This window comes from Phocoena phocoena, chromosome 15, assembly GCF_963924675.1.
Source record: "Phocoena phocoena chromosome 15, mPhoPho1.1, whole genome shotgun sequence".
Lineage (NCBI taxonomy): Eukaryota > Metazoa > Chordata > Mammalia > Artiodactyla > Phocoenidae > Phocoena > Phocoena phocoena.
This window is the reverse complement of record NC_089233.1, coordinates 36,029,050-36,098,109: the sequence shown is the minus strand read 5'-3', so window position 1 is coordinate 36,098,109 and position 69,060 is coordinate 36,029,050. Positions and strand designations below refer to the sequence as shown.

At 51.8% G+C, this 69,060-nt stretch overlaps 4 protein-coding genes across 4 annotated transcripts; 3 read left to right on the top strand and 1 right to left on the bottom strand.

Moving 5' to 3' along the window:
- The first annotated feature begins 11,332 nt into the window (after positions 1–11,332).
- PRSS41 (serine protease 41) lies at positions 11,333–22,912 on the top strand. Its single transcript, XM_065893225.1, has 8 exons — positions 11,333–11,410; positions 11,554–11,689; positions 11,906–11,932; positions 12,187–12,316; positions 12,525–12,532; positions 13,072–13,347; positions 22,157–22,311; positions 22,694–22,912. Exons 1-8 carry the CDS (start codon positions 11,333–11,335, stop codon positions 22,910–22,912), a joined length of 1,029 nt encoding a protein of 342 aa, XP_065749297.1.
- Positions 22,913–24,209: 1,297 nt separating this feature from the next.
- PRSS33 (serine protease 33) lies at positions 24,210–29,740 on the top strand. The gene is given in 8 exon segments (XM_065893224.1): positions 24,210–24,260; positions 24,845–25,070; positions 28,372–28,465; positions 28,467–28,532; positions 28,753–28,923; positions 28,925–29,019; positions 29,212–29,381; positions 29,582–29,740. Coding segments are annotated over 8 exon segments (1,032 nt in total).
- A 6,063-nt stretch (positions 29,741–35,803) lies between these two features.
- On the top strand, positions 35,804–40,138 carry ELOB (elongin B). The gene is made up of 3 exons (XM_065892948.1): positions 35,804–35,932; positions 37,270–37,375; positions 39,979–40,138. Exons 1-3 carry the CDS (start codon positions 35,810–35,812, stop codon positions 40,089–40,091), a joined length of 342 nt encoding a protein of 113 aa, XP_065749020.1. The 5' UTR covers positions 35,804–35,809; the 3' UTR covers positions 40,092–40,138.
- A 996-nt stretch (positions 40,139–41,134) lies between these two features.
- SRRM2 (serine/arginine repetitive matrix 2) lies at positions 41,135–58,995 on the bottom strand. Its single transcript, XM_065893223.1, has 15 exons — positions 58,777–58,995; positions 55,295–55,568; positions 54,299–54,406; positions 53,959–54,123; positions 53,698–53,775; positions 53,192–53,254; positions 53,076–53,108; positions 52,806–52,856; positions 52,550–52,642; positions 51,690–51,888; positions 43,700–50,379; positions 42,675–42,959; positions 41,489–41,602; positions 41,239–41,349; positions 41,135–41,144 (listed from the first exon to the last, which is right to left on the bottom strand). Exons 2-15 carry the CDS (start codon positions 55,534–55,536, stop codon positions 41,135–41,137), a joined length of 8,232 nt encoding a protein of 2,743 aa, XP_065749295.1. The 5' UTR covers positions 55,537–55,568; positions 58,777–58,995.
- Positions 58,996–69,060: the final 10,065 nt, after the last annotated feature.

The following is a 69,060-nucleotide window of genomic DNA, read 5'->3' as shown; positions in this document are numbered from 1 at the left end:
CCGGGCCTGACTGTCTTTGCCCGTCTTCCTGGTGTCAGGTCAGGTGCTCCTGGGCCCGACCCCTGCTGGCCCTACAGGGTCCTGGCCAGGCCGGGGCTAGGTCCCAGTACTGGTCCCCAGAAAGGGATCAGTGGGGGGCTCTCGTCCTCTCCTGAACACACAGGGTCCTGAGGGCCAGGCCTGGGCAAACAGGGCTGGCTACATGACTGGGCCCTATTGTCCGCTTCCCAGGACCTTCCTCCTCCGTCCTGTTCCCACAACCCCCCCAGGGGGAGCTGATTCTGGCCCCAAGGGGAGCTCCCCAGTCTTGTTTCCCAGCACAACGCTGAATGTCTCTAACATGAGCCTCTTCAGCCAACTGGGGCTGAGATGCAGTCACCTGGGACACCTGCCCTAGGCAGGTTCCTATTCTGACATCCCAGGGAGCTGTGCATTTGTGGGAAGGTGCCACTAGGGGGCGCCCTCTCTCCACCCTTCTCCTGCTCTCAGGTGGCCTCTGAACCCCAAACCTCCCCCAACTTCCACCTCATGCTGGATCTGATGCCTGGTGGATCTGGGTCTTACCATTTGTGGGCTAGAATTGTGACGAGTCTGTTGCTGAACTAAAATCAAGGTGTTGGCAGGGTGTGTCCCTTTCTGCAGGCTCTGAGGGAATCACTTTCCTTGCCTTTTCCAGTTTCTAGAGGCCACCCACAGCCATTCCTTGGCTTGTGGCCCTGCCTCCATCTGCAAAGTAGCAATGGTGGGTCCTGCCTTACCACTTCACACCCCATCCCTCTGTCTGACTCCCTCTTCTGACTCCTTCTGGTATAAAGACCTTGGGATTACACTGGCTCACCCAGATAATCCACGATAATCTCCCCATGCCCTGTCCTGAACTTAATCACGTGTGCAGAACCCCTTTGCCAAGTGAAGTACATATTCACAGTTTCCAGAGATTAGGACATAGACATCCATGGTTATGGTCCTTGGATAGGGCAGGTGGGAGATAAACCTTCTAAACTTTCCTGTCTGAGAGTGACATAATTTTGCCTTCCCCTCTTTAATTGATGGTTTGCTGGGTTTAGAATTCTAAAACTAAGCTAATTTCCTCTCAGACCTTGGAAGGCCTTGCTGCATCATATTCTAGCTTCCCAGTCTAGATTCTTATTAGCATTCTGTGGCTACTAATAGCGGTGGTCCTGAAATTTTTACTTACAAGTGGCGTAGGAACAACAGTTTGGTTGGAGGCTGGTGGCTTGAATCTGCATCTGTACAGAATCCCTTCTGTTTTTTGTTTTTTTGTTTTTTGTTTGTTTGTTTGTTTTGCAGTACACGGGCCTCTCACTGTTGTGGCCTCTCTCGTCGCGGAGCACAGGCTCAGGACGCGCAGGCTCAGCGGCCATGGCTCACAGGCCCAGCCGCTCCGCGACATGTGGGATCTTCCCGGACCAGGGCACAACGCTGTGTCCCCTGCATCGGCAGCTGTGTCCCCAGCACTCAGGGCTAACAAGTGTTGATATTTTGGTGTCTTTGTATACATACCCAACTCTCCATATGCAAAAATATATACAAAGCTCTGAATTGTGTTTACATTTAGAACCTGTCAGAAATACTTCAATTTTCTCTATATTCTACTAAACCTTTGCAAAAGGCAAAAGGGAAATAATAACCTTAGTGGCTGTCTAGAAAGTCGGTTCTGGCTTTATACAACTTTTTGGAGAATAAGAAAAGGAAGGGAAAAAATGTATGAGCGGTGCCATCCACAATATGTGGTGAAAAATAATAAGCATGAGCTCAATAAACTAACAATTACCCTAGAAAAACTAGGCTTAGAAAAGCATCTTATGACTGTAAACTAAGGATGAAAGTTGCAGGTTTAACTGTCTTAGCAAATGTGAGAACAAGAGGAAGCTCCTCTCTGTTAACACTGGTTGGTGGGAAAACACACCATAGGACATTGGTCACTGATGATCTAGCAGACAGGGACCCCCATGTCCCCACCATGTGGGTTACCCCAGTGATCAGAGGGACTTCAACTGTCCACAGGGTCATGGCACTCCCAGCCTCAGTGGTGGTGGGATAGGCAATGCCACTTGCAAAGCAGGTCAGCACCTACTGGTCAGTGATGGGTCCCGGCTGGGGATGGTGCAGGACCGTTGTGTCCAGGAGTGCCCAAGGCCACTCTCTGGGGCCAGGGTCATGTCTTTCGTGGAAAGCAGCTGGGAATACAAAGGCTGAAGGTTATGGGGCCCAGACGGTGGGGGGTGACAAGCCCTGAGTTTCTCTAGGAAAGGCCCTGCCCCATCACCCCTGCCTGAAGCTCTCCAATTCCCTTCCTAGGTCTCTTCAGCCTGTCCCAGGATAAGTGCTGAGAGCAAGGGCAGTGGACACAGCAGGGGGTGAACTAGGGACCCTGGGCTCCCCTCCCTGTGCTTACCCAGCGCCCAGGGCTCTGTATGGTCCAGCTGGGCCCTTGGCTGCATGGGTCTGCGCCCACAATGACAGTAATGAATGACCCCGGGGGCACAGGGTTGAGGGTCCCCGGCCGTTCACTTTCTGCCCAGCCTTGGGCCCCAATTCCTGGTGGGGCTGTCGGGCGGCTCCACCACAGGGGTGTGCCATAGGTGACCTACAGGACAGCATGTGGCTACTCAGTCCTGCTGTGGCCTTGTGCACCAAGCATAGACCAGGGAAGCACCTCACCCTGCCCAGCTCTGGGAAACAAATGGCTTCTGCAGGCTGAGGGCCACCCATTTGGGAAAGTACCACAAAGCCCACATTCATGACAAACAGTGGTAGTTGGCATGAGGGACTGAATGGGAAGGGTGTGGTGAGCAGGCATGATGGGCCCGATAAAGAGACAAAGTCTCAGCCGAGGCCTGGAGGAAGGCAGGAGGCAACCAAGAAAGAGAGGAACATTCTAGACCAAGGGAGCAGCATCTGCAAGGGCAGAGGTGGGCAAGAGCTGGGCACCTAGGCACTATCGGCCAGAGTGGGGGGGGTGATAAAAGGGGGGCCCTGCAGGAGACCCTAGGAAGCTGCAGGGGTGTTACAGGGGTGTTACGTGTTAGCCTGACTTGTTGGGTGTAGATTTGAATCCTTGTGGCTGCAGAGGGTATGAGAGCTGGCAGGGGTTGGGAGCAGGGGTGGACAGGGCGTCGCGGGACACAACCGCGGGGAGGCACTTCCGTCTGGTTTGGGGCTGCCCACCAGCGTTTGCCCACCCTCCCTGTTTGGGAAACCCCCAGGGCTCACACATGAGCAGGGAGGATGGGGGTCTGCGGGTGGGGAGGGAGGGCAGGATGTGGACCCACCAGAGCTTCTCATACCTTCTGCTCTCACAGCACCTCTGGATCTCATGAAAACGCAGATCTGGCCGAGCAGTTCCGAGCGTCCCGAGTTGGCCCTGCTGGCCTGGTCCCTTGGCCATGCTGAGGCTGGGTTCTGGGACCCCAGTGTGGGGGGCGGCGACACGCTTGCTGCTGCCCTTCCACCCAGGCCACCTGTGGAGCTTGAAGCCCCCACACCTCCAGGACAAGCCTCAACCACGGGGAATCAGGAGAGAAGGGGCCATGCCAGGTCCTTGTCCCCCATGGGTGATGCTGAGGTGTGTCCCCGTGATTTCTCAGGGGATCCTGGCCAGACAGCGCCTCAGCTGCCACAAGGGTAACCTCCTCATCTGGGCAAACGTCACTAGCTCTCGCCCCTCCTGCCTCATTTCACCACTCTTCACTGGGGCTTCTTTGTGTCGCCTCCTCAATAAACTACCCGCACCCTTGTCCTGGTCCCGGGTCAGCCTTTGGGGGACCGTGGTGAGCCCAGGAGCATCCGGTGTCTGTGTGGTGAGAAACACGGCATGAGCGCTGGGGGTGTTTGGGGGCGTTTCCTCCACTGCACCCCACTCCAGCCTTTAGCCCCCAGTGACCTTGGTGCTACTAATGTCCTCCCATAAATTATCTTTCTGATTGAACTAACCTGAGAGGGTTTTGTTGTTTGCAACCAAAACCAGTATAGCACAGATGGATGACAATGATTTAGGACTTAAGGAGTGGTCTTGGCGTGGATGGGACACGGGTGACCGTGAGGGTGTCCAGGAAGCCACCCGGGGCCACAGAACATGGTGCAAGGCTTCAACTTGAACATGCACAGGTTTATTAGCAAAGGGGACTGGGCCTGACTCAGCAGATGGCCCTGACTCTCGGGGGCCATCTGCTGGGCTCAGGCCAACTGTAGGAATGGGGGAGCCCAGAGCAGAGGGAAGAACAACAGCGATGGGCAAGGGGCCGGCCTGCAAATGGTGTTTTTGGCCAAAACCATTCGGATCCACTTGTAGTGAGCACTTATATTGGTGTAGACACCGGGCCAGTTGGGCCTACCACAGCCCACTCCCCAGCTCACGATTCCAACCTGATACCACAGCCCTTTCTTTTTGCAGGTCAAGGGTCCGCCTGAGTCACCCTGGGGAGCAGCATGGGTGAGCCCAGCCTGGGGTAGGACAGGAGGGGTGAGCAGAGAGGCCGGGAGAGAAGGAGGGGCTGTGGAGCTGGGCAGACTGGATGCAAATCCCACTCCTTCCCCTGGAAGTAACCAAGCCTCAGTTTCTGCATCTGCAAAGTGGGGCAATAGTTTCTACCCCCACCCCCAGGGTGGAGGTGAGGACCAAATGAAGTGCAGGGATACAGGTTGCTCTCAGGCCTGGGAGCTGGGGTGATGTGATACTAAGGCCCAGAAGCCCTGGTTGGGGACGGGAGGGACACTCACAAAGCAAGAATCCTTGCCACCTTGAGGGTCGCCAGCACAAACCATGTCTCCCCAGATGTCACGGTGGAAATCAGGCAGTGAGAACAGGTGGTTACACATGGTGGTGTTTATGATGCCGACCTGCACTTCGTGGAGGGTGTAAGGAGATGGCAGTGCTGCTGAAGAACTGAGGGGACAGAGAAAGATGGCGTCCTGAGCCTCTCCTCTACCATCAGGTTGGGAGGAATGGCATAGGCTATGAAGGCGGTGGGTGGGGGGAGGCGGTCCTTGGGGCACCCACGATGCCTGGGACATTGCCCTTGATTCCCTTGCTGTAGCCCAGCACCCAGCACCTGATGGGTGATGAACAGCATCACATAAAGAACCAATGGATGGACAAGCTGTTACAGGTTTCCCTCTCTGTAGCCTGCAGATAACAGGCCCTGGCTGAGGCTCCGGGGAGAGACCGTAGCACGCCTGAGGGCAGGGCTAGTGCAGCTGAGATGGTTTAGGATTAACACAGTCCAGCGCCCAGGTGCCTGAGGAGGTGGGGCAGCCCTGGTGCACTCTCTCCCCGTGCATTTGCGCATGCCCGGCCTCCCAGGATGCAGTTCGATCAAGCTCCACTCTCAGGTAAGGAAAGATTCAGGAGCAAGATTGCCCTCCCCCACCCCCAGCAAAGTATCAGGGAACTGCCAGAGCCTGATATGAACCCAGGTCTGTCCAATTCCTAAGTCTGGGTCCGAATCACCTCCTTATCCTGCAGAGGATGGTGACCACAGAAACACTGAAAGCTGGTCTGTAAATAGAGCTTCCTGGCTGCCGGCTGCTCTGCTAAGCCCTCATGTATGAACGCTTTTAAGCCTCAGAACTACCCTCTCAGGTGCAAGCTATTATTATGCCATTTTACAAATGAGGAAGCTGAGGCACAGTGAGATGAAGTGTCTTGCCCAAGGTTTCCCAGCTAGTACAGAGTATATCAGGTCTGGGGGGTGGGGGACAAGAAGTCACCTTCTACCTGTGAGACTGAGGGTTCAGCCTGGGGCTGGGTGTTACCACCTGTCAGCCGGGGGGAGGGAGCAGAGTCTGCCTGGCTAGGCTCCTTGGCTCACACACATTCAGCCCTTTGGGCCCAGGCAGTCTGCACACGGGCACTTTCTCCAGCCCCTTCAGGTGAAGGGAAAGGACGGGGCAGGTCTCCTGTGACTCCTCTATCTGCCCCCAGCCAATTCCAGGTGTGCTACCCTCTCCGGGCCAGTGAGCCCTGGCTTCTCTCTCCATTGAGCCCTGGGGCCTTGGGCAATTTCCATACCTCTCCAAGCTTGCTCATCTGTAAAGTAGGTATAAAATTGTTCCCAGCCTCATTGGCAGGTAGGCTCCAGAAGGAAGAGAGTCCCTGGAACCCAGAACAGTGCCACGGACACAGAGCGCATGAGAGGAGCTTTATCTATATAGTTACTGTGGTTAAGGGTGAGGCAGGGCCACGCTGGACCAGGGAGCAGTGTGAGGCGCCGTCCAGTCCATCAGGCTAGAGCCCCCGAAGCCCCTCTGGGGGGCCTGTGTCCAGCGGTTTCAGAGGATTCATGGTGAGAGCGAAACAGGTGGCAGCTCATGACAGTGCAAGCAGCCCCACAGAGATTCAGTGGGGAGCCAAGGCTGGAGCACGGCTTGACATTTCAAGGAGAGAAAAGGAGCTGGCACTCCAGGACAGGAGGCCACTCCGGCAGGTGCAGAAGGGATGGAGAAGCCAGAGTGGGAGGCTGGCTGGCGGTGGGGGAGGTGGTGAGCACCCTGCTGGGGTGGAAAGGAGGCCTTCCTGAAACAGCCCTTCCCAGCCCCACCCCTGCAGGCTAGGGCTTCGGGCCTGGGCCAGCGAGCCACCCTCTCTGGCTTCTGGCTCACAGTCTCCGGAAGGGAGGGGGAACTGAGTGTGTGTACAGAAAGCACTGCTCTTTAAGGGGGAGCAAGAGCGGAGAGTCACAGACTTCCCTGATGGTCCAGTTGTTAAGACTTCGCCTTCCAGTGCAGGGGGTGTGGGTTCCATCCCTGGCCGGGGAGCTAAGATCCCACATGCCTCGTGGCCAAAAAAAACAAAACATAAAAAACGGAAGCAATATTGTAACCAAATTCAATAAAGACTTTTGAAAAAAGTGGTCCACATCAAAAAAACTCTAAAATTAAAAAAAAAAGAGGACTTCCCTGGTGGCACAGTGGTTAAGAATCCACCTTCCAATGCAGAGGACACGGGTTCGAGCCCTAGTCCGGGAAGATCCCACATGCCACGGAGCAACTAAGCCCGTGCGCCACAACTACTGAGCCTGCACTGTGGAGACCGTGAGCCGCAACTACTGAGCCCGCGTGCTGCAACTACTGAAGCCCGTGTGCCTAGAGCTCCGCAACAGGAGAAGCCACCACAATGAGAAGTCCGCGCACTGCAACAAAGAGTAGCCCCCGCTGGACACAACCAAAGAAAACCCGTGCAAGACCCAACGCAGCCAAAAATAAATAAATTTATATTAAAAAAAGAGTGGAGAGCCAGTGTGGAGAGGATGCGGAGCAGGCCAAAGAGGGGATGCTGCCAAGGTGGGGGCCACTGAGGCTGGTGCAGCTAGAATGAGTGGACATGACATTGCCACCCTCCCCCGCCCCAGACCCATCTGTCCCCAGCCTCACCCTGATCTTCTTCAGTGTCTCCCCAGCCGGTCACCCAGCAGTCAGTCCAGTTCTCAAACTCCTGGACCAGGGCTCAAACCCGTGTCCCCTGAATTGGCAGGCAGATTCTTAACCACTGCGCCACCAGGGAAGTCCTATTTATTTATTTTTTATTGAAGTATAGTTGATTTACAATATTGTAATATTGTTGATTTATAATATTGTATAAATTGTATATATTGTATAATATTGTTGATTTACAATATTGTAAATATTTACAATATTTACAATATTGTGTTAGTTTCCGGTGTACAGGAAAGTGATTTGGTTATACATATATATTTTTTCAATTCTTTTCCATTATAGTTTATTACAAGATATTGAATATAGGTCCCTGTGCTATACAGTAAGTCCTTGTTGTTTAGATTAGTACCCTTATAAAAGAGTACCCAGAGAGCTCCCTCACCCCTTCTGCCATGTGAGGACACAGAGAGAAGGCAAAAGCTATGAACCAGGAAGCAGGCCCTCAGACACGGAATTGGCCAGCACTTGGATCTCAGACTTCCAGCCCAGGAACTGAGAAATAAAGGTCTGTTGTTTATAAGCTGCCCACTTTATGGTATTTTTTCATAGCAGCCCAGTGGACTAGGACACCTAGCAAAGCATTTGGCTTAGCAATGGACTAGCTTTCATAATCCTCTTTTTCCAAGTGTGTTCATTACATTCCGTGTTTCTACTCACATTACGTTAAGAATATACAAAGTGGAGGAGACACTTCTTCCTCTTCAGACTTAAATAATCTACGAGAATTCAGAGTGCTGTAGACAGATAACCTGGCCGATATGGAACCAATATCATGTACGGACCTGCCTTTCTAATGGTCTGCTAATAGGGATTCTAGAGCCTGGCCTGGTCTCCTTTTCTCAACCCCTTACTTTATTTCACTTAAAACATTTTTTTATGGAAAATGTATAAACAAGAACTGATCTTGAATATCCTTCCACATCTCTACATTTTTCTCTCATGTAATCTGCCCCTTTTAAACGTTTGCTCTAAGTTCTGACCATGTTTCACTACTTTATCTTCAGGTTTGCCGATTCATTGTTTAGTTACGTCCATTTTATTATGCAGCCTTTTGGCTAAAATGTTTTACTTCAGCAATATTTTATTTTTATTCATTTTTTAAAAAGATTTATTTATTATTTATTTATTTTTGGCCACATGGGTTCTTAGTTGCAGCACTCGAGATCTTTGTTCAGGCATGTGGCCTCCTTGTTGCAGTGCACAGGCTACTCTCTAGTTGTGGTGTGCGGTTTTTCTCTTCTGTAGTTGTGGGGCGCAGGCTCCAGGGCGCGTGGGCTCTGCAGTTTGCGGTACGCAGGTTCTCCAGTTGAGGCGCGTGAGCTCAGTAGTTGTGGCATGCAGGCTTAGTTGCCCCGTGGCATGTGGGATCTTAGTTCCCCGAGAAGGAATCAAACCGGCATCCCCTGCATTGCAAGGCGGATTCTTTACCACTGGACCACCAGGGAAGTCCCAACTTCAGCAATATTTTTTTAAAGTAATTTTTATTTATTTTATTTTTGGCTGCGTTGGGTCTTCGTTGCTGTGCGTGGGCTTTCTCTAGTTGCGGCGAGTGGGGGTACTCTTCATTGCAGTGCGTGGGCTTCTCATTGCGGTGGCTTCTCTTGTTGCAGAGCACAGGCTCTAGATGCGTGGGCTTCAGTAGTTGTGGCACGCAAGCTCTAGAGCGCAGGCTCAGTAGCTGTGGCGCAAGGGCTTAGTTGCTCCGTGGCATGTGGGATCTTCCTGGACCAGGGCTCGAACCCATGTCCCCAGGCAGATTCTTAACCACTGGGCCACCAGGGAAGTCCAATTCAGCAATATTTTAAATTTCCAAACACTCTTTCTTGTTCTCTGATTGGTCTTCTATAGTATAATTCTTACTTAATGCTGATAACCCCCTCTTCAAGCTTTCTGAGGACACCAGTTAGAATTTTCCAAGTTGTCTGCTGTTCTATGTACAGTAAGTCCCCTACATATGAAACTGAACGTTGTGAACTTTCAAAGATTTGAATGTGCATTTGAATGTCCAATCACGTAAGTTAGTTCACGTGTCTGGTGTACTTTGTCACATGCATGCATCCTATACAAGTGGTTGTGCTTTTGTGTACTTTAGTGTACAGTACTGTATACAGTACAGTAGTACAGTATCTTTATTTCAAGCCCAGGATGTCTGGAAGTAAGCATAAAAGCAGCAATGATGTAGCTAGTACTACTGTAATTTTCAAGGTACTGTACTGTAAGATTAAAAGTGTTTTCTTGGGCTTCCCTGGTGGCGCAGTGGTTGAGAGTCCGCCTGCCGATGCAGGTTCGTGCCCTGGTCTGGGAAGATCCCATATGCCGCGGAGTGGCTAGGCCCGTGAGCCATGGCCGCTGAGCCTGTGTGTCCGGAACCTGTGCTCTGCAACGGGAGAGGCCACAACAGTGAGAGGGCCGTGTACTGCAAAAAAAAAAAAAAATGTTCTCTTTATGGACTTCCCTGATGGTCCAATGGCTAAGACTCCATGTTCCCAGTGCAGGGGGCCTAGGTTCGATCCCTGGTCAGGGAAGTAGATCCCACACGCCGCAACTAAGAGTTTGCATGCCACAACTAAAAGATTCCCGAGTGCCACAACTAAAGACCCCGCATGCCACAACGAAGATCTTGTGTGCTGCAACTAAGACTCAGCGCAGCCAAATAAATAAATATTTTTTTTAAGTTTTCTTTATTTTTTGTGTTTGTTTTTTATGTATTATTTGTGTGAAAGTATTATAAAGCTATTACAGTACAGTACTATATAGCCGATTGTGTTAGGTGGGTACCTTGGCTAACTTTGTTGGACTTATGAACAGAACTCGTTCGTATGTAGGGGACTTACTGTATTATCCCAGGTTTCCTTGGAGTCAGTTCATTTTATTGAAATAGATCCTTCTGGTGCATGCGCAAATTTCCTGCAAATATTTCTTCATCCTTGGTTGCTGTGCAGTAAAAGGTTAACTGAACAGGCCTAGGATGTTCAAACCCTGCACAATCCAAAGAAAGGACTGGCCCTTGCCCACCTCCTAGGAAATAACCTCTGAGCCCTTGGAATGTCCTGCCTGAAAAGACTGTCTTTGTAGACCTGGAGCCTCAGGCCACTCCGGATAGTTGATGATAACGATGTGATTTATGGCGGGGCTTTGTGTCACACTGGATCAGCTGGACCCCTGGAGGGGCTGCAATCTGAGAAATAATGTTGGCCACATGGGCCCTCCATGCCTATGTGATGAAACTCCAGTAAAAACTCTAGACACCAAACTTTCAGTGAGCTTCCCTGGTTGGCAAAACTTCACGAGTGTTGTCACACGTCATTGCTGGGAAAATTAAGCACTGCCCACCTGACTCCCCTGGAAGAGGACAATTGGAAGCCTGCACCTGGTCTCTTCCAGACTTTCTGCACCTTTGACTTTTGTTGATGTTATCTGTATCCATTAACTGTAAGGAACCATAACCAGGAGTACAACAGCTTTTCTGAGTTCTGTGAATCCTAAAAAATCATTGACTCAGAGGGTGGTCCTATGGACCACAACTCAGTGGTCTGCTCACATCTATGAGAGAGTCAGTTTGGTGACTTTGGTGCCCTGCAATATTGTCTGCAAGGAAGGGAAGCTACCTGTAGACTCCATAGAGTTAGGTGAGGCTTGTTGCTGGGCAGCAGGCAGACATGGAGGCTAAGAGCCCTCTAGGTGGTCAAATCAGGCCAACATTTATTCTGTGGGTCCTGTAATGGATCATCACATTTAACAGTAGATGACACAGTGCGAGACTCCCAATGGGGGTCTCAGTGAAGACTTGTTAATGTGTTTTCACGGGAGTCCTGGCTATGGGGCAGGTCCTTGGTCCTTCCTAGCGGAAGGAATGGGTAGAAAAGAGGGCAGCATGGGGGGCAGCGAGGTCCCCAGGGTCGCAGACAAGAAAGGGATCGTCTGGGTACACTGGCTCCTGGGCCATAACAAGGTACTTAGTTGGGGGACCGAGCCCCAGTAGAAGCTCAAAGCCGGCGCACTGTGACGTCCCAGGTTCCCAAATATCCCTTGGACCAGAGAGGTCAAGCTGAGGGAAGGGGGCGGCCAGGGTTCCCGTGGCTCTCTCTCCCCGAGGGGACGCCCCAGCCGGGCCTTGGAGCTGGCGGAAGCAGAGGGGGCGCCAGGCGGCGGGAAGAAGAGGCCGTGGGCGCGCAGGTCGGGACGCTGCTGCTCGCGCGACTGTTGGTGCGGGTCGAAATCGCGAGGCACGGTGAGCTGAGGCGGGGGCTGCCGGCGCAGCTAGGGGTGATGGGGGAAGGGTGGGGCGCGTGGAGACCAAAGGGAGCTCGCTTTCTCTACTACCCGCAGCGTAGCGGGATAGGGACCTGTTGCTTCCAGGTAAGGCGTCCAGGGGGCGCGCTTCCCTGCGCAGGGCACCTGAGCCGGAGCGCGAATGGCGACTCATCTTTTCCTCTTCCCGCCCCAGGTTTCGAGAACTCTTCTATGCTCGCATGTAACTGATGGGGCCCCCCCCCCCTGGGTGTGGGGGAGGGGCGTGCGCCTGTGGACCACGTGGGGCAGGTCCCCAGCGTCCCCTTCTTCCTGGGCGGCAAGACCCCTGGACGCGCTGTTCCCCGGGGCACCCCTTTCCTTCTCCCACCCGGTGGGTAAGAGTGGACGGAGTGGGCCTGCCTCCCGCAGCTCGGCCTGGTGTCCATCTGTCCATCCCATGGCCATGTGGCCAACGGACTGTCCCGACACTCATAGTGGATGGAAAGGATGCAGAGCTTGGGCGCTGGCCGTTGCAGGGCAGCCTGCGCCTATGGGGCTCCCACTGCTGCGGAGCAAGCCTGCTCAACCGCCGCTGGGTGCTCTCGGCCGCGCACTGCTTCCAAAAATGAGTCTGGGGGCGGGCGGCCCGCTGACCCCGGGCCCTGGGTCTGCACCAGGACCTGTTCGCATGCCCCACGTAGACACGGCCCTCGTGTGCTCCTGAGGCGCAGTCCCGGCTGCAGCCCGCTACGCACCCACGCGAGTCCCCCAGGGCGCTCCGGGAGGAAACCCTGTGCGGTTTCTACCAGAACGTTCTCCCAGAACTTTCCCACGCACATTTGTTTGTCTTGTTCTTTTCTTTCTCGCGTCACTTGTCCCCATATGGCACCACCAACCTCCACCTTCCTCACCCCACCTCCCAGCAGAGGTGACACCCCCCCCCACCCCCCACCCCCGCCGAGGGGAGGAATGAGCTGAAGGTAGTGCTGGACACATAGCCTGGCCTGTGGTGACAGTGGCCCCGGTAGCTGTTTTGAGCCCAGCCTGCAGTGGAGCCCATGCACCTGCTCGTTGCGTTTTGAGAAGGGTTCTTGGAGGTGACAGGTGGTTGAGTAACTGGCCAGATGAGCTGGCAGGGGAGGCACCCTCCTGCCAACACCCCCAAGTCCCCAGGTGTGGGACTTTGTTTGGGGCTGTCTGGGCTCTCCCCGTTTCTACCCTGGCCTCTTTGGTTGAAGGAAGACCTGCTAATGGTGCCTGGGGTGAGCCCCGCAGCAGCCTGGGGGTCTCAGCTCAGGGAGCAGCTCCAGGTGTGCTCAGGTGGCCCACCCTCCCTCTGAGGACCCCTGACGGCTCTCTCCTCCCCTGCCAGCAACAGAGATACCTATGAATGGTCGGTCCAGTTTGGCGAGCTGTCTGTCACACCACCCATTTGGAGCCTGAGGGCCTACCTCCATCGTTACAGGGTGAAGAGTATTATTATATACCCCAAATCCAGGAATTATTTGCAGGACGACAGCTCCCTGCTGAAGTTGTCCTCCTCCGTCACCTTCAATAAGTACATCCACCCCGTCTGTGTCCTGTCCTCCTCCTCTGAGTTCAAGAACCGTGATGACTGCTGGGTGAATGGCTGGGGGGACATCCATGAGACAAAGAGTGAGGTTGGGGACAGACGGGTTGGGAAGGGGAGTGTTATTCACCACGTCCTGTGCCAGCCACACCAGCTGCAGCGGCCCCCACCTTGGTCTGTGTGCCACTGTGCTTTGGCTTTGGCCCGCTGAGCAATCCCTCCTCACCTCCTTTCCACACCCCGCCCCCCTGTAGAGCAGGGCTTTCTGTACCCACACTCAGCTCCCCCTCCCTTCCAAGTCTGTGAGCCAGAAACCAGAGAGGGAGGCCCCGCCGCACCGGCCCAGGCCACACCCCCAGCCTGCGGGGGTGTGCGAGGTTTTGGGGTGGACTTGTCAGAAAGGCATCAGGCATTGTTTGTTTTGGGGGGTTTTTTGAAGTATACTTCAAAAACCATAAAATTCATCCTTTTAAAGTATACAATTCAGGGACTTCCCTGGTAGTCCTGTGGTTAAGACTCTGGGCTTCCACTGCAGGGGGTGTGGGTTCGATCTCTGGTTTGGGAACTAAGATCCCACACCCCGTGCGGTGCAGCCAAAAAAAAAAAGGCATACAATTCAGACGGTTTTTTTTTTTTTAGTATATTCACAGAGTGGTTCCATCACCACTATCTAATTACAGAACATTTTCATCATCTCAAAATGAAATCCCATGCTTATTAGCCATTACTCCTAATTCCCCGTTGTTCTAGGGCCATAGCCCCTGGCAGCCACTAATCTGCTTTCTGTCTCTAATGGATTTACCTACTCTGGACGCTTCATATGAATACAGTTATACACTACGTGCTAGCTTCTTTCACTAAGCATAATATTTTCAATGTTCATTCATGTTTTAGTGTGTGTCAGTACTTCACTCCTTCTTTCTTGTTAAGGTTTAACTCATATAACATTAACCATTTTAAAGTATATAATTCAATGGCATTTAGAACATTGACAGTGCATAACCATCAACTCTATCAAGATCCAAAACATTTTCATCACTCCCAGAGGAAATGCCATAACCATTAAACAGTCACTCCCCATTACCCCCTCCCTCCAGCCCTTAGCAACCACTAACCAACTTTTTGTCTCTATGGATTTATCTATTCTGGACATTTCATGTAAATGGAATCATACACTGTGTCACCTTTCATGTTTGGCTTCTTTCACTTAGCATAATGTTCTCAAGATTCATCCATATTATAGTATATATCAAAACTTCATTCTCTTTTATGGCTGAATAATATTCCATTGTATGGATGCACAATTTGTTTATCCATTCTTCCATTGATGACATTTGTGTTGTTTCTATCTTTTGGGTATTGTATTAGTATACAAATTTGTGCTTGAATACCTCTTTTCAATTATTTTGTGAATGTATTTAGGAGTGCAATCCTGGATCACATGGTCATTCTATGTTTAACTTCTTGAGGAGCTGACAAACAGTGTTCCATAGCAGCTGCTCCATTCTACATTCCTATCAACAATGAGGGTTATAATTTCTCTCCATTCTCCTCAATAAAAAACTTGTTATTTTCCAGGTTTTTGTTTGTTTGTTTTGTTTTGTTTTGGCCATCCTAGTGGGTGTGAAGTGGTATTTCACTGTGGTTTTGATTTGCATTTCTCTAATGACTAGTGATGTTGAGCAACTTTTCATGTGCTGGTTGGCCATTTGTATATCTTCCTTGGAGTAATGGCTATTTAAGTCCCTTACCCGTTTTTTTTTTTGGTCACACCACGTGGCTTGTGGAATCATAGTTCCCCAGCCTGGGATTGAAACTGGGCCCTCAGCAGTGAGAGCAGAGAGTCCTAACCACTGGACCTCCAGGGAATTCCCAACCCAATTTTTAAAATTTATTTATTTATTATTTTCTTTTTTTTTTTGCGGTGCGCGGGTCTCTCACTGTTGTGGCCTCTCCCATTGCAGAGCACAGGCTCCGGACGCACAGGCTCAGCAGCCATGGCTCAAGGGCCCAGCCGCTTCGCGGCATGTGGGATCTTCCTGGACCAGGGCACGAACCTGTGTCCCCTGCATCGGCAGGCGGACTCCCAACCACTGCGCCACCAGGGAAGCCCTGTTTGTTTGTTTTTAAATAAATTTATTTATTTTATTTTTGGCTGCGTTGGGTCTTCATTGCTGCACGCGAGCTTTTCTCTGGTTGCGGCGAGCTGGGGCTACTCTTCGTGTGCGCAGGCTTCTCACTGTGGTGGCTTCTCTTGTTGGGAGCACAGGCTCTAGGTGCACGGGCTTCAGTAGTTGTGGCACACGGGCTCAGTAGTTGTGGCTCGCAGACTCTGGAGTGCAGGCTCAGTAGTTGTGGCACATGGGCTTAGTTGCTCTGCGGCATGTGGGATCTTCCTGGATCAGGGCTCAAACCCATGTCTCCTGCACTGGCAGGCAGATTCTTAACCACTGCGCTACCAGGGAAGACCAACCCCCGCCAACCCTTTTTTTTTTTTCGGTACACGGGCCTCTCACTGTTGTGGCCCCTCCCATTGCGGAGCACAGGCTCCGGACGCGCAGGCTCAGCGGCCATGGCTCACGGGCCTAGCCACTCCGCAGCATGTGGGATCTTCCCGGACCGGGGCACGAACCCGTGTCCCCTGCATCGGCAGGCAGACTCTCAACCACTGTGCCACCAGGGAAGCCCTCCAACCCATTTTTTTTTTTTTTTTTTTTTTGCGGTATGCGGGCCTCTCACTGCTGCGGCCTTTCCTGTTGCGGAGCACAGGCTCCGGACGCGCAGGCTCAGCGGCCATGGCTCATGGGCCTAGCCGCTCCGCGGCATGTGGGATCTTCCCAGACTGGGGCAGGAACCCGCGTCCCCTGCATCGGCAGGCGGACTTTCAACCACTGCGCTACCAGGGAAGCCCCTGCAACACATTTTTAAACTGAGTTGTCTTTGTTGTGATGTTGTAATCGTTTTTATATATTCTGGATACTAGACCCTTTTTAGATACATGATTTGCAAATATCTTTTCCTATTCTGTGGCGGTTTTTTTTCCTTTTTTCTTTTTTTTTTTTTTAAACTGGTTCCTGGGTCTCACTCCATGGATTTAATTGGTCTGGGATGTGGCAGAGACATTGGGATATTTTTAAGCGTCCCAGGTGATTCTAATATGTAGCTAAGGGTAAGACCAGCTGGCCTAATGGGGTTCATGATGCTTAGAGAGCCAAGTGATGCCAGGAAAGAGGCAATAATCTCCAGGAAAAGGACGAAGAGCTAAAGGTTTGAAAGTTGAAATGAAGACCTAGCTGAAGTTCTGCAGAACAGGTAGGCTTTGGTGTCAGAAAGTTGTGTTTTGAATCCTCTTACTTAACTCTTCAGTTTCTTCGAAAGAGTCATCATAGCTCCTTCCTTCCAGGTTGTTCCATGTTGTCAGTCCCTGGTGTTGATGGGGAAAGAGCACTTCAGATGCAGGACTGAGCCAAGACTCGTGGACCACATCTCTTTTCACTTTCATGATAGTATCTATTGATGCACAGAATATTTTAATTTTGATGAAGTTCAGATTATTTTTTCTCAGGCGCTTTTGCTTTTGGTGTCATGTCTAAGAAATAATTGCCAAATTCGAGGTCATGAAGATTTACCCTCATGTTTTCTTGAAGAGTTTTATAGTTTTAGCTGTTATATGTATATCTTTGATTCTTTTTTTTTTGCGGTACGTGGGCCTCTCACTGTTGGGGCCTCTCCCGTTGCGGAGCACAGGCTCCGGACGCGCAGGCTCAGCGGCCATGGCTCACGGGCCCAGCCGCTCCGCGGCATGTGGGATCTTCCCGGACCGGGGCACGAACCTGTGTCCCCCGCATCAGCAGGCAGACTCTCTACCACTGCGCCACCAGGGAAGTCCTCTTTGATTCATTTTGAGTTGATCTTTGTTTATGGTGCGAAGTAGTGGGTCCAACTTCATTTTTTGCATTTGGATATCTAGTTGTCCCAGCACCATTTGTTAAAGAGACTGTTCTCTACTCCACTGAATTATCTTGGCACCTTGTCAAAAATTAGTTGACCAAAGAAGAATGGGTTTATTTTCTAGACTCACAATTCTGTTCCGTTTGTCTGTATGTTTATCCATTTGCCAGGACCCCATTGTTTGATTCCTATAGCTTCCAAGTATGTTTTGAAATTGGGAAGTGTGTATTCTCCAACTTTGTTTACTTTTTCAAATATTGGTTTTGTTATTTGGGGTCTCTTGATAGTCCCTCTAAATGTTAGGATGAGCTTGTCAATTTCCACTAAAAAGGCCATTGGAATTTGGATAGGGATTGCATTGAATCTGTGGATTGCTTTGGGGGAGTATTATCATCTAAATAATATTAAGTCTCCAGTCCATAAACAGAAGATATGTTTCCATTTATTTATGTCTTCTTTAATTTCTTTCAGCAATGTTTTGTAGTTTTTTGTGTACAGGTCCTCAATTAAATTTAACTATTTTATTCTTTTTGATGCTATTGTAAAATGATATTTCTTTTCTAATAGCCTTTTGAAATTGTTCATTGGTAGTGTATAGAAATATAATTGACTTTTGTGTCTTGATTTTAGATCCTGCAAATTTGCTGAATTCATTTATTAATTCTAGTCCTTCTTTGTGTACTCTTCATTATTTTCTATATATAAGATCATGTCACCTGTGAATAGACATAGTTTTACTTCTTCCTTTCCAACTTGGATGTGTTTTATTTCCTTTTCTTGCCTAATTGCTCTGACTAGAACTTCCAGTAAAATGTTAGATAGAAGTGGCAAAAACTGGCATCATTATCTTTTTCCTGTTCTTAGGGGGAAAGCTTTCAGTCTTTCACAATTCTGTAGCTGTGGGTTTTTCACATATGATCTCTATCATGTTAAGGAAGTTCTCTCTATCCTTAGTTTATTGAGTGTTTTTATAATGGAAGTGTTGGATTTTCCTGCATCAATTAGGATAACCATGTGGGTTTTTTTTTTTTCCTTCATTCTATTACTATAGTCTGTAGTATGTTACATTGATTGATTTTCGTATGTTGAACCCACCTTGCACTCTGGATAAATCTCACTAGGTCGTGGTGTAGAATTCATTTAATATGCTGCTGGATTCAGTTTGCTGGTATTTTGTTGAGCATTTTTGCATATATGTTGGTCTGTAGTTTCTTTTTTTTTTTTTTGCGGTACGCGGGCCTCTCACTGTTGTGGCCTCTCCCACTGCGGAGCACAGGCTCCGGACGCACAGGCCCAGCGGCCATGGCTCACGGGCCCAGCTGCTCCACGGCATGTGGGATCTTCCCAGACCAGGGCACGAACCCGTATCCCCTGCATCAGCAGGCGGACTCTCAACCACTGTGCCACCAGGGAAGCCCTGTAATTTCTTTTTGTGTGTGATAACTTGCTTGGGCTTTGGTGTTACAGTAATGCCAGTCTCATGGAATGAGTTAGGAAGTGTTCCTTCCTCTTCTGTTTTTTGGAAGAACGATTGATGTTAATTTCTTCCTATGTTTGATAGAAGTCACCATTTAAGCCATCTGGCCCAAGGCTTTTCTTCATTGGGAGGTTTTTGACTAGTGACTAAATCTTTTTACTTGTTATGTGTCTGTTCAGATTTTCTATTTCTTCTTGAGTCTGTTTTAGTATTTTGTGTGTTCCTAGGAATTTGTCCATTTCCTCTAGGTTATCTAATTTGTCGGAATACAATTGTTCATAATATTCACTTATAGTCCTTAATTTTTCTTTAAGGTCAGTAATAATATCCCCACTTTCATTGTCAATTTTGTTGATCTTTCAAAGAACCAACTTTTGGTTTTGTGGATTTTCGCTATTGTTTTTCTGTTCCCTAGTTTGATTTTTTTCCATTCCTCTCTTTATTATTTCCTTCCTTCTTCTACCTTTGGGTTTAATTTGCTCTTTTTTTTTCTAGTTCCTTAAGTTAGATTGTTGATTTGAGATTTTTCTCCTTTATTAACATAGGCATTTCCAGCTATAAATTTCCTTGTGAGAATTGCTTTTGCTGCATCCAATAAGTTTTGGTATGTTGTGTTTTTATTTCCATTCATCTCAAAATACTTTCTAATTTTCCTTGTGATTTCTTCTTTGACCCATTGGTTAGAAGTATGTTGTTTAATTTCCACATATTTGTGAATTTTTCAGTTTTCCTTCTGTTATTGATTTCTAGCCTCAATCCACTGTTTTCTATGATGTCAATCTTTTCTAATTTATTGCAATTTATTTTGTGGCCTGACATGTCATCTATCTTGGAGAATGTTTTGCATCCACTTGAAAGGAATGTGTATTCTGCTCTTGTTTGGGTGGATTGTTCTGTATATGTCTTTTAGGTGTAGCTGCTTTATAATGCTATTCAAGTCCTCTGTTATCTTACTGATCTTCTCTCTGGTTGTTCTATCCATTAATAAAAGTGAGGCGTTGAAGTCTCCAACTGTTCTCATAGAACTGTCTATTTCTCCTACCAGTTACATCAATTTTGCTTCATGTATTTTGGAACTCAGTTGTTAGATGTGTAGATATTTATAATTATTATATCTTGAGGACTTGCCACTTTTGTCAACATATAATGTCCTTCTTTGACTCTTTTTAAAAATATTTATTTATTATTTATTTTGGCTGCGCTGGGTCTTAGTTGCAGCATGCAGGATCTTCATTGCGGCATGTGGAATACTTAGTTGCAGCATGTGGGATTTCTTAGTTGTGGCATGCAGACTTCTAAGTTGTGACATGCAGACTCTTAAGTTGCAGCATGCATGTGGGATCTAGTTCCTTGACCAGGGATCAAACCCAGGCCCCCTGCATTGGGAGCACAGAGTTTTACCTGCTGGACCACCAGGGAAGTCCCCCTTCTTTGACTCTTGTAACATGTTTTGACTGAAAATCCATTTTGTCTGACATTAGTATAGCAACCTCAGCTCTTTTTGGTTACTATTTGCATGGAATGTCTTTTTCCAACCTTTCACTTTAAACTTATATTTACCTTTGGATCTAAAATTATTGTTGGGCTTCCCTGGTGGTGCAGTGGTTAAGAATCTGCCTGCCAGTGCACGGAACACAGGTTCGAGCCCTGGTCTGGGAAGATCCCACATGCCGCAGAGCAACTAAGCCCATGCGCCACAACTACTGAGCCTGCGCTCTAGAGCCCACTAGCCACAACTACTGAGCCTGCACTCTAGAGCCCACGAGCCACAAGTGCTGAGCCCATGTGCCACAACTACTGAAGACTGCGCACCTAGAGCCTGTGCTCTGCAGCAAGAGAAACCACGCAATGAGAAGCCTGTGCACCACAACAGAGTGGGCCCTGCTTGCCACAACTAGAGAAAGCTCGCATGGAACAACGAAGACCCAACGCAGCCAAAAATAATAAATAAATAAATTTTTAAAAAGTAATAAAATTATTGTCTTGTAGACAGGATATAGTTGGATCTCTGTTTTTAATACATTCTGCCAATCTCTTCCTTTTAATTGGAGTGTTTAATAGTTACATTAAAATTAATTACTGATAGGGAAGGATTTACTTCTACCATTATTCAATTTGTTTTCTATATTTTGTCAGATGTAGAAGATATAGATATCTTATATCTATATCATATCTATATCTATACCTAAGTCTTATATCTTTTTTGTTCCTTATTTCCTCCTTTTTGTGTTTAATTGATTTTTATTAGTGTACTGTATTGATTTCCTTCTTATTTCCTGTTCTGTATGTTTTTTAGTTATTTTCTCAGCAGTTTCCCTGGAGAGTACAGTTAATAACTTATACCAGTCTATTTTGAATTAATATCAACTTAGGTTCAATAGCATACAAAAGTTCTGTTCCTATACAACTCTATTCTTCTCAAGTTGTTATTGTCACAGTTTACATCTTTATATATTGTGTAACCATATCTTTACATATTGTGTAACCAATCTCTGTGTAACAGAGATTTACAATTATTGTCTTTTAAATTGCATTTGTCTTTTAAATTGTATAGCAAAAAAAGTATGAACCAAAGCTATAATAATACTGGCTTGTATGTTTACCTGTGTAGTTACGTTTACCAGTGTTCTCTATTTCTTCCTATGGGTTTAAGTTACTGGCTATTGCCCTTTCATTTCATCCTGAAGGGCTCCCTTTTCCATTTCTTGTAGGGCAGGCCTACTAATGATGAACACTCTCAGCATTTGCTTATCTGGGAATATCTTAATCTTGCCTTCATTTTTTTGAAGGATAGCTTTGTCTGATCTAGAATTCTTGGTTGACTGTTTTAGTCTCTTAGCACTTTACATATGTCATTGCACTGCCTTTTGGCCTCCAGGGTGTCTGAAAAGAATGTGGCTGTCAATCTTGTTGAAGATCCCTTATACTTGATGTGTAGCTTCTCTCTCGCTGTTTACAAGATTCTCCTTTTGTCTTTGCGTTTTGATATTTTGATGAAAATGTATCTCAGTCTGGATCTCCTTGTGTTTATCCTACTTGGAATTTGTTCACCTTCCTGAATGTGTAGATTCATATCTTTCATCAAATTTGGGAAAACTTCAGCCTGGATCCTGCAGCTATACTAATTATAAACAAGCTCAGCTGCATCAGCCCCTCCCCCTGTGTATGCTTCAGCCATGGTCTCTCCCCACTGGCTCAGGCAGGGCCTGTCATCTGCAGGCTACAGAGAGGGAAACCAAGCCTTAGGGAGGTGCTGTGACAGCCTGTCCATCCATTGGGTCCTCTGTGATACTGTTCATCACCCACCACGTGCTGGGTGCTGGACTAGAGCAGAGGAATCAAGAGCAATGTCCCAGGTACTGTGGATACTCCAGGAAGTCCACTCCCCGTCATACCCCCTTTCCCCAGATGGCAGAGGAGAGGCTAAGGTTGTTGTCTTTCTCTCTCCCACCCTCAACCCCTGACAGATCTGCCACCTCCCTACAATCTTCAGGAAGTGCAAGTCTCCATCATAAACAAATCCAGGTGTTCCTACCTTTTCCATCAGCCTGATTACAGCAGTCACAGCAGTAATAATATGATTTGTCCTGGCTCTGAGGATGGCAACACTGACGCCTGCAGAGTACCCCTGCCCCAATAGGGCCATACTGAAACTGGGTACCACCCCTCCCAATCTTGGGCCTGAGAGCAACCACCTTGACCCCCTACCAATCCACCCTTAGAGTTCATTCATGAGAAAATCATTGTAGACCTCATTTATCCAGCCTATAAAACAAGCTTCGCATTTTACATTAATTGTACCTCCTTTGATCCTTATGTGAAATTGAGTGGATAGACTATTGCCCCCCTTTGCAGATGCAGAAACTGAAGTTTTTTTGCTTCCAGGGGGAGGAGTGGGATTTGCAGCCAGTCTTCCCAGCTCCACAGCCGCTCCTGCTCTACCAGCCTCTCCACTGGCCCCTCCTGCCCCACCCCAGGTCTTGCTCACCCACACTGCTTTCCAGGGTGACCCAGGCAGACCCTTGGTCTGTGAAAAGAATGGGCCGTGGATTCAGATTGGAATCGTGAGCTGGGGAGTGGGCTGTGGTAGGCGCAACCTGGCCGGCATCTATACCAATGTCAGTAGTTACTTCAACTGGATCCAGATTCTGGTGGGCCGCAGCACACCCAGGCCAGAACCCTCTCAGTTGCTGCTGCCCCTCGCTCTGCTCTGGGCTCCCTGACTCCTGCAGCTGGCCTGTGCACACCTAAGCCCATAAGGGTGCAGTAGTTACTGCAGCTCCAGATATATTCGCCAAGGGCTGGGGGCACGCCAGTGGCAGGACTGCCTGCTGGACCAGGCCCAGTCCCCTTCTGTCCCCTTTGCTAATAAACGTGTGCATGTTCACGTTGATGCCTTGCACCACGTTCTATGGCCCTGGGTGGATTCCTGGATACCCTCACAGTTACCCACGTCCCATCCATTCAAAGACCACTCCTTAACTCCTAAACCATCGTCACCCATCTGTGCTATACAGGCTTTGGTTGCAAACAACAGAACCCTCTCAGGTTAGTTCAATCAGAAAGATAATTTACAGGGATTTCCCTGGTGGTCTGGTGGTTAAGACTCTGTGCTCCCAATATAGGGGCCCAGGTTCAATCCCTGGTCAGGGAACTAGAACACTCATGCTGCAACTAAAGATATCCTGCAACAAAGATCCCGTGTGCTGCAACTAAGACCTGGCGCAGCCAAATAAATATTAAAAAAAAAAGAAAGATAATTTACAGGAGGACATAAGTAGCAACAGGGTCCCTGGGGGCTAGGAAGGCTGGAGTGGAGTGCAGGGGAGGAAATGCCCCCAAACACCCCTAGCGCTCATGCCGTGTTCCCCACCACACAGATGCCAGACACTCCTGGTCTCACCACAGTTCCCCAAAGGCTGACCCGGGACCAGGACAAGGGTGCAGATAATTTATTTGGGAGGCGATACCAAGAAGCCCCAGTGAAGAGTGGGGAAACTGAGGCAGGAGGGGTGAGAGCCAATGACGTTTGCCCAGATGAGGAGGTTACCCTTGTGGGCAGCTGAGGCACTGTCTGGCCGGGATCCCCTGAGAAATCACGGGGACACACCTCAGCATTGCCCGTGGGGGACAAGGACCTGGCATGGCCCTTTCTCTCCTGACTCCCCGTGGTTGAGGCTTCTCCTGGGGGCGTGGGGGCTCCAAGCTCCATAGGTGGCCTGGGTGGAGGGGCAGCATCAAGCGTGTCTCCCCCCAGCCAACGCTGGGGTCCCAGAACCCAGCCTCAGCATAGCCCAGGGACCAGGCCAGCGGGGCCGACGGGCTGCTTGGAACTGCTCGGGCAGATCTGCATTTTCATGAGATCCAGAGGTGCTATGAGAGCAGAAGGTATGAGAAGTTCTGGTCGATTGACAGCTTGTCTCTGTGAAGAGGCAGGTGGTGGAGTCTTGGGAGGGTGCCCTCCTTGCCTCTGCCCACCAGGACAGCCACACAGGCTGTAGGACACCACGCTCAGGCTTCATGCCCCTCGGCAGCCCTGCAAGGCTGGAGCTTCTCTTCCCCCTCATCACAGTGAGGAAACTGAGGCCCAGCAAGGTGACAGAACTATTCAAGTCACTCAGCTCACAAGGGCCTGTGTCCACCTCTCACTGCATGGCCTGACTCAGAGGGGCCAGCAGGTACGGTCTCCCAGGTCTCCTGTAAGACTCACCTGCATTGAGATTTCCACTCCCCCCATCTGCCCTCCCCAACAGCCAGAACCTGAGGGTGCCCCCACTCACCTTCCACAAAGGCCCTCTGAGTTGACCCAAGCAGAACACTCACTGCCCTGGTGTCCCATGTGTTACTGGAAGAGTGTGATTTAATGCCCATTAAGCGCTTGGCCCCAGACCGGCCATGCTGCGACACTGCCCTGCAGGCCTGCTTGGACATTGCCCCTCCTCCAGCGCAGGCAGAGTAGCCTCTGGTGGCCCAGTGCCCATGTGACAGACTCATCCACAGAAATACTTTCAAGCCCGCCCAGGTGCACGTCCCACGTCCACCCATAGGGTCCTGTTCAGGGCCACCTACCCAGAGGCTCAAGAGGACTCCAGCCAGGTGCCACGGCATGCCCCTCCCCCTGGCCTGGCTCACCCCACACCTTTGTCCCCCTTCAGGCTGCTTTGGATGACCCCTGGCTGTTGGGTCAGCATGGTGTGGCGTCTGGCTGTGGCCGTCCCAAAGGGCCCAGCTTCTGCTGGGACATCAGTGAGCATACCACCTGGATCCTGGAAAGGCCACCCCATCCCACCTCCTCCTGCTGCCAGGTCTACAGGGTGCCCCTGGGATCTGGCCAAGGGCAGGGCTGGGCCCTCGTCAGAGATGAGTCCTGTGCTGCAGATGGTAGGCTGGGCACCGCCATACTGAAACACACTGGCAGCGCAGCCAGCTCAGGGGGCACATCCCCTGCACCTTTGTTGAACTGTTATTTTGTTTTCATCCTTGGTATTTAAAGACTTTGGTTGTAAGCAAAAGAATCCCCTAGTACCAGCATGAGTGAAGGAGAGTTGCTTTAGAAGGATAAAGAACAGCCCACCAAGGGCAAGGATGACTGGAATGAGGAGCTCCAGCTTCACAGGACACTCTTTCTCAGCCTGGAAGGTTGCAGGCTCTCAGGCCAGCTGAGAGTCCTTGCCAGTGGCTGCAGCTATGGCTGCCCCCTGCCTGGGCCCCAAGGGGTCCTCTCTCCCTCCTCCAGGATAAAAATCCCAGGGAAGGATTCTGATTGGCTGGTCTGGGGTCATGTGTCACCTCTTGATCAATCACTGTGACCTGGAGAACATGGTGGGATAACGGCCCCCGTTTGGGTCATTTGCCCTCCCCTGGGAATGGGGACAGGTCCAGCACCAGAAAAACGTGGGGCTGACTCAGCTATGGCCCTGAGAAGGATAGCTGTGAGAAGGGCAAGTAGATGACATTTGCTGAGGGGCCATGTCTGCAGTGTGACTCAAGGGTGGGACTGAAGGGCATGTGGGCCCAGCAGGGGTCTGTGCCTCAGTTTCTCAATCTGAGACAGGGGCTGGGTTGGGGTGAACCCCTGGAGCGAGGTTCCTTTCCTACTCCTCTCAGGTTTGATTGTCCAATATTCAATCAGTACCAGATCCTCCCACCATAAGCCAGTTTCTCAGTGGGAATTTGTTTCCTGGTCCTTGCACCCAGGTGTCTGTCCTCCAGGCTTCCCACCTCACCTAAATTGCAACAGGCAGACACGCAGCTCCTTCCATCCCGCCTTCCAGTGAACTCCCCTCTCAAGGTTTGGCCCATATCTCCAGAGATAGCTGTGTGTTCCCAGGGTCCCTGGTCACTCTTACTCCCACCTGCCTCTCCAGCTGCCCCAACTCTGCACCAAGGGGAACACTGCCCACCTGGCTCCATTCCTGCCAAGCCCTCTAATGGCAGCTGAATCCGGGGTAACGAAAGGTCAGGAGTCTTGGGGAAGGTGCTTCTTTTATTCTTGTGGCACTTCTATAGCATTTACATCAGCCAGGCACTATTCCAAGCTCTGCGTGGGCTAACCCAGCTAATCTTCACAACCACCTGGGAGGCGGGTTTTACAGAAGAGGAAACTCTCCCAAGGTCTCAGGGCTGGAGGGAGGGCGTTCCACAAGCCGACTCCAGAGTCCTTGAGCGTGGGCTTGAGCCTGCTCCTAGAGTGTGGACAGCAGAGGTCAGGCCTGAGGCTGCCCTCCCTCACTTCGAGTGGAGGGGCTGGGGCTGGGGCCGGTTCGCCTCTAGGTCCCCTCGTTCATATCCTTCACCCTCACTCCCGGCATGATGCCCTGCTGGCCCCTTTCACTCCCAAAGACTCAGTGCCCACTCTGTGCTGGGCACTTTTCAGGCCATGGGGGACTGGTATGCACTGAATGTCTGTGTCCTCTCCAAAATTTATATGTTGAAGCCTTAACCCCCAATGTGACTGTCTGTGGAAGTAATTAAGGTTAAATGAAGTCTTAACGGTGGGCTCTGATCCGATAGGATTAATGTCCTTCTAAAAACAGACACCAGCACCCCCCCCCATGCCCAGCAGACATAAAGAGGAGGCCGTGTGATCACACAGTGACATGCCAGCCACCAACAAGCCAAGAGAAGAGGCCTCAGAGGGAAACCCATCTTGCCAGTTCCTTGTTCTTGGACTTCCAGCCTCCAGAATGGTGAGAAATAAGCTGTGTTTAAGCTCCCCAGTCTGTGGTGTTCTGTTCTGGCAGCCTGAGCTAAGACAGGGACAGAGACCCAGACCCTGCCTCATGGAGGGAGGACAAACAAATCAAACCTCCTCTATCACACATCAACTCCCACTGTGACGTGGCAGAGGAGGAGGTGTGCTGGGCAGGAAGGCCCCCAGGAGGAAGAACCAAGTGGAGGGCTGCTGGATGACTTGGTAGAAGGAGGTTCCAGAGCCTTCTGGGAGGTGGGCACAGTCCAGGCCCAGCCCACCAACTGAGCCCTGTCCCCAGCATCTCCCAGCCTCACCCGAGACCGGCAGCCTTGCTGTCCTGGCCACCCCAAATTGAAGAGGAGACTGTTTCCAAAGGTCAAGTCTGCTCCTGCCTCTAGGGTTAAGCGAGGAGAGCTGCCAGGTTTAAACAAGATATTCATAAGACATTCATTCCCCACCCCCCACAAAAAAAACTGTGTAGAGCTGGGGCTGGGAGGGGCTATGCAAGGCCTGAAGCCTGGGCTCTGTATGAGGCTGTCCCGGCCAGGATTTCTGGACAGAACAATGCTGTTCAGAAGCCCCAGTGACTGAGCACTGCAAGGAGCCAGGAGGCAGGATCAGGTTCAGAGATGAGCGGCCAAGGATCCTCTGGAGCTTTGTGGCCTGACCAAAACAACCCCGACCCCCGTTCATCCCCACCCCACATCGCCCCCCACATTGCCTGGCTGGGCACAGGCTCCCGCCCCCAGTTCTGTGCACCTTGGCCCAAGCCAGGTTTCCTTTGAGAAATCCAGGTGTCCCTTTCCTGCCACCTCAAAAGCACTGTTCAAAGCATCTTTGTTCAAGGCTGGGCTGATGAAGCCACAGCCCCGCCCTGCTTCATTACCTCCTGGCCAGGCCCCCACCCCTTCCTGGGTCTTTAAGCCCCCAGGTTGTCCCCCAGCCCGGTTAGCAAGGAGGACACCAGCTGCAAGAGTGAGAACAGAATCCAGGGGCTGCGGGGTCTAGGGGTGGGGGGCACGCAGGAGCAGCTGTCAGGCAATGGAAATACAAGATGGGGGAGGGCCTGGGGTCCAGGGCTTGTATAGAGACCTAAGGTGGCCAAATCTCACAGTGGGTGGGGGGCAGGGGTGGTCTCTGGGGCCTGGGCATAGGGCATAGAGCCTGGGCCACAGGGCTAGGTCTGGGACCAACCAGGGTCTAAAGGAAGACAAAAGGGCCTCTGGGGGGGCTAGATCCTCCTCCTCTCTCTTCAAGTTCCAACCAGAGGGCACCCTCATTCCTAATCTCTGACCTCCCTCCCCTCACCCTGTTACCTGACACCAAACCCATAATCCAGTCCCTTCCCTGCTTCCTCCTCCAGTGTGCCAACCCCCCTCCTCTCCCCCCCACCCCCCCCCAACCTTAGCCCTGTGTCTCCCTGCCCTCATCCTCCTCCCAGTTCCCCGCTCCTCTGCTCGCCCTTGAGTTCCCCTTGTCCTCCCACAGCCTGCGGGCAGCCTCACGTGTCAAGTCTCATCGTGGGGGGCCGGGACACCCAGGATGGAGAGTGGCCGAGGCAGGCGAGCATCCAGCACCGCGGGGCACGTGTGTGTGGGCTCGCTCATCGCCCCGCAGTGGGTGCTGACCGCAGCACACTGCTTCCTGAGGTGAGCAGGCAGCCCAGGCTTGGACAAGGGGCATTCCCCTACTCTGAGGGCTCAACGTCGAAGGGGGCAGGGGCAGGTGGAGCAAGACCCACGGAAGGGGGCGTGCCACTTGGTGGAAGCATGGTCCCCAGGCTCTGAGTGAGAGGGTGGCGGGGATGGGGGCCCTACTGGGGGTGGAGAAGGAGCTGCTTTAACTAGACCCACCGCTGTCATGCCGGAGGGCGCTGCAATCTGAGTACCCCGTGCGCCTCGGGGCACTGCACCTGTGTCCTGCCTCGCCCCACGTTCTCTTGGTGCCCGTGCAGAGGGTGCTGCTGCCCCCGGACTACTCAGAGGACGGGACCCGAGGAGACCTGGCGTTGCTGCAGCTTCGCCACCTAGTGCCCTTGAGCACGAGTCCAGCCCATCTGCCTGCCTGAGCCTGGGCCTTGCCCACCACCAGGCACACCATGCTGGGTCACTGGCTAGGGCAGCCTCCACTCAGGAGGTGAGGCAGAGGGCGGGGCACTGGGGCATTGGGGCGGGACAGGCGATCTCTCTCCACCTCTCTCTGACCAGGAATCCCAGCCCCTCACTGCTCCAATCCAGGACCCAGCGTGACCTCCAAGGACCCAAACATCTTCACAGTTTTTCCACCTCACTGTCTCCCAGCTCTTAGAAGTCCCCCCTTCTTCTCCAGTGCCACTCCCAGAGTGGCGACTTCTGCGGGGAGTACGGGTGCCACTGCTGGATACTCACACCTGTGACCTCCTCTACCACATGGGCACCAACGTTCCTCGTGCCAAGCACATAGTGCTGTCAGGGAACCTGTGCACCGGCTATGTTGAGGGCCAGAAGGATGCCTGCCAGGTGCGAGAAGCTGCCTGGAAACTCTGGAGTCCATGCTGCTACTGCCAGCACCCTACCTCGTTAGAACCCAGGACCTAGGAGGTACCACCTCCAGGGCTCAGTGTCCTGGACCCCAACCCAGAGGTACTACCTGGGGGACTGCAGCCCTGGGACCCAAAGTCTCTGGAGGGCTGGGACCTAAGCTCTTCTTTCTCCTGCAGCGTGACTCTGGAGGACCCCTGACCTGCATGAAGTCTGGGCGCTGGGTCCTAGTGGGTGTGGTGAGCTGGGGCAAGGGCTGTGCCCTGCCCAACCGTCCAGGTGTCTATACCAATGTGGCTACTTACAGCCCTTGGATTCAGGCTCGCCTCAGCCTCTGATGCAGTGACACTGACCTGAAGCCAGACTCTGGAGTCCCTCAGCTGTCTGGTCTGTGTGGGGATTTACACATCCCCCCACCCTGCCCCTTCTGACTTAGGGCTTAGAGGCCTAATAAAGTTAAGGGGCCATCCACCCACCCATTCATCTGTCTATCCCCTGCCTCCTCCTTGGGGCTCACCAAACCCAAGCTGCCAACCCTCCTCCAGGAGCCTCCCGAGTGTCCCAGGGTCTCACACTCCCTCCCTTCCCTTCCTGCTCATATTTAACCCCCTGAGCTCCAGTCAGACAGGCAAAGACAGGCAAGTGAGTCAGTGCTAGGTCTGGTCTGTGTGCCCTTCTTTTCTGGAAGAAGTCAGAGAAACTCAAATATGAGAGGGATTCAACACCAAGGAAATGACTGTCCATTGCTAGCTTTGAAGATGGAGGGGCCACGTGGCAAGGAGCTGATGAAAGCCCCTGGCTGACAGCCAGCAGGGAAAGGGACGCCTCAGCACTACTACTGCAAAGAACCGAATTTGGCCAATAACCAGAACAAGCTTGGAAGCCAACTCTACTCCCAGCCTCCAGATGAGAACCCTGACAGGCCAAGCCCTTGATTTCAGCTCGGTGAGATCCTAAGCAGAGAACCCAGTTTAGCCCACCCGCAGAGTAGTGATTTAATAAATTAGTGTTTAAGTTGCTATGTTTGCGGTCATCTGCTACACAGCAATAGAAAACTCAAATAGATTTTGCCCCACTGCAGTGAAAGTGCCCCAGGAGGCAGATGGCCAGCCAGCAGGCCTGGCCTTCCCATGAATTCTAAGGTCTTAGGAGTTTGGGGCACCTGACATCATGCCCTCTGCCAAGAGGAGACAGGAGCCCCCAGATAGGCCTGGCCATAGCTTCTGATATCCTTGTTTTTTCTGCCACTGCCCCCATCCATGCCCTGGATGAGTCTGAGGCTGTGTCCTAGCCTTGGCCAGGCCCCCAGGCCCAGGACCGCCCCCTTCCCCCACCTGCATCTGGAGACCGGCCTAGGCCCTTTCAACTCCCTGAACACCCTCATGTGCTGGGACCTGGTGTCCTATCCCCTCTCTGCCATCTCCTCATCACCAGGCCAAGGATCATCCATCCCTATAGACAGTGCTCAGTTTCTAGAACAGCAGAAAGAACAAGAACCGGAACAAAACCTGGAAACCCTGAAGCCCCCTTTTGGAGCTGACGGGGCAGTCGGGAAAGGGGGGACAGGGGAAGCTATCATTGAAGGGGCAACCTGGCTGGACAGGACCAAGTGCAGCTGCCACCACACAGGCCTGAGCTTCGTCTCCCTCCCTTCTTTCCTCCCAGGGGAAAAAGTGGCTGCAGCACGTGGTCGCTGCTGGGCCAAGCCAGGCTGGGAGGGTGGGGCTGGGGACTGGGCAGTGAGGGAGCTCTGGGCTGCTGTCTCCCCTAGGCTGAGGGCCGTCTACTGGCTGCCCCTTGTGGGGTCACTGGGGACCAGGGTACCCAGAACAGGGCATGGCTGTGGCAGGCCAGGCAAAAGGCTGTGGGCACATCTGCGGTGGGACCCTGGCCACCCCTGCTGGGTGATGCTGGCCATCCTCCCATCCCACCCTCAGCCGGGGGCCAGCCCAGAGAACTTCCTCAAGATGCCTCCCAAGGTACTGAGACCAGAAAAAGCCAGGGACTGAGAGCCAGGATGCCTCAGTCTTGGACCTGCCGTGATTAGAGTAATGGATCCCCATTCAGAGCCCAGTGTTTCTTTTCTTTCTTTCTTTGGCTGTGCTGGTTCTTAGTTAAGGCTCACGGGATCTTCGTTGCAGCATGCAGGATCTTTAGTTGTGGCATGCAGGATCTAGTTCCCTGACCAGGGATCGAACCCGGGCCCTCTGCATTGGGAGCGTGGAGTCTTAACTGCTGGACCACCAGGGAAGTCCCAGAGCCAAGTGTTTCTGAAGCATAAGGTGAGAGCTAAGCAGGGGTGTCCTAGAAGTGGAGGGGGCAGGCTGCCCACGGAAGGGAATGAGCAGAAATCTGCTACTCCTCGTTAAACCCTCACCAGACACGGTGCAGAGAGCTCTACTGCACCATCTCATGAGATTCTCACTAGACACTCTGTGAGGGGGGTTTCCCCATTTGTCAGCTGAGAAAACAGGCCTAAAGGCATACAGCTGGTAGACGGTAGACTGCGATTTGAACCCAGGTGGTCTGATTCTGGAAGCAGCTGGGGGTGGTAAAGAGGGTATTACCGCCTTGGTTCTCTCCACTTGCACTCCAACAGTGTGGCCTCCAGGCCCGCCTCCCCTCTGCTTGTTCCTGTTGTGGCAGCCTCACAGGGCTGGACAAGCTACAGCTCTACTCTGTCCAGCAGGCTCAGTGGCACGGCACCCTGTGCTGCTGCATCCCCCCTGTCAGCAAGGTCATTGGGCCTGGAGCTGGGGCGGGGCAGGGAGGGCGCCGGCGGTGGCGGCGGGGTATGGACCTGGCCCTGCCTCAGTAGCATCCTGCCCCTGGCCTCACAACGGCTGCCTGACCTGCCAGGAGGGAGCCCTTGGGGCGGCGAGGATAGTCCTCAGAACCCACCGGGGACAGGACATCAGGCTCCTGTCCAAGCAAGCATTCTCTAGCTGCTCACCTGCTCCAGTTGGTAGAGCTGCAGCCAGATGGCCCAGCCTCTCCCAGGAGTACTGACTCAACCTCAGTTTCCCCATCTACAATCTGAACTGGTAACACCAACCCTATCATGGCTGTAGGGAGAGTCAAAATGACTCAGTTCTGCCCAGCGAGCACGCAGGCTGAGCCAGGCACTGGCGGGCTCTCAGCTGATCTCTGAACACCCGTGAGGTGTTCCCATTTCACAAATGGGGAAACAGGACCAGAAAGGCTAGGTAATATGCCTTAAGACCCACAGCAGGCAAGAGGTGGAACCAGATTTGAATCTGGGCGACTGACTCTAATTCCACACTGAATTGTCACTTCCCTCATAGAAATGAAACCAGTTGTATGACACAACTAGAGGCACACTAGTAACAAGTGGTGATTGACAATTACTGTTTATTAATCAACACTTTAAAAAGTTTAAGTAGACCAAAGGAGAAGTCCCACCAGGCTGATACCCTACAGGCTTAGTTTGGAGGCCTGGGAGGGCTTCTATCGTGAGCGCTGGGTGGTTGAGGCCACAGGGCAGAAAGGGCCCAGGAGGACTTCCTGTGCAGAGAAGCAAGAGCAGCTGGCCAGCTGGCTCACCCACCATCTTGAGACTCCCATTTTGTCTGTCATGGCCCCCAGGAAGGAGGGCCTGCACCCAGCTAGACCACAGAACTGGGTGGCTGGGGGCTCAGCCCCTGCTCCTCCTTCAAACTTCTCCTGACCCCATTCCCACTGCAGGAGGTGTCACTGTACTCACTGACGCGAGGACTGCAGTTACCTCCTGCAACTGGCCCACCCACCATAGCACAATGGGGTGCACAGAGATCCCATCTGAGGGAAAGGGCTGCCTTGAGGCACAGGTGTGGAGGAGTCCCAGGAAGGAAAGGGACTTCAAAGGACTCCGGAGGAGCCAGAGGCCAGAAGTCAAAAATAATAACTATAGCTATAGTTTAGGAAACATCTATTGAGTGCTAACTCTTGGTGATGTTACCAGCAAACTGGGTTTGCCTCTTGGTGAGTGTCAAGCGAAAAGACCACAACCAAGCCAAAGATGGGGAGAAGGAAGGATTTATTATTATTTGCAGCAAGTGAAGAGAACACCAGGGATCTTTCCCAAAGCAGTGTCTCCCCGAACAGCAAAATTGGGGGAATTTTAGGCTAAGGGTACATGCATATTCATGAAAGGGCTTGCAATGAGGCCAGGCTTAGATCACAAAGTGGCTTAGGCCAAAAATGGCTTCTCTTCTGTCAAGAAAACCATGCTGGGTTCTCTCTCCAGGGACCCCCCCCCCACCTGCTTACAGCAAGGCTCCGCAAACTTTACAGTTATTCCCCAATCTCAGAGAGGGGGAAACTGGGCCTTGGTGAGGTTAACTGCCCAAGGCTGCACACTCAGTGCCAGAGCAAGGATTTGAATCCCAGCAGGTCTGAGCCCAGAGCCTGCATGGCTAGCCACCAGCTTGATTCAGGGCCAAGGCAGCAGCATCTTCAGATTCCACCCACTCCAAAGAATCCTCAAATTGTGGCCTCAACAACTGCTGAGCTGTTCAGCATCCAGGGTCACCACTGGCTCATCTCTCACTGGATGCCACGGCATGCCTTCTCTGGCACGTGCCAGCAATGACTCAGCTGAGGTTCTCCCTCTCCCTGGGAGAGGTTGAAAGAAAAGCCTCCTTCTCTTGCTCTAGTATAACTGCAATTTGGGGCGACGCAGGAGAGCATCCAACTACCAAGGAGGGAGGCCTAGGCTGTCAGTAGGTACGAAGGGCAGCCAGAGAGGGAAACCAAGTCCACAGGCCCTTCTGGAGCCTGAGTGGACCTGGGCAGAAAGGCGGGAAGTTACCCAGGGCACCCTCCTCCTGGGAAGCGTGAACACCAACTTTGGCCATGCATGCTGCTTCTTCCGAGGATGTTTGCCAGGCCTTGTTATCCAATGGGGGTCCTGCTGCTTGCTGCTCACAATCAATTGCATACTCACAAATGTTGGTGGCAAAGGAAAGGTGCTTTTAATCAGAATGCCAACAATCTGGGGAGATGGTAGACTCAGCATCCCCCAAAAACCACCTCCACAGATTGTGCTCGGCCATGAAACTTTTAAAGGGCAGAAGGGAAGTAATCTCAGTTAATTGTTGAGATAGCGGGTCAGAATTATTGCCATCCCTCCACTGCATGCAGGCTGGTTAACTTCTTGGGCTCTTCCTCTAGATGTTATCTTGTTCACACAGTTTGGTCACACAGTTTGTTCAGGTTACTGAAGGGAAAGCTAGGGACGAGATCTGGTCATCTGTTAAATACTTGCTCATTGCTCTAAATAACCAACTAGTTTGGCAAGGTATTGTGTAATTAAAAGATTTGAAAGGTGTGCTTGGGCCAGAGATGGGTAGAACATGGGGTGGGTGGAGGGGCAGTGCCTGGTTTAAAAGTTAGTTACAGGGACTTCCCTGGTGGGCTAGTGGTTAAGAATCCACCTTCCAATGCAGGGGGGCAGGGGGTTGGATCCCTAGTCAGGGGAATTAAGTTTCCACGTGGTGAGCAGTATGCCCCCCCCCAAAAAAAGTTAGTTACAATATAGCTTTGCTAAAGTGACATGAAAAGGGGCTTCCTGCTGAGGGCGGTTTCCTGCAAAGAGCTGCTTACACACTCCCTAACCCCAAAAGCAGCTTCCAAGGATCCTTACAGGCCCTAAAGCCTCGGTAAACTGGTTTAAATAATCCTTACAACCAAGGCTAGGGCAGGGACATGGGGCTGTTTCCTGATACGGCGGCCAAAAGATCCAGAATTTAACACCTCCTCAAAACACCCGCCAGGAAGACCCATAATCATGAGTCAGACTCCCAAATCTGGCAGCCCAGGTCTCGCTGAGATGTGAATGTCTTGCCGCCCTGATGACCGAGACACATCATTCATTCACTCTCATTAGGCTGTGAGGCACCCTACGCTTGAAGTTAGTCCCCACAAGGCTGGCATTCCCCACAAGGACGGGAGTCCCCTAGACTGCATCAACATGGGGAACTCGGTTTGCCACACCCAAGATGGCGCCACCGCGCCCTGCGTCCCTCCCGCGCTCGGTCCCTGTCGGCCTCCCACTACCTCCGCCACTCCACCAACCGGCCCCGCCCCGCGCCACGGCGCCCAGTCCGCAGTCGGAGGCTCGGCCGTAGCGCCCCCTTTACGGATTACTTAAAATGGCGGCCATGGGGCGGGGCCGCCAGGCGCGGGGTACGCTGGGAACAGCGCGCGGGCTGCCGGGAACGGGGCGGAGCGCGGCCGCGCCGGCGCGTCGAGGGGAGAGGCAGCCGCCGCGATGGTGAGCGGGCGCTGGGGGAGGGGCGCTTGGCCGGGGCCGGGCCCGGGGCCGGGGGCGGCAAGGGCGGTGGGCCGTGCGTGGGGGCCCGGGCTCCGCGTTCACCCCGGCCCGCCGCCCCCAGGACGTGTTCCTCATGATCCGGCGCCACAAGACCACCATCTTCACGGACGCCAAGGAGTCGAGCACTGTGTTCGAGCTAAAGCGCATCGTCGAGGGCATCCTCAAGCGGCCGCCGGACGAGCAGCGGCTGTACAAGGTGCGGTCCCGTCGGTTCCGGGCGGCCGGGGGCTGGGGGAGCGTGCTGCTCGGAACCGCCGCCCGAGCCTGGCCGTGGGCGCAAGGCGGCCCAGTCGTTGATGTAAACATCAGCGACCGGCTGCCGCGGGCCGGAACTCCGCCGCGTGGGGCCGTTGCTCGAACTCGGGGAGATGAAGCCCCGATAGCGGTCGCTACACCGGGGGTCTCCGTTCGGATGGCTTGAAAGTCGCGCGCCAGGCCCTATGCTGAGCGCCGAGGGCTAGCGTCACATCTGATCCCTACAGCGGTCCCACCCGCGACATGCTGGCCCTTGATTTCCGTGCTCTGCGGTTAAGGAAACAGGCTCGGAGGTGGCTGCTTAACGAGGCCAAGGTTGTTGGCAGAGTCAGGATTTGAACCCCGATGCTCAGTCGTGTGCAGGACTCTCACACGCCCCCCGCCCCAGACACGCCTTAATACAAAGAAATGGAGAAATGGAGGGTGTTGAGATGAGTCAGGTCCCACCAGTTCTTCACCCAACAACTGTTTATTACTCCCCAACTTACTGCTGATGTTCTAAAAGCCCCCGCCCCTTTCCCCTTTACAAACCAATTGCAATTATCCAGCAAGGATGTCGTGGGATTTGGGGTTTTCATTGGGGAGTCCTGTTTGTTGGCCCCTCATTTCAAGTTTCTGGCAGCATGAGGTCCCTCATCTAAGTTCCTTGATCTGATTCTGGGTGGAAACTGGGAAACTGATCTTTTGCTGCAGGCTGAGCCTTCACCCCCTTTGTCTCTAAAGGCCTTTTCTTCTTGTTACCTGCTGGGGCTTCTGTAATAAGGACCTTTCCTACTGCCTGAGCTTGTTTCACTTGCTGTGCTCTGTGCTTTCTGTAGGTCCTTTGCTCATTGAAGCCTCTGGCTGCCCTATGAGTTGGGAATTCCAATAACTCCCGTTTTACAGATAAGGAAACTTCACATCAAAAAGATCAACCACCCTGTGCAAGGTGGTAGAGCTGGGATTCAACCAGGTCTGCCTGTGGCCAGATGGGGTCACTGACACTTGAAATTAGATTCACCTGGAGTTGCAGGGGTGTAGCTTGAAATTAGATTAGATTCACCTGGAGTTGCAGGGGTGTAGATTCCAGACCCCTACCCTACCCTGGGAGGTTCTGATTTGGAAAGTCTTGGGTGTAGTCCTGGAAACTGTTTGATATACTCTGGGGTGGTTCTGGGCCCTACTCGGGGCTGTTTCTTTTCCGTCTTCTGACTTTCAGTGTAGTTGCTGACCAGAGAAGTCTTTGGGACTTGCCCCTCCTGGGGCCTCTTCTGAGACCCTGCCTGCCTCTCTCCTCAGGACGACCAGCTTCTGGATGACGGAAAGACATTGGGCGAGTGTGGCTTCACCAGCCAGACAGCACGGCCTCAGGCCCCAGCCACTGTGGGGCTAGCCTTCAGGGCAGGTGAGAGGGACAGCGACAGGGTGGAAATGGCCAAAGAAAGGGGTGGTCAGGGAGCCTGCAGTTGTTCCTCCTGGACCATGTCTCCCAGTTCACCAAATGCAGGCAATATCGTATAATAGTGTGTTTGCTTCCCCATTAAAAACGAGAAGCACATGAGATACTTGTAGAAATTGAAGCCCATTTCATGGAGGATTCAAAGATTCTTAGTCACAGTACTAGCTTACATTTACAGAGAACTTACTGAGCACCTGGCCCTGCACTCTGCATTTTATTTCTGTTGTCCCATCTAATCCTCTTGATAGCCCTGAGGGGTAAGCACTGCCATCCCCATTTGGGAGACTTGGACGCCGAGGCTTGCTGGCAGTCATGTGGGAGGCCACAGTTCAGCTGCCGGCTGCCAGGACCTTGTCTGAGCTGGGCACTGTGCCAGCCAGTGTCTCCGTGGTACATCGCTTACTCCCCCAGCATCTCTGTACAGGCCAGAGTTGTATTGTGATCATTTTAAGGATGAGTAAACTAAGCCTGGGGAGGTTAGATCAGGTTCAGCCCTTTCTTGCCCCAGAGCCTGTACTCTCCTTAACCACATTCCACTGTGACCAGAGTTTAGAAACCTGAGGGGTGGGGGTGGTTTATGTTGCTCCTTTTGCCAAGAAAAAGAATTAAATTTTATCCTTTGTCGCTGGAAATTTAAACAGGGGTTATAGGGTGTTTTCACAGCTGTAGACAGACCCAGGGGCTGTGTGAATGGCTGGGTAAATCTGGATGAAGTTACAGGGAGTTATTTTTCTACCTTCTTGTAAGAAAATGTAACAAGGGCTCAGGAGGGAGCATATAGCCTTAGCTGCACTTCTCAGTTTCATAAGGATAAACTATGTGAGGCCTCAGCAGCTGTGTCTTCGGGCAGCTACTTCACGCCCCGCCCCTCCCAGACTGGAGTTTGTCTCCATAAAGGAGTATGACACTGGGACCAGCCTCACAGCAAAGCAATGTGAGCCCCCGTGCACCCCAGGCCCTGCAAGCGCTCAGGAAAAAGCAGTTTTACAGGCCTTTGTGTGGGTTCCCTCAACTGTCACAGTGACAGTGAGGCAGGTGAGGGGCTGGTACAGACTTTGTACAGGGTGGGTACTATACAAGGCTGTTCTCTGAGGCAGGTAAGGGAGGGCTGAAAGCACATCTGTTCTTCCTAAGCCAGGGCCAGGCTGCATTCTTCCAGAAAAAGTCTCTCTTCCTCTAATTTGAACAGAGGCACCCTATAGACTTGCAGCTACTCAACCATCTTGCAGGTGAAAAAAATGACAGCACAGTGAGGTGATTTTTTTCTCCCCATGACCCCCACTTATGGCATAGATTGTGGACCCTTGGTGGCATCACCTCAGGTGTGTCATTGCTGTTTTGATAGGGGCTGTGGTGTGGACTGTAGTCTGTCTGCTTCCACTTGCAAAAACGCACTTCTGGGTGGGTAGTTGTTTCCTTGTACAGAGACGGGTCTCTCCCCACCCCGCAAAGTGGTTTGCTTAGTTAGGGAGATATGATAGTGTCTGGTGTTAAATAGCATCTTCCAGACTTTATTTCCAAAGAATGGGGAGAGGTGATGAAGGCAAGAATTGTCACTCAGATTTGTGGCTTGGAAGATGAATTTGTTACTAAGCTGGGCCATGTCTTCACCTCAGCGCTGTTGACATTTGGGGCTGGATGATTCTGGGTGAGGTTGTCTTGTGCATTGCAGGATGTTCAGCATCTCTGGCTTTTACGAAAGATGGCCTCTCCCCACTAGAGGCCAGTTGCAGCCCCTCAACCCCCAAAGTTAAAACTTGTCAGACCTGACCGACTTCCCCTGGGGAGCCTAATTGGTTGAGATCCCTGAGCCAGGTGGAGAGAAGTTTCCCATGTAGAAGAAAAAGTTGTGTTCATTTGATCTGTGTAGTAACAGCAGGAATGACACGGAAAATCTTCCTGGGGCTGCTGTTCTAGTAGGAAAGCAGCTAGCTGGTCAAGAGAAACAGGGCATTCGCGCTAGCGATTAAGTGTTCCCAGTGTAATGCACAGGGCATTGGGCATGTAGAGTGGGTGGTTGGGGAACGCTTCTCTGAAGAGGTGATTTTTTTTGTTTTTGGTTAAACAATTTTTAAAAAAATTTTTATTTTTTTGTCTGTGTTGGGTCGTTTCTGTGCAACGGCTTTCTCGGGGGCCACTCTTCATCGCGGTGTGTGGGCCTCTCACTGTCATGGCCTTGAAGAGGTGATATTTGATTGCCCCTGGATGCCTTTCTTAGGCAGCCAGCCATTCTAAGTGTCAAGCTAGGGAGTGGCAAATGCAGAGACTTTGAGGCAAGAAAGAGGTTGATGTGGGAACATGGGGACCACAAGGAGACATGTGCAGAGACATAATGACACGATGAGATTTTATTCAAAGTATGATGAGAAGCAAGAGAAGGGAACAAGGTGATGGGGGAGATTGTAGGTGGATGCAATCCCAGAGGCTGAGGGATGCAGAGGGTGAGGAAAAGGACCCTAGCATGGCCAGGCTGGGGGAGGGGAGCAGGATCAGGTTGGTTCTGTAAGGGTGGGAGACTCACTTTGCAGTGGCCACCCCCTCTCCACCAGATGAGGCCTTTGAGGCCCTGCGCATCGAGCCCTTCTCCAGCCCACCCGAGCTGCCGGATGTGATGAAGCCACAGGACTCAGGAAGCAGCGCCAATGAACAAGCTGTGCAGTGAGAGGTCCCCCAACCGCCCTACCCCCCCAATAAAAGAGATTTGGGTGTCCACCTGGTTGCTGCTTCTTTCTACACACCTTCTCCTGACTCAGGCATCACCTCACTGGTGTGCCCTGCCTTGCCCCACCCTTAGCCTCTTCTAGGCCAGTCTGCTGCATCCCAAGCTCTCTGAGTCCAGCTACCAACCCCCAGCCCAGGCCATAATGGGGAGAGGAACCCAGGGCCCCCAGGCCAGCCTTCTGCTCAGCCTGGGGATAAAAGGTTTAGAGGCTTTGTTTCTTCAGAGTGGCCAGCCCCCTCCTAGCATAAGCATGCTGGCTCCCAGCTGGAAGGAGCGTGTTGGTTTGAGTGGGTTCTGTGGGGGATCCACAGCCTAGAGCCACCCCATAAGGCTCCTCCAAGGTATGCCCCTTGCAAGAGGGATGCAGCCACAGAATAAGGGCAGCTCCTCTCCTAACTCTCCCCACCCATAATAAACAATCTATAGACCCAATTCCTGCATTTCTCGTTTTTATTTGACAGAAAAAGTTGCTCTTGCTGTACAGATTTTAAAAAACCAAAATGCCTTTAAGAAACGTGAAGAAAAGTTGGGGGGGAAGGGGCCACAACCTCACTGGGAGGCCAAGAGGAGCCAACTAATCAACTGCCCTTTTCCAGGTATACCTCACACAGGTCCGCAAGTACCAAACCATCATCCCCCCAAGAACTCGGGGCTAAAAGGGGGGCAGTGCCTCCCAGATCCTTTCTGAGTCAAGACCTGGGAGTCCCCACTGTATCCTCCCCTCCCGCAACTCCCATTCTCATTCCCACCCACCCCAAACCCCCCAAAACATGTGAACCAGGAAAAACTCACAGAGATTAACATTTCACAGAACAAAGAAAAAAAAAAAGAGGGAGGGAAAGAAGGGAGCCCTCCCCCCAGGATGCTGCCAGGGTTGGGAGGGAGGGCAGACAAAGACCTCCTCCCACAGCTCTGTTGGGGAGAAAGGGGGCACGTCCTGTGGCTCCAGAACTTGGGGTATGGTGGAATTCCCCAAAAAAGATTCACGGAGACCTGAAATGGAAGAGAATAATCAATGCAGAGGCCCCAGCAAGCCTTGGAGCTCTCAGAAGTGAGCCCAGCCCTAGAGTGTGACAAAGACACATACCTGGAGGAACGGTGCCGCACAGAGCGGGGGCTGGGCGTTTCCCTCCTGCGCTTGTGGCCTGGGGAGTGGCTGTCCCCACGCTGGCTTCTCCGGGAACCCCGTTCACTGCTGCTACAATGAAGGACAGACATGAAACCACACACAGGACACCACCAACCCTTGGTACCTTGGAGCCTTAGAACTTATTTTGCAGAAATCAGTGGCAGCCAGACTGGGCTACTGGCAGGACAGCACACACTGGCAACCCTACCTCTGCTGGTCCCGCGGTGAGGGCTGGGGTGAGGGGCGGCGGCGCTCCGCAGGCGAGTAGCTGAGGGACCGGGAGTCCCGGAGGGAGTCTATTGGCTTCCGGGGGCTGCGGGACCTGGGGATCAGAGTAGGTCCCCATAGTGCCACACTCTTTCAAACCCACAAGCCAGCACTCAGGACCACCCCCACCCCACCCCAGGTCCTGACCACCAAACCTCATACCACGCAGGGCCAACCTCAGACCCACCTTCATCCGCTCACTCACCCATCCGCCCGCACACCATCCACCGAGTACCCCAACAGGCGGGGCACGGGGTGCAGCGGGGGAGGCAAAGATAAAGACAGTCCCTGCCCTTGGAGGGGCTCAGTCTGATGGTGAAGGAAGGCCAAGGGAAGCTCGCTTGGCCCCACGTGTGGGAAGCAGCCCCGCAGGACCGATGTACATGGGGTCTGGGGACCCAGGGGAGGGAGACATGGGGCAGGGCAGGGAAGGGGCAAGGTAGTCTTCTTGAAGGTGCTGTTTGAGCGGAGTCTTGCAGAACGAGGAGTTCACCAGGCGGACAAGGGAATTCCAGGCAGGAGGAACAGCATGTCCAAAGGCATGGGGTTCTCCTTAGACTGCAAGGCGCTGCTGAGTGTGGCTGGAGCACAGGGCATGTGTGGGGGCGGGCAGGAGAGGAGAACACAGGGCAGGCAAGGCCAGTTGGTGAAGAGCCTCACACGCCATTCCCGCAGAGGTGGGGCTTTATCCTGCAGGCCACAGGGCGTCCCGGAAGGATTTGTGAAGGGAGTAACCAGATGTGCGTTTTAGAAAGATCCCTCTGGCTACGTGTGGAAGAGAATGGCGTGGAGGCAGGGAGACAGGGAAGAGGCTGTGGATAGAGTCGGGAGAAGATGACGGTGGCCAGACCCTGGCAGTAGCAACGGCGAGACTTAAAAGCTAGAATCCCTGGAACCTGGGACCAGGCTGCATGTCAGGGGCAGGGAGAGGAAGGAACCTAGGACTCCCCAATTCTGGCTTGAGCACCCACTTGGATGACAGCCCTCTGCCAGAACAGGGCACAACAGAGTAAGCAGGGAGAGGAGAGCCCCACTCCTACTGTACAAGCAGACACCACAGTCCAGCAGGGATCTCACAACCCAGGGTCACACCCCACCCCTTCCTTCTCAAGCAAGGCAGCACTCACCTCCGCTCGCCAGGGGGTGGCTTCTTGGGGCTTGCAGGTTTGGGCAAGGCCTGAGGGCCAGGCTTAGCAGGGGAGGGGGAGGAAGAAGTAGAGGAAGAAGAGGAAGACGAAGAAGAGGAAGAGGAGGAGGAGGAGGAGGAAGAGGAGGAGGAAGAGGACGATGAAGAGGAGGAGCTGCTGCTGGAACTGGAGCTGCTAGAACGCCTCTTCCGCTTGGCTGGGGTCGGTTCCTGAGGACGGCCCTCTCGAACAGCCTCCTTTGGGGCTGGGGTGGGGCTGGGGACCCTGTGGGAGAAGAGGGCGTCACAAGGAGACAAGCTGCCCCAGCCCCAACCCTACCTTCCTTGGCCTGGAGGAACGGCAGTGGGGGAGGGGTGCCTGAGAAAGGCCCGGAGCTCTCCGAGAGCCAGTGAGTGCATTCTCTGGAGAGCAGTGGCCCCAACTGACCCAACCTCTGCTAACACAAGCAACAGGCTGGGGCCCGCAGCAAAAGGGATCAAGGTTAAACCTCAAGAATGTCCCTGATGGAGGAATAAGGTCCCTGGGCTCAGGTGTGGAAGCCAGGCTGGGTGGTCTCCGTCCTCTCCGTCCTCAGAGAGGAGAGCCACAGCATGGGGAGGCCTCTGTGTGTGTGGGTTGGCTGGGGGAGGGGCCGTCCTGCCTGGAGGCAGGGAGAGGGATAGGATGACCTCTGAAGATCCTTCCAGCCCAGGGAGTTCCTCTTGAGGTCTAACTGCCATCCCTCCTGCTGTAAAATTAAGTCCATTTCCTCTAGTTCTGTCCTCTGTAGAGACGGAAAACTTATCATTATCCTCTAGAGAATTAACCTTCAGAGACTTTTACTTGTCCCATTCCTCCCCGCCCGTTAACCCCCACCCAGCATTCTCTTCTACCCCCAGCTTAAGGATCATGGTCCCCACACCTCCTCAGAGAGCCAAGAACCTCTGGATAGGGCTTCTCCCTCCCCACCCCCACCAACCATCCCCAAAACCTTCCCCGTAGAAGAGTTCTAAAAGTCCTCTCACCTCTTCAGTACTACCTCAGGTTGAGTGGGAAGGCTAGAGCCCTCCGAGTCGCTAGAACTGGAGCCAGAGGAGGAGGAGGACGACGATGATGACGACGACGATGAAGAGGAGGAGCTAGAGGAGGACGAGGAGGACGAACTCCGCCGCTCCTTTGCTGGCTGCAGGGCAGCCAAAGCAGAAGGCTGCTGGGCCTCCATAGAGGCAGTTGGTTCCCCACCCTCTGGGTGGAACACCCCAGGGATGGGGCCAGAGAGCATGCCATCGTGGTCACCAGCAGAGGATGTGGTCTTTGCCACCGTTCCAGAGGAAAGGGACTGAGACCCTGCTACAGGGGTGGTCTGGGCAAGCAAAGATCGGGACTGGTCAGAAAAAGCAGATGGCACAGGGGACCTAGGCCGATCCTGAGCTGGAGGAAGAACTGACTGTGAGGAAGCCTGTACCATTCTAGAGGCAGGAGAGGGAGCCCGCTCAGATGTCATTCTAGACTGGCTTGGGGCAGATGGTGGGGTTCTGGAGCCTGGGCCTCCTGGTGGGGTTCTGGACCTGGCTCGGTCAAGGAGTGGTGGTGAGGTTCTGCCACTAACGCGCTCATAGGCAGAGAGCGGCACCCTAGGGCTGGTGAGGTTTGCACCAGACAAGGCTGGAGCCATTCTAGCACTAGTGAGATTTGCAGGGGCCAAGGCTGGAGGGGTTCTTGAGCTGGCAATATTCACAGGAGCTGTGGCATGTGTAGATCTAGGACCCACCAGGTTTGCAGGGGCTGGAGCCTGTGGTGTTCTGGAGCTGGACGGATAGTTTGCAGCAGTCGGGGCTGTGCCAGAACCCGTGAGACTCAAAGCTGCCAAAGCAGCTGGGGTTCTGGCTCCTGCCAGGTTCACAGCTGGCGCTGTGGGGGTACGAGGGTCAGCAAGGTTCACGGCCGAAGGTGCCACTGCTGTTCTGGGGCTGGCCAAGTTCATGGCTGCTGCTGCAGCTGGCGTTCTTGAGTCAGCCAAGTTTACTGCTGTTGGGATGGCAGGTGCCCTGGCGCTGGCCAGGTTCATGGCTGCTGCAGAGGCTGCAGGAATCCTGCTGGCAAGGCTGGCAGCTGGGGCTGTTCTGAGACTCATGAGAGGCACTGGAGCTGGAACCTGGGACATTCTTGCAGCAAGGCCAGCTGCAGACATGGACGGAGGAGGCCGAGCGGTGCCAAGACTGATAGCCGTCAGGGCAAGTGCAATTCTAGACTGAGCATGGTTTTCTGGCACAGACGTTCTCGGGTGGTCAGGAATTCGGGGACCTGGACCATCCATCATGGAACCACCAGCTTGCTGCAGGACAGACATGGGTGTTCTAGAGCTGCCTAGGGGCTCAAGCATTCCAGGTGATCTACAGCGGTCAAGAGGAGTTGGTGACATGCTAGGACGACTGAAGCAGCTCATTCTGGAGCTATTGAGCGCTACTGGAGGTGTCCGAGAACCAGAATGATTTCTTGTTGCTGGAGGAGTAGCAGAACGTGAACGATCAGAACTGCTTCCGGACGCAGAACGCCTGCGGATAGCTGGAGGAGATCTTGTTAAGGACCGTTTGCCCCGAGTTGTTCGTGGAGTACGGGACCTAGAACGGCGGCGAATAGCAAGTGGTGAGCGACTTCGAGAACGCTTGCGTGCTAACAATGGGGTCCGAGACCTAGAGCGGCGCCGAAGAGCTAGAGGAGTTCGGGACCTAGATCGGCGGCGTGTCACTGGAGAGGTTCGAGAGCGAGACCTCCTTCGAGTTACCGGAGACGTGCGAGATCTTGACCTCCTTCGGGTGACCGGGGATGTTCTGGATCTTGATCTTCTGCGAGTGATAGGGGAGGTTCTGCTTCGAGATCGCCTTCTGGTTACTGGTGGGGTCCTAGATCTGGACCTTCTCCGAGTCACTGGTGGAGTCCTAGAACGGGAGCGTCGGCGAGTTGGTGTTCTAGACCTTGAACGACGGCGGGTTACTGGTGGTGTTCTGGACCTAGATCGCCTTCGACTCACTGGGGAAGCTCTTGATCGAGATCTTCGTCTAGTCACCGATGTCCTGGACCTTGATCGCCTCCGGCTGACTGGTGAAGTTCGAGACCTGGACCTCCGTCGGCTAACCAGGGGTGTTCTGGACCTGGATCGCCGATGAGTGGCTGGAGAGGCCCGAGACCTGGAGCGTTTCCATGGGGCTGGTGATGTGCGTGAGCGGGAACGCTTCCGACTGGTTGGGGGTGTCCGAGAGCGGCCTCTTCGGCGTCTAGAGGAGGTTCTGGAACTCTCCTGCCGGGCAGGAGACCTTGAATGGTAACCGGAGCCTCCCCTGCGACGCCGAGTAACCCGAGACCTTGACCGGCTCCGCTGTCTTCTCCGAGAGGTTGACTGAGAAGATCCAGACCTATCTCGACGACGGGTTGTTCTGGTTTTCTCCCTCCTCGAGCGGGAACGGGACCTCTGCAGCCCACGAGGCTTTGGTGAAGGAGAACGGCCTCTCCTTGAAGTTGTCTTAGTGCGTGGAGATGAAGCTGAACGCCGCCGGCGTGAGGATCTTGACTTTTCGGCTGGCTCTGGGGAAGACACTGAGGGACTTCTTCGGCGTCTTGGGGGAGTTCTAGAGCGGGTCTCTGGTGAGGATGATGCAGAACGGCTTCTACGGGAGAGCCTGGCCTTCCTAGTCAGCTCAGGAGACGATCGAGAGCTGCGACGGCGAGGGGGAGTACGAGACTTGGTCTTGGGCTCTGGTGATGACCTAGAACTTCTTCTAGTAGTTCTGGATTTGGGTGGGTGTTCTGGAGAGGACTCAGAACTGCTGCTTCCTTCAGGCGAAGGGCCTCTGCCTTTGCTTGATGAACCTGATCTGCTTCGTCTTGGAAGGACCCGAGGGACAGGAGCCTTGGGTTCAGGAGAGGAATCAGAACCACTCTGTGCCCTGGGTACTGCTCTTGGCTTATCTTTAACTTCAGGAGATGAGCCAGACCTACTACGCCGAGGAGAAGGCCGGGATTTGCTGTCGACCTCTGGAGATGATCCAGAGTGACTCATTTGTCTAAGTGGCATTCGTGTCTTAGCTTTAGAATCTGGAGAAGAGTCTGACTCACTTCTCTCCTGAGGCGATGAACTGGGTTTCCCATCAAGTTCTTGAGAAGATCCAGACCGACGTCTCTGGCCGAGAGGAGTACTAGTCACAGTCTTCTGTTCAACTGATGACTCTGACCCACTTCTTTCTCTCTGGGGGGTAAGACACTTATTGTTGAGCTCTGGGGATGATGGAGAATGACTCCTTGGCCTAGGAGTCTGAGGCAAAGCTTTTGCTTCTGGAGAGGAATCACATTCACTCCTTCCCCTGGATGGTGTTCTAGGTATATCTTTCATTCCAGGAGACGACCCAGATAGGCTGTGCCTTGAGGGAGTCCCAGACCCATCTCTAAGTCCTGGGGAAGACCCAGACCTGCTTCTCCTTGAGGGGGTTCTGGGTAAACCATCCTTCATTTCAGAAGATGCAGAACTACTTCTTTCCCTTGAGGGTGTTCTAGGTATAGCATCAAGTACTGGCGAAGAGACACTCTGATTTGAAGACATTCCTGCTTTTTCCACCGCATCTGGGGATAACTCAGAACTGCTGTGTCTGGAGGACCTTGTTGATTGTTCTTTCACATCTAGAGATGGATCTGTCTCCAGCTGATTAGGAAAAGGTCCATTCAAATCTTTAATCTCAGGAGAAAATCCAGTATTCATTTCTGCAAGAGGGCCAGAGTTTCTAAATTCTAAAGGTGATCCAAAGCTATTCTCTCTGGGAGGAGAGTCAGACAGTTCTTTATGTTCTGGAGAAAAGTGTGGCCCGCTCCAAGCTGAGGCCACTGCAGGGACTTCTTCCAAAGAAGCCTGTGACTGGCTTTGGTCAAGAGTCAAAGACATGGCAGATCTTTCTTCTATTTCAGGAGATGATTCAAAGTTACTTCCAGCCATTTCTTTAAGTTCTGGAGACAAATGGGGCAGGACCTGGTTTAAGGATTCTTCAGATTTCTCTACCACCTCCATTAATTCCTCATCTTGGCTTGGCTTAGTTAATGCACTACTTCGGTCTTTTGTATCTGGAGATGACTCAACACCACCTCTTTCCCTTGATGGAGTTCTAGGGGTGTCTCTGAGTACTGGTGAGGACTCAGGCCTATCCTGCACAGAAGGAGGACTCAATTTGTCTCTTGGTTTTGGAGATGATGCAGTAACATCCTCCTGAAGGAGTAAGCTCATTTTTTCTTTTGATTCAGAAGGCTCCAATGTACTCTGCCCCAGAAGAGATTTAGAGTCCACTGCAGGATATAGGGAAGAGTCAGAATGGGACCCGCTCTGCTCAGGAGACATTCCAGATTTCAGCCTAGGACCTTCTGACAATTCACTTCTATCTTGTCTTGTTGGAGATCTGGGTGCCAGCTCAGTGATTGGAGATGAGGACCTGGACTGGCCACCCTTAGGAGGTGTCTGAGATTTGGTCTGCAGATATGGAGATTCAGAATGACTCTGTCTCATTTCTGGACTTGAAGTACCAGATGTGGAGTCTGGTGAAGTTGGAGATTGTCCTTTCTGTTGCAGAGCTGAGGGTGGTGTGCAGGACTTTACTCCTGGACAGAGGGAGAAAGATCCAGAGCAACTCTGTGCTGATATATCTTTAGACTTCTCTTCGGAACATGGTGACTTTGATCCAGGAAGATTATGCCCTGGTGGAGTTTGGGGCTTTGCTTTGGGGCACGGCGAAGTAGACCCTGAGTGACTCTGTCTTGGTGGTGTTCCAGGTTTCACTTTGGTATCTGGAGAGGAGGATCTAGAATGGCTGTGTCTTTGCAACGATCTAGATTCTGTCTTGGAGCATGGAGACTCTGATCTGCTTTGCCTTGAAGGTGTTTTAGATGTCACTCTACTAGGACTTGGAGAAGAGAAGCCAGAATGGCTTTGGATTGGTGACGTTACTGCTTTCATTTTGGGTTGTGGAGATGATGACCCAGATCGGCTCCGTCTTGGAGGTGTGCTAGATTTCACTCTAGGAGGAGAAGACCCAGAGCAGCTATGTCTCGAAGGGGTCCTAGACTTCACCTCAGGATCAGGTGATGATTCAGAACGGCTCTGCCTTTGTGGTGTTGCAGATTGTTCATTTACCTGGGGACTTGTTACAGACTCTTGCCTTGGTGTTCCAGATTTCACGTTAGGTTGAGGAGATGAACTGGAATGACTTTGTCTTGATGGCGTTTTAGATTTCTGATTAGGAGGCGGAGAAGAACCAGAGCGACTTCGCCTTAGTGGTGTTCTAGATTTAGCTTTAGGTTGGGATGATCCTGAGCGACTGCGCCTTGGTGGTGTCTGAGACTTTTGTTTAGGGCGTGGAGAGGACCCTGAAAGGCTTCGCCTCAAAGACAAGCGGGATTTTACTTTAGACCTTGGTGAAGAGAGAGACCTGCTCCGCCTCGAAGAAACTCGAGATTTCTTCATTTCTGGGCTTGAGTTGGACCTGCTCCTTCTCTGTGATGCTCTGGATTTGTTCTTCCGCTCTGATGATGAGCCAGACCTGCCCCTTCTTTGTGGTGTTCTAGAGTGAGATCTTCCCCGTCTAACTAGACTTCTACTACGGGATCTTCCTCGTCTTGCTGGTGTCCTAGACTGAGATCTCCCTCTCCGGGTTGGTGTTCTAGAGCGTGACCGGCCACTTCGTCTAGCTGGGGTTCTGGAGCGCGACCGCCCACGCCTGGCTGGGGTTCTGGAGCGTGACCGCCCACGCCTGGCTGGGGTCCTAGAGCGTGACCTGCCACTTCTCCTGGCTAGCGATCTACTACGAGACCTCCTTCGTACTGGTGATCGGGTCCTAGATCTGCGCCTAGCAGGTGTTCTAGACCGAGACCTGCCCCTCCGGACTGGTGTTCTAGACCGAGACCTGCGCCTAGTGGGTGTTCTAGATCGTGACCTCCGCCTGGCAGGTGTCCTAGACCGAGATCTGCCCCTCCGGGTGGGTGTTCTAGAACGAGATCTGCCCCTAGTTGCAGGGGATCTAGAGTGTGACCTGCCTCGTCTTGCTGACCTAGACCTGCCTCTTCTCTGTGTATTTCTGCTCCTGGACCAGCCTGGTCGCTGAGGAGACCTAGAGCGGCCACGTCGCTGGGGGCTCCTAGATCGTCCCCACCTCTGTGCAGACCGGGACCTACGCCACTGAGGTGACCGGGACCGAGAATGACCTCTCTTGGTAGGGGTTCGAGACCGAGACCGCCCCCTCTTAGTGGTAGGACTACGGGACCTCCCCACTCTATGAGAAGGAGTATGAGAATGTGACTTATCCCGTTTTGTTCGGCCATGTGAGCGACTCTTGGATGCAGGAGAAGAAGAAATATCTCGGCGGGACCCAGGAGCTGGTGTAGGTTTAGGACTTTCAGGGGAAGAGCTGGCATGCCGAGAAACTTTGGTAGGTTGAGGGGAGGGCGGGCCGCTCTCTGAAGAAGATTGGGGAGGTTTCTCAGGAGACTTAGGTGGTGAATGGCCCTGGGCTGGAGACGCCTCAGAAGGGGGGTTCACTGGCTCCTGACTTAAGGGGGTTGTTGCAAGGGGTTGTGGGGAGCCGCCATATTGCTCAGCAAGGAGCAGAGTGGGAGCAGGTAGTTCTGGCCCTGTGCTGCTCCTTTCCGGAGAGGGGCTAGGTTGAACTGCAGATTTCTAAGAGTGAAAAAAGAGTAAGGATATGGGTATGTAAGCACCAAAACTTCCTATCACCTGTAAGATCCCAACACCCTTTCCTATGAAACTTTTCCTCTATGCACCCCATTATACCAACTGGTCCTTTTCCTCACCACAGGCAGTCACATTCATTCAATAACAAGAGATCACATAATATAAAACACAGTGAGAAACGTACGAAAACACAGTCTACAATCTCGAGTCTTCTATCCAGAGAAAAAACATAATGCAAACTAATATACTATATTTCACAACAGACAACCATTACAAAATGCTGAGTGCAAAAAAGAAGGTATTTTTAAATGGAAAGATAAAGCAGTTTCCCAAAATGACTGACTTCACGCTTAAAAAATAACTATGTTAAAATAAAAGAAAAAAAAGACAAAGATTTGAGTACGTGACTTATGTGAATAAAAAACCAGAATGAAGTACAGGGAAATACAGAAAGAGACCAAGTTATAAAAGCTTTAAATGTTAAAGTCAAGAGCAATAGGAAGTAAATTAAGTTTCTGAGATGATCCTACTTGCAGTTTGGAAAACCAACTCTGGGTAACATGGAAAACAGACAGGAGAGCTACAAATTTAGCAAAAAGCAATTAAAATTATACTGTGATTGTTGATGTAAGAAAACATGATTAGAACTTGAATTTCTTTTTTTTTTTTTCTTTGCGGTACACAGGCCTCTCACTGTTGTGGCCTCTCCTGTTGCGGAGCACAGGCTTCGGACACGCAGGCTCAGTGGCCATGGCTCACGAGCCCAGCCGCTCCGCAGCATGTGGGATCTTCCCAGACCAGGGTACGAACCCGTGTCCCTTGCGTCGGCAGGCGGACTCTCAACTACTGCGCCACCAGGGAAGCCCTAGAGCTTGAATTTTAATAGCAAGTATAAAAGAACAGGTACTGAATAGATCTTTCCAAAGTTGTGTTTTCAGACTGCAAGCAGCAACCCAGTGGGTTGAAAAGCTTTAATGAGCCACAACCAGCATTTAATGAAACTGATACTAGAGACACTATAAGTAGTAAAGTTAGGTGTAGTTCAAAAAATTTTTTTTGTTCCAGTTCTATCAACTTATAAGTACAAAGAAGACAGTGATGTAAAACTTACTAACACCCAGTAAAGTTTGAAAGCCACAATTCTAAAGGATTTGCAGATGAAAAAGAGAACTTTATGAATAACTGAGAGGAATGCAAGAAACAAAACCAGACCTTACTTCTCCCTTAACTTCACACACCTATCCTGAATCCACAGCCCTGCAAACCAAAGAATATCCATTAACTCAAGAACATACCTCCTTCTTGTCTTTATCTTTGTCTTCATAAGGGCTGCTAGGCTGCTTTGTAGAAGGCTCCGGGCTACTAGGCTGCCCTATGTTGGTGATACCTGGTTCCCTGGATGGTACATCTCCCTCCCCTCGACGCCCCGAAGCAGGGGAAGGACTTCGCCCAGTCAAGGTAGTAGTATGGGTTTTAGCTGCAGCACTTCGAGACCTGAGGGAGGTAATTGAGGATGGGAAAAGAGGAAGAAAATCAGTTCAGGGGAGAACAGAAAACCCCCTCCCCAGCTCCCATCCACCTTTCTTCAATATAACCCTCTTCCAAAGAACCTTCTCTTACTCACAGGATTCAAGTAACTCATATTGAAATTCAAGTCCAGTTCACTTTGCTCCTTCTCTTCTCAACATCAGTCCCCAAAAATGTTCTCCCTCTACCCCTTTATATTTACCTCCCCCAAACCTCCCAAAACCCTCCACCCAGTCCATTCCCTACCCACTTCATTCACAACTCACCTCTGAGCCCACCTCCTTCAGGAAGCCTTCCCCGATTAAGGAAGCCAGGGTAAGGATTCCTTCCTCCCCCAGACACCACGAACAAACCACCACCCTCCCTATTCTGGCAATCCATATATATCAGAACAAAACAAAAAATCACAAACAAAAGAAAACAAAAAACAAAAAACAAAAAAAAAAAGAGAAGGGGAAATGTATATGTCTGTCCATCCTGTTGCTTTAGCCTGTCAGCTCCTAGAGGGCAGGGACCGTGTCTTCCGAATGGTCTGTGCAGCGCCTAGCACACCGTGGGCGCTCAATAAATATTAAATTGATTAACCCACAAGTCCCTCTCCCTCCCTTCCTCCTGGACCACCCCTTACCGACTGCGGGAAGTATCTGAAGAGGAAGCAGAGTCTGCAGAAGTTGAACGGTGCACCCGTCGGCTCTTGGGGGCTGGTGTTGTACTTCGAGACCTGAAGGAAGACCACCACCACAGCTCAGGGTGCTGTCACACCTGCACTGGGTTCCCCTTATCCACCCTTCAACCTTTTACCAGTCAGGGACGTAACTGATTCTGCCCTATCCCCAGGTGGCACTCATCTACTCACTAAGCAAACTCCCCTCTAATTCACTCACCGCTTCCGCTTCTTGTCCTTAGATTTACGTTTGCTCTTTGGAGTAGGAGACCTGAGAAATAAGGCAAAATTATTTAAAATAAAAATCATTTTTAAAGAAAGAAAGAAAATGAAAAGTAAAATGGAAAGAACTGAGTTACTGACAGTAGAAGATCAAGGAACTGAGCTTTACCCCAAGAAAAAAAAAACCCCAAAGAGCCAGCAAGGCCATCAAGCAATGGCTCACCGCTCCATGTGCCACTATGTTCCCTATGCCACAAAGAGCTCTTACCTATGCTTCCTTTTCTTGGATTCAGATTCTGACCTGTTGGTAAAAAATAAGTAAAATTATTATTTTTTACCTAGGCCTGGACTCACCAAACCTCTCCAATTATTCCCACCTCATACCTGTGCTTCTTCTTCTTAGAGCTCTTCTTCCTCTCTCGTCGGGGAGAGCTGCTCTCTGACCTGCTAAATGTGGGTTCAGAAACAGGTCATTCAGCCTGCCTCCTTCCCTGGCCCACCCACTTATAATCCATCCCCAAAAAGGCTTCTAAAGCACAGAACAACTCCAATAGCACCAATGTGCCGATCTAAGCCCAGAACTTATTTACTCTCCAAGAGGCGTAGGTACCTCCCTATTATATAGCAACAAACCCCAAAATGGAAAGAACAACATAACTCCAAAATGCTGCTGATCAGTTCTGCAGAGGTACAGAATCAACCCTTCCCCACCGAAGCAGCACACATTATTTCTTCTACCAGCTGAGCCCTGAATGGTAACTCCCTCTACCCTGACTTTTCTGACAACTCTCTCCTACTTCCTAGAAATAAGAATACTCTCTTTCCAGAGAGAGAAAAAACATGACAGGTTTGGTCCTCTGGCTACTAGAATAGCTTTCCAACTAACTTACCGTCCTCTATCTTTCTTCTTTTTCTTCTTCTTTTGCTTTGGGGTTGGTGAGCGTGAACTGCTAGACTCCCGGACAAGGCTGAGGAAAGATGAAAAACGGCAGAGATGGGTGCTAAGACAAACTTTCTTAGACATTTCAACTTCAGAAAAACAAAATCTCAAGAATTTGAAAAGACATAGTCCACACACAAAAAATGGAGCAGAGTGCTTAGAATTAGGAAGAGAAACTGACACTTGACACTGGCTTCTTGGTCTTGTGTACCTGTAAGGTTTGGGTGGCTCAGGAACTGGTTGTTTAGCTTCTCGAGCACGACGCTGAGGATCAAAAGAGCTGCCATCCACATAGGAATCACTGATGCCAAAGGCAGCTCGGAGTCGCTCGTTCTTCTTCTCATTCAATTCTGCCAACTGGTGAGTCTCAGTTACCCTAGAGGAGAAAAGATCAAAGGTCTAAAGGAGATAGAGAACAAAATGCAGAGTCATATTCACACAAACAGCCATGAGAAAATGAAGACAAGAGCAGGGAGAAAGTCCAAACTAAACAGAGAGAACAGCAAAAGCAGAATAGAGGCCAGAGAAAATCGAGAGAGGGAAACACTCACGCTGGCCTCTGCCCTGGGGTCTCCTCCTTGCCCCCAGGGTTCACATCCTTCTCCAGCAACATGAGTCGAAAGGTCGCCACTTTTTCCTGAATCTGCTGTTCCTCGTACCTGGAGAACAAAAGCCTTCAGGGTTAGAGGGTGACTAGACACTCTCCCCAGTCCCAGGTTTACAGTTCCCTCGTTCCCAGCAGGATCCCTTCCCTTTCCATGCACACATACAATTTTTCACTCACTGTCACCCAAAGGGCCCTTCTATTAAATCCTGCTCTTTTCCTGTCATCTTTCTTCCCTCCACTAACTACACCCTCTAGAACAGTGGATTTTAAACATGCTACACTCCAGGGGCCAAGAGAGGAAAGTTAAGCAGGCAGAGTTCCAGGTGTTCCTCCCCAAATCCAATCAACAAGTCTTTCATTTCCTGGGATTCCAAAGGAACATGCATTATATGAAACGGGCGCCACTGCTGAAGTTTGAAAACCACTGCTCTAAAAGGTTTTCTGCCTTAATAGGTTCCTTTTCCAAAATCTCAATTCCCTATCCAACCCATGATCCCTTTTATCCGGGTATTATTCCAATTCCTGTTTTCCTGCCTTTGCTACTGTCCAAGGCCTCAATCCTTAAATCCATTTACCTTCCTTTTCTCTACCAATGACAACACATATCAGCTTACCTAGCTAGCTCTTGTCTCTTCCCTGGTCTGCTTCCCCACCTCTCCCTTAAAGCACATATTTGCTTCTCAATGGCCCCCCTCTTTCCCCATGTGCCTCCATCTAAATATCTCATAAAAGCCTCCCTTTTATATCCCAGACACAGGTTCCTCATCTCTCACTTTGAACTGTCCCTTAACTCCTTTCAATCCGCTAGCTCCTTTACCTCCTCCCCTCCTACAAGTCCTCTCCAGGCCTCTTTCAACCAGCCCTAAGCTCCCTACATCCCACCTAACTCCCCCAGCTCTGCACTCACTCAGTGCTTGGCTCTCCCCCAGCCCTCCCTCACCCCTGCTCTTCCATCATCTCCTCCAGCTCGAGGCATCGCAGCTCCACGCGCCGCTTGCGCTCGTGGTCCAGGATGTCAGGATTAGGCCGCTTCACCAGGGCAGCCTCCAGGCGCCGCAGTTCCTCCTCTCCCTTGTAGTCAGGCCGCTCACCGCGGCGGCCCCGCACCAGGGACAGGTTGCGCTGGACGTAGCCGTTGGTGCCGCTGCCCCGGGGCGTCGGCAGCCCGATCCCGTTGTACATGGCCCCGTGCCCGGGGTGGGGCACCACCGCTCCTGAAGGGGAGCGGGGAGACACGGGTCAGGCCCCTGGCCCCAAACTAGCCACTTACCACCACCCAAATCCCTGCTCTTCTTCAACCCTACTTCAGCATGTCTCTCCACACTAAACCTCCTTTAGCTGCATAATCCTCCTGGTCTCCTAAAAAAACCTGTTCTTCATCCTTCCAGCACTGCTTTCTTTCCACCAAATCATAGCCCAGCTCTTACAGCCTTTCCCCACAATGTCCAAGAGCCACTCTTGTTTTCACCTAGCTTTCCTGTTTCCACCCAAAACAAAGATCCCATTTCTCCCAAATTTCTCCACACTCTCTCTTTATTCTCCTTTAGCCCCAATATACACAACTGGTATCTTCACCAACTACTCTAATTCCTAACCCTGGCAACTGACTGAGGCCTCCAAACAGGGCACAACAAACACCAAACGAAGATCTGTGGCACCCAAAGGCCTGCAGTCCAAGTCTAGACTCTTCAAGAACTGACCTAAGCATTTCAGGCTCCCCTGAAGGTAGCCAGAAATTATGAATACAATCTGACTGAACAGCCCCTAGATATCCAAAAGGTGGCCCAGACTAAAGGTCAGCATGCACATCAGAAACACATGAACTTTGGATATGTAATCCTCTTATACTTCACCTCTTAAGTAGGGGTCATTTCCAATCAACTATCCTGACTAATAATATATTCCTTCAATTTCCTTCCCAATAGGATTTCTCACATGGTTTGTGGCTCACCGAACTCTCACTAGCTCCTGTAAAATATTACATTTTCAACTCAATGCTCTAAATACACCAAACAAGCCTCCTCTGTTCCAACTGTCCCCATACCTCCTCTACATTCCTTCCCCTACACTTACAAAAACGCCACTCTTCATACCTCACTTTCATTAATGTCAAACTGTCAACTTTCCCTAACAGTCTCGTTATCTCATTTCCTAGTTTTTCTCTTCCAGGCCATCCTTAACCCTCTCATTATCACGTGCCTCCTACCAGGTTCTATCCTCTCAATCTGTCCCAACCCCAGCATGACTCTGAAGAGCCCTCTAACCCTAGTTTTACTGATTAGATTTCTTGGCTACGTATACTCTATTCCTTTCTCCAGCTACATGTACTCTGTTTTTTTCTCCAACTCATCCTGTCCGAGATAGTTTCACATGGGGAAATGTGTGAGGGAAAATGATCCCAGGAAAGAACCCAAGGGACAAAGTGGAGAGATTAGTGAAAGTAAAGGGGAAAAACATAGAACTGGATAAAAGAAAAGGCTTCATTTTAAAAATTCTGAAAGAAACATCATACAAATACCTGGAAGAATGTACTAAAGCCCCCCCCCCACCATACAGGGAGATGCTGAATGAAAGGGAGCTAGGACAACTCTAGAACAGTTTGGAGCCCCTTACCCCCCAACTCTAAGGCTGGTCCCTGCCCAATCCCAGTTGCAGACTCTAGAGATCTGAAAGCAAAACAAAATGAAATAACAATACTGGGTTAAAGGAGTGACAAATGATGCTAAATCTATGAAAGGCAAATGGAACTGTGCAAAGAAATGAAAAATTTCTTTACAGCACAAGAAATCTTCCAACCCTCACTTTTATTTTCTTAAATTTTCTCCTCCCTATTCTAAAGCTAGGCCTTCTTTGGCTCTCTATACCCTACCCAGTTTCTGCTTCCCTTGCAGAACGCTTCTGACCTGCAATCAATTCTTCAGCTTAACCATTCACCCACACTTCCATACCACCTCACACAATAATCCTCCCACTCCCTGAAAAAGGATAACCAGCAGCTGCTAAGCAAAGGATATTAAATCACAACAGACTGGAGAACTTTTATGGAATGAGCCAAAAAAGAAGGAAAAAAAAAAAACCCAAACAAACAGAAATACCACAGCATCTAAGACAGTGCTCAAAACACTAAAAGGATGGATGGACCAAAAAGTGTATTAACAACACAATCACCAAAACCTAAATAAGGACACTTAAACTGGGGTCCAGGACTGTGGGGTATGCAAAAATCACCCAAGCTAAAAGCTGACAGTAAAAGCTGCAAAAAAAAAAAAAAAAAAAAAAAAAAAAAAAAAAAAAAAAAAGACAAAAAGGAGTTTTTTCTGTTGGAAAATTATCACGATGCCCAACTAACCAGGCAGAAGGGGGTCTTGAAATTCAGTATTATGGTAGTCAAGAAAAAAAACGCACCAAAAAGGGAGGAGTGTGCGCAAGAAAATGGACAAAAGTAATAAGCACAACAAGCTCAGCACTGGGGCACTGTAGTAGCTGAGGAGACACTATGAAACCCCAGAAGCTAAAACACTAGCTCAGGAAGAGACCTCGACTCACACTCAAGAGGAAACACAACTCTTCAATTTTTGACCCAGAAGATATCTTAGAAAAGCGTCCGAGTGAAAACCAAGGCCTAGAAAAGTTGTGTGCCAAATAATGACAAAGTCCAGCGTTTTCTCCTCAAGGAAGGGCTGGCAGCCTCCTCCCCAGCCGTAACACAACTTTGGGGGAGATGATGAAAAAGTGCAAGAAAGAAAGGAGCATGTAATCTGCCTTTACATACCTAAACCAAATACGTAAATTTTTTAAAAAACGTTTAGAATCCTTCTCTTCCTAATACCTCATGACAGACAGTAATGAATCCAAACTGCCTAACTCTCCCGGACATCTAGTTCAAGGCCTTCTCTGCACTGGCTGAGCGGCCAAGGCCTATTTTCAGCCTTGAGAAATGGGGGAGGGGGCTGCGCGGCGCCCCATAGTATGGGAGGCTCCGGGCCCGACCCCAGGCCCCCGGGAGGGACGGGTAGGCCGGACGCCGGAGAAGCGCGGGGGAAAGGAGCCGGCAGCGGGCCCCGGACGCCGCAGCCCCCTCCTCGCCGAGAAAATGTCGGCAAAGACAGCTGCAGGAGGGCCTCCTCGCCGCACGCGTCGGGGAAGGGAGAAGCCGAGTCGCGCGCTCCCCCCTCGAGAGCGCGCGCGAGCCCGAGTGCAGTCGGCGGCGCGCGCCGTTGCCATGGGGGAGGGAAGAATAAAAGCCCGCGCGCGACAAGAACCGCGAGAAGGGGGGAGGGGAGGCAGACCAGCAAGGACGTCCGCGCGCGAGCTAGGGGCGGCGAGCGCGCGTGCGCGCGGCGGCCTGAGCCGTTCTCCGCGCGCTTTGGCCTTGCGCCGGGGCCGCCGCCCCTCCCCCACCCAGCTCGCGCGCTCTCTCACCCGCCGCCGCCGCCTCCGCCCGCCGCCTCCGAGGGGGAGAGGTGCTGCCGCTGCCGCTGCCGCTGCTCGAGCTCCTCAGTCCCTCGGGGCCTGGAGCCGCCGCCTTGCCTCGCCGGCCCGCCCGCCTCAGCCAACACCGCCGACTCCTCGCTTCCTCCGGGGCCGCAGCGGACTCCGACTGCGCCACTCGCACCCCGCCTGGGCCGCGCTGCACGTCAGCACGACCAATTATGTGCGTCAGCACGCAGCTGCGCGCGTCGCAGGGCCTGCCGGGAACCGTAGTACGCCCCGCGGCCTTGTGCGCAGGCGCCGAAACCGCACCGGGAAGTGTAGTTTCGTAAGGCCCGAAGGAGGTTCAACTCTGTCGTCGAAGAACTACGATTCCCGTCAGCCAGTTGCGAGGAAGGTCTGGGGGTAAGACCGGAGCAAACAACGCATTCCAGAGACTTTCCACTAGGGGGCGGGAGGACACAGGGCCTAGCGACGCTAGCGCTCTCCTCGGCCGCCCACCTTCGACCCAGGTCATCCTGGGAGTTGTAGTTCTAGCGTGGCATGGAACCCGTACGTAGCTTCGCCCTCCCTGCCCCCACGCGACCGCCATTTTGTCTCCCCGTGTTGGGAGGCGATGAGCCCGAGCCCACTGATACAGCTGTTTGCAAGTGATCGCAGGCTTCCTGGGGCGAGCCCGGGGCCGCGCCGCACCCGTCCTTCTGCACCCAGGAGAGCCCGCCCCCCAGACCCCGGCCAGCGGACACCCCCGGAACCCCAGAGCCCAGCTACAGGCCCAGGGCCTGAGCCAAAGGCTGAGCCAGGAGGCCGTGGTGTTCGCAGCTTCCAGCCGCTGAACCCGGCCGGCTGCCCCTGGGGAATGATTTTTTTTATGATCTCCGAGTAAGGCGCCCAGGCAGCGATGTGATTTTCGCCTACAGAACCTGGGACATGTTATATACGTCGTGGGTGGGCAAACGCGTTACAAACACCCTTAAGTTTTTCACCCTTCTGCAGAATGTCTTAGGTTAATGGTTTTAAGTCCGTTTTCTTTGAGCCTGAGAACCAGCCAGTCTCCCTCAGAGCAGACTTTGAAGAAGCTAGGCTTCGCAGGCAGGCCAACATTTTAACCTGACCTTGGGCTCGCACTCAGCAGTCCTGGCACCCTCAACAGGACCCAGCACGTGGCAGACACATAATGAACTGTAGTCCGTTTGAGTTTGATTGTGTTTAATGTTAGTTTTCTTTGTAACCAGGGAAGGATAAAGTCATCTCAGACGCTGTAACTGGGCCACCCACCACTTGGCGTAGGAACTGTAGCTTCGGTGTACGGTGCCCGGGATGTTGTAATCTTGCCTCTGAACTGCGGCAAGTGCTTCCATGAGCTGGATGAACCTTTGGGGTAATTTATGGCAAACTGGCAAAGCCTGTGTCTTTTCTGGGCCTAAGCTGGTGTTTCTGAGGTTGAGGGTGAAGGTGGTGGTTTCTTAAAACCCACCACCTTCAGTGAGACCCTTCCCTGTAATCAAATTCCCAATGATGTTATTCCCTGTATTTACTGAATATTTTGTGCTAAATTCTGTACATGAATCACTGCAGTTAATGCTCGTGACAATCTCCTTTTCCTATGGGGAGAACTATGAATTCCTTTACATATCCACAGCACAGTTTTCAAAATATGAAAAGTAACATGGAAATAATACTATAATCTACAAACCTTATATAGAGGTGTTATCAATTGTTCTGATAATATCCTTAATCACAAAAGAAAATTCAAAATCATGCATGTTGCATTCTTAGACTCCTTTAACATACTATAGATACTCTTTTGCACTTTACTGTTTTTCACTTAGCAATATATCCTGGAAATCATTGCATATCAGTTCACAGAGATGTATGGATGGACTTTTATTTAACCACTCTTTTATATATGAGCATCTAAATTGTTTCCAATATTTTCTAATTACAAACCATGCTGCAATGAGTAACCAGGAGCATATGTATTTTCATATTGTTAGCGGGTATTTCTTCAAGGTAAATTCCTAGAAGTGGAATTGCTAGGGCAAAAGGTAAAGACAAATGTAGTTTTGTTAGTAAGGACAGAGTCCTCTCAGTAAGGGTTATACCAGTTTGCATTGGCAAAATATGGGAGGGCCTACTTTCCTACTACCTCACCAACAGAATACATTTCTGTGCTTTTCCATTTTTGCTAACCTGATAGGTGAGAAATGGTATTCTAGTGCAGTTGTTTTGTGTGTGGTAAAATGCACATAAACATAAAATTTACCATTTAAACTATTTCTGAGTGTACAATTCAGTGGCATTAAATACATTCACAGGGACTTCCCTGGTGGTCCAGTGGCTAAGACTCCTCGGTCCCATTGCAGGGGGCCTGGGTCCGATCCCTGGTCTGGGAACTAGATTCTGCATGCATGCCACAGCTGAGTTCACATGCCGCAACTAAAGATCTGGCTCAGCCAAAATAAATAAATAAATAAATATTTTTTTAAAAATAAATATTTAAATACATTCACAATGTTGTGCAACCATCACCACCATCCATTTCCAGAAGTTTTTCTTTTTTTTTTTTTTGCGGTACGCGGACCTCTCACTGTTGTGGCCTCTTCCGTTGTGGAGCACAGGCTCACGGATGCGCAGGCTCAGCGGCCATGACTCACGGGCCTAGCCGCTCCGTGGGATGTGGGATCTTCCCTGACCGGGGCACGAACCCGTGTCTCCTGCATCGGCAGGCAGACTCTCAACCACTGTGCCACCAGGGAAGCCCTCCAGATGTTTTCCATCCCCCAAACTGAAACTCTGGACTCATTAAAGACCAGCTCCTCACTCCCCCCTCCCCCCAGCCCCTGGTAACCTCTATTCTATCTTCTGTCTCTATGAATTTGTCTATTCTAGGTACCTCATTGTATGGTCAGGCCACTCGAGATGGCTGTTCTCTTGCTCTCTGTATATTCCCCTGCCCGACCAGTGCCTGCTTCACCTATATCTTAAGCACATGACTGACCTTCCTACGTACTTGCTCCAGGCCCCAGCTAGTGATTGTTCTTATCAAAGGGGCAGTGAGAGGCGTGCCCCTATAACTGGTAATCAAACCTCCCACCCCTCCCCACAGAGAAGACTGCCATTATGTCCTGCCCACCCTCAGCTGCGCACGGTGGGGATCTGCTCCGGGACCTTGCTTCAGACATGTAAGATCCCCCCTATCCATTATTATTATTTGTGTGTGTGTGTGTGTGTGTGTGTGTGTGTAAGCCAGCTTTGTTTTTTGAATTTTATTTTTTTATACAGCACGTTCTTATTAGTTGGTGGTGTGATTTAGGAGATTGAGATTGACATATATACACTAATATGTATAAAATGGATAACTATAAGAACCCCCTATCCATTAAACCTTTGACATCTGTGTTGATGACTCTGGGCTCTTTCTTCATTCTTAAAGCTAGGCAAGTGCAGGCATTGTAGGCCTGTTGTGTGCAGCCCAACACTCATAGGGTGGAATCATAAAATATCTGTCCTTTGGTATCTGGCTTCTTGTACTTAGCATAATGTCTTTAAGGTTTATATTGTAGCATGTATCAGAATTTCATTCCTTACTATGGCTGAATAATATCCCACTGAATGTATATATACCACATTTTGTTTACCCATGTGTTCACTGATGGACATTTGAGTTGTTTCCACATTTTGGCTATTGTGAACAGCGCTGCTATGAACGTTACTATGCAGGTCTCTGTGTGAACAAATGTTTTCCTTTCTAGACTCTAAAGGTGGACTCTTCTCCGGGTTCCCAGCCTCTGGGCTTCCCCTCCAACCTTCATGGGACCCCCAAAAAGATTTTTAAATTTTCCTTTGAAACTTCATTTGTATCCTACAGTGTAGTAGGTTGACTAGTGGCCCCCCAAACTTCATCCAGAACCACAGAACATGACCTTACTTGGAATAAAGGGCTTTGCATAGGTAACCAGTTAAGGATCTCCAGAAGAAATCACCATGAGTTTGGAGTGGGTCTTCAATCCAGTGACTGATGTCCTTAAAGGAAGAGGAGACGCAGAGATGCACAGGAGAGGCCATGGGAAGATGGAGGCAGAAATTAGAGTGGTGCAGCCACAAACCTAGGAATGCCAGCAGCCACCAGAAGTTGGAGGGTGGGAGGCTCTGCAACACCTCAATTTAGGACTTCTGGCCTCCAGATTGTGACAAATTCCTGTTGTTTTGTGCCATGCCGTTTGTGACATTTGTTATGGCAGCCCCGTGAAACCTCATCCATATAGGTAAGCCATAGTCATTGTAGAAAACGAGAAAATACAGATAAGCGAAAAGTCAAACCGCACAGAGGCAATTCCCTGCCCCCAGAAACAACCACAGTTAACACTTTAGCGTCTATCTCATCAGAGTAAGATATCTAAAATGCAACCTTCTGAAATGCTTAAAGTTCTCCCAAATGCCTTCAGGATAAACTCTCAAACTCCTTAATAGGGCCTCAGAACCAGGCCTTTTTGTAGCCTCTTTTCCTTCTACTTGAAGAAGATTCAACGTGCACACCTGCCTCTGCTTGTTCCCCCAGGCGGACAGGCCTTGCCAGTGCCTTCAACCTCTGATTCCCTGGCCTCCTCGCAACACCCCAGTGGAAGCACTCCTCCTTCTGGAACTTAAGCTGCTGGCCCACCGGAGCCTGAGGTGCTGGTGACCTCTGGGGCAGGGGTGAGTGGAGCCTCTCCCACCTCCACCTCTTGATTTCTGGACCCAGGAATCCTGGAGCTGCCATTCCACCCAAGGCAATACAGACCATAAATAAACAAATAATAGGCAATTACCAATCATGGGAACAGCAGGGAGGGTGTAAATGGGGTGGGAGGGCAGGAGGTCTCGAAAAGGATCTCACCCTCCCTTCCAGAGGGAGACCAGGCCCCAGCAGGAGGGCAGCTCCCAGGGCTGATGTTGAGGCACACTGGGCCAACTGTGAGGGTTTCCAACATGGTCTTTTGATCTGGAGGTCCCCAGTCCCAGCTCGCCCCCTCCAACAGGCCTGTAAGCATGGTGCTGGCCAGGCCTGGTAGCTTCCAGGCCCTGTGTGGGCTCGATGGCCTGGCTGGGACCAGGTAGCCTCAGCTCAGGTTGAGGGGGGCACACACCAGTCAGAGTGTCTGCCTGAGCAACCTCCCAGCAGCACTCGGCCCCCGAAGAAACCTCGGATCCAAGGCCCTGGAAGATGACCCTGATCTTGTGCCCAGGACAGGACCCTGATAAGGGAAGCCCTTCCATGGACAACAAGGGTTGTCCTGGTCCCGAGCTTTCACAGGCACTGCCTCCTTCCCTGTGGCCGGCAGTCCTTGTGCAACACGCCCTGGCCCAGGGCAGCACCGTGCTCCCCATCCCTTCCTTCTCGGGGTGGATGCTGTCCGTAATTTGGGGGTTTCTAGAGCTTTTACAGCACTAACTTTATTTTGTTAGGACTGCATATTTAGTCTCTTTGGAGAGGTTAGCAGTTGAGGCTTTATGAAAATTCAGATGAATTATGACTGCCAGACGTGGCACTTTTTTTTTTTTTAATTTTTGGCCATGCTGCATGGCATGTGGGATCTTAGTTCCCCAACCAGGGGTCAACTGACATCCCCTACAGTGGAAGCATGGAGTCTTAACCATTGGACCACCAGGGAATTCCCCGCCACTTTTTTATTTTAAAAAATACTGAGGAAAAAACCCCCAAACACTGAAAAATAAAAGATCAACCAAAATCCCATCACTTAAAAATTATAAACATATTTTATAAAAATATAAAGCGGTACTCCCCCAACTGGTACCCTCACACCTCAGAGCCCCCAGAGCCTTGGTGGGAGCCGCTCCCTGGAGGGGTCACAGAGTGCCGTGCCAGCTGAAGATCAGAAGGCGACATCCATGCATGCATAGTGTTGGCACAAGTTCATAATATGAAAAAAAATGGGAAAAAGCTAAATACCCATCTATAGGATATTAGTTAAAGTAACGGTGAAACAACCTCATGTTAAGAGAGGAACTCTATTCTCCTGGTTGTCAAGGCACACGTATCAGGCAGGCTGCATTCTCCACAAAGGTAGGTAGTTAGATGCAGAGATACAGGGATGGTGGGTGGTGGACGGCAGATGGTAAGATGAGTGGCATTTTGTATGTGTCAGGGACCCTGGGCCCCCCCCACAGGACCTGTCCCCAGGAAGCCTCAGTCTCCCTCCTGCTAGCCCTCCCCAGGACACCCCTTGGTCACTGCCTTCCCAAGCCCAAGTAACACCTCCTCCAGGAAGTCTCCCAGGACTGAAGGCTCCCAGCTGCGAGCTCCCAGGGTAAGCATCTCCTGCCAAAAATGTTGGCTCCCGGGATTCTAATGAGTATGAGCTGGGGGCTACAGACTGAGAGGGCAGGGATTGGACATAGGGGCTGCACTTAAAGCTGTGCTTACACAAGGAGCTCAGCCTCCTCTCCAAAGGGCTCAGAACTGTGGAGTCTTTGGCCCCACTTCCTGCAGCTAGTGGCCCAGTGCCTCTACATTCCTCCTCTACCAGCCACATGGGAAGCCTGCCCAGGAGCTGGGTGCTCCCTCTCCCCCTCACCTGCACCCACAGTGCCCTTAGTTGTCCCACAACTAGGTACATCTTAAATGCTTTTATTGTAGAGCAGGTGAAAGAGAAAATGAAATGAACCATCATAGCCTCAGAAAAATGTCACGTGGTTTCAGTGAAGCCACTGTTTTTCTAAGAAGCCGTCATGCGGGCACAGGAGGGAGGAGCAAGGAAATAGCACGCCCAAGTCCATTTCGTGTCCTGGCCTAGCTAGAGGCTAAGAGCCAGAGAGGAGAGAGCTTGGCTCTCTTCAGAAGGTGAGGACCCGGTGCCGGGCAGGGGACCAGGGTGGGAGAGCTGCCCCACCAGCATGTGGGGGTACCTTTGAACTCGCTAGGGAGTAGGGGAAATTGGGCAGGGAGTGTGAGTGGGGCAGGGGAGGGAGGGTGCCAAGCTGCTCCTTCCTCTGCACCCAGCAATCCCTGGGGTCCCCCACCCCACTGTCACCTGCCAGAGGACCATCCCCCTCAAGTCAGCTCCAGGCTTGTCCCATGGCATGTTCTCAGGACCAGAGGATCCTGCTGGGAGCAGTGAGATGGGGGAGGGGGACATCAGGATCCTGAGCAGGAACAAAATTTCAAAATTGCCTGGTGGACGTGAAAAGGGGCAGAGTGGGGGCGGGGGTCAGGGAGCTGCTGGTGGGTGTTCCCAGATGACATGGCAAGCAGAGGAGAGGGGCCCAGTGGCCAAGCCTGGGGCTGCAAGTTGGAGGGGGCAGCTGGAGGAGGCTGAGGAGGATGGGCAAGAGGAGAGGGCAGAAGGGAGGGGGCCAGACCAGCGGCTGCAGGAGCTCACTCAGGAGACAGTTTCCTGAAGTGGGTCAGGGTACAGGTAGCCATGAGGGCTGACCCCAGGGGAAGCTGTCACCAACCATAGGCCCAAAGGGGCCCTGGGAGGAGTCCAGCCAGAGCTGTAGCCTGGAAGGAGTGAGGCCAGGAGCAGGACAGCCACTGGCCGAGTGGGGCGAGGCAGGACATGTGACCCTCCTCCTCTCAGCTCCAGCCTTCTGCCGCTGCCTCCCCTGTCAACACCAGAAACCAGAAACCAGAACTGCAGAGACCCAAGGCCCCTGGCAGAGCAGGGATGTGGGGTGGGTGGAGGGAGCAGGCGCTGTGACAGTCCCTGGGGTGTGTTCCCTTTGCGGCTGGGGAAGGTGGCTCTGCAGGGCTGTGGGGAGGCAATGGGCCCCCAGCCCAGAGTCCTGAGGGGGATGTGAGCATCCCCAGGCCTGTGGAGGGACTCCTGAGCCCAAGGCCCTGGGCTCAGCCTCTGGGGAGGGGATCCCCGGGGGTCTTGGGGAAATCAGAGTGTGTGGGAAGGAAGATGACTAGGCATGTCCCCGCCCCACACACAGGGGTGAGCTCTGATATCTTGAGAAGATGGTGGCAGGAGAGATGCCCACGGCAATGGCCATCAACATGTTGAGAGACATGTCCCCCCTCGCAATCAGCCAGGCCTGACCAGGCCCAGCCGCCAGCTACCAGGACAAGAACAGGACCCTGGTTGCTTCCAGGACAAATAAAGTCTCCAGGGATGGGGGGAGGGGTAGGGGGCTGCTTCCCCTGGACTGAGACCCCAAGACATCCCCAGCTACAGGCCAGGAGCTTCAGGGGACCTGAGGGACCCCTCAGCCTCCATCCCCTGCCAGGGGTCCAGGCATGTCTGGAGCCGTGCTTGAGGAGCCAGAGGGACCCCCTCCCCCCAGACCCTGGGGCCTGTACCTGGCTCACCTGGAAGCACTCCCTGCAGCCAGCCCTGTCCCAGGTGCCACAATATGTCCACTTGTTTCCTCCCACCAGCCCAGGGGGTGGAGGGTGCCATCTCCATGAGCTGTGAGGAGGCAGAGCTCTGAGGGGCCAAGTCACTGCCCTGAGGCCACCAGATTGTCACTACAGAGGGTGGGGTAAGGCTGGCATCTACCTTGGAGCCCATTCTTTCTGCTCAGCTGGGGAGGGGGCATCTCGAGTGTCCCTGTCTTTTCTCTGGTTCCTGCCCCCGTGTCAGCCTGGGACCCTGAGCCCTACAGTCCCCTTACTGTCTCCATCCTGTGGGGTCACCCTGCCCCGTTTCCTCTGGCCCTGAAATTAACGGCCTCCGGGTCGGCAGTGTGGCACACTGTGATAATAATGATTGACGGGATGGCCTTATACAGCTGGATGAAGAGCAGAGCAAGCCGGAGCTTGCACCGTGGGAGGTCCCAGGGTGGCTGGAAGTAGGGGTCAGGGAGTGCCTGAGTAAGAGGGAGGCCTGGGCATGGTTTGGGGGAGGCACAAGTGAGGTGGCGAGAGGGTAGTGGGAGACCCCCTCCCTTGGCCTGGCCGCCCCACCCAACTGGCCACCATTGTCCTCCTCCCATGGTCAATTCTGGGCCCTGCCTGACCCCACCCCCATACCCTAAAATGTATTGACAAGAATCCTCTCCAAGCCCCCTACAGGCAGGAGAGCCCACCTTCCTGGGGATGGGAATGCTGTGAGGCAACATTTTACCATTGAGGTATGAACAAAGTCAATTTGTGGGCAAAAATAAAAATTCACTGAATGCACATGTATTCAGTGCCTACTGTGTGTGCCTGACTCTTTTCCAGAAGTGGGCTCCAAATCCCAGGATTCTTGGTCCTTTGAGGCCCAGCTCCAACCCTAGCAGCCCTGGGCCCTCCCCACGCCCAACCAGCCCCGACCTGGCCCTTCATCAGGGCTGTCTGGCCTGGGCCACCTCTCAGCCCCAGGGAGGCTCTATGGGGCCTCTGTGCCCTGAGGTCCTGAAAAGGAAAAAACACCCTGCTTTCCCTCTCCTACACTCACAGTCACACACCAACACTTCTCACACCAAATGTGTGGGATTTTTCACACCCACCATTTTCCAATTTCCTGTGGACACCAACTAAGATTTCTATGACTTAATTCTGACACTGACAGAATTTAGCACAGACCCCACATGTTAAAGGCTCAGTCCTACAATACTGCTCCCACTTCAGATGCCAATCCCAGGTAGTGGGTCCCCAGGTTACCCACATCTGTCTGACTTGGCTACAGATCATGTGTTCCCATGACCCCCTTCTTGGGTTTAATAATTTGCCAGAAGGGCTCACAGAACCCAGGAAAACAGTTTCCTTACTAAGATACGGGTTTAGGGAGTTCCCTGGTGGTCTAGTGGTTAGGATTCGGCACTTTCACTGCCATGACCGGGGTTCAATTCCTGGTTGGGGAACTGAGATCCTGCAAGCCCCGAGGTATGGCCAAAAAATAAATAAATAAAATAAAATAAAATAAAATAAAATTGTTGGGACTTCCCTGGTGACGCAGTGGTTAAGAATCTGCCTGCCAATGCAGGGGACACGGGTTCGAGCTCTGGTCCTGGAATATTCCCACGTGCTGCAGAGCAATGAAGACTGTGTGCCACAACTACTGAGCCTGCACTCTAGAACCGGCGAGACACAACTACTGAGCCCACGTGCCACAACTACTGAAGCCCGCGCACCTAGAGCCCATGCTCCACAACAAAGAGAAGCCACTGCAATGAGAAACCCACACGCCACAACGAAGAGTAGCCCCCACTCGCGGCAACTAGAGAAAGCCTGCGCACAGCAATGAAGACCCAACTCAGCCATAAATAAATAAATTTATATTAAAAAAAAAGAATCCACCTTCCACTGCAGGGGACACAGGTTTGATCTCTGGTCAGGGAACT

Bases quoted from the DNA above. Each gene is read 5' to 3' on its own strand.
- SRRM2 (XM_065893223.1), bottom strand. From the start codon at position 55,536: ATGTACAACGGGATCGGGCTGCCGACGCCCCGGGGCAGCGGCACCAAC. The intron at 53,255-53,697 runs GTAAGTTAGTTG...ACCCACATTTAG, and splicing joins AAGAAGAAAGATAGAGGACG to CAGGTCAGAGAGCAGCTCTC. The intron at 42,960-43,699 runs GTGAGAGGACTT...CTTCTCCCACAG, and splicing joins CCTGAGGTAGTACTGAAGAG to GGTCCCCAGCCCCACCCCAG.
- ELOB (XM_065892948.1), top strand. From the start codon at position 35,810: ATGATCCGGCGCCACAAGACCACCATCTTCACGGACGCCAAGGAGTCG. The intron at 35,933-37,269 runs GTGCGGTCCCGT...CTCTCTCCTCAG, and splicing joins ACGAGCAGCGGCTGTACAAG to GACGACCAGCTTCTGGATGA. The intron at 37,376-39,978 runs GTGAGAGGGACA...CCTCTCCACCAG, and splicing joins GGGGCTAGCCTTCAGGGCAG to ATGAGGCCTTTGAGGCCCTG.
- PRSS41 (XM_065893225.1), top strand. From the start codon at position 11,333: ATGGGGGGCAGCGAGGTCCCCAGGGTCGCAGACAAGAAAGGGATCGTC. The intron at 11,690-11,905 runs GTGAGCTGAGGC...TTCCCGCCCCAG, and splicing joins GGTCGAAATCGCGAGGCACG to GTTTCGAGAACTCTTCTATG. The intron at 22,312-22,693 runs GTACCCCTGCCC...ACTGCTTTCCAG, and splicing joins GCAACACTGACGCCTGCAGA to GGTGACCCAGGCAGACCCTT.